Source organism: Vicia villosa, linkage group LG2 (genome assembly GCF_029867415.1).
Source record: "Vicia villosa cultivar HV-30 ecotype Madison, WI linkage group LG2, Vvil1.0, whole genome shotgun sequence".
NCBI classification, from domain to species: Eukaryota; Viridiplantae; Streptophyta; class Magnoliopsida; order Fabales; family Fabaceae; genus Vicia; species Vicia villosa.
Window position 1 is genome coordinate 120,699,510 of NC_081181.1, and position 72,089 is coordinate 120,771,598.

General features: G+C 33.3%; 3 protein-coding genes across 3 annotated transcripts; all 3 read right to left on the reverse strand.

Moving 5' to 3' along the window:
- Window positions 1–27,447: 27,447 nt before the first annotated feature.
- LOC131649896 (uncharacterized) lies at window positions 27,448–28,068 on the reverse strand. Its single transcript, XM_058919637.1, has 2 exons — window positions 27,844–28,068; window positions 27,448–27,681 (listed from the first exon to the last, which is right to left on the reverse strand). The coding sequence occupies exons 1-2, from the start codon at window positions 28,066–28,068 to the stop codon at window positions 27,448–27,450; spliced, it is 459 nt and encodes a 152-aa protein (XP_058775620.1).
- A 2,091-nt stretch (window positions 28,069–30,159) lies between these two features.
- Window positions 30,160–31,209, reverse strand: LOC131649897 (uncharacterized). Its single transcript, XM_058919638.1, has 2 exons — window positions 30,312–31,209; window positions 30,160–30,215 (listed from the first exon to the last, which is right to left on the reverse strand). Exons 1-2 carry the CDS (start codon window positions 31,207–31,209, stop codon window positions 30,160–30,162), a joined length of 954 nt encoding a protein of 317 aa, XP_058775621.1.
- A 6-nt stretch (window positions 31,210–31,215) lies between these two features.
- LOC131649898 (uncharacterized) lies at window positions 31,216–31,683 on the reverse strand. Its single transcript, XM_058919639.1, has one exon. The coding sequence runs from the start codon at window positions 31,681–31,683 to the stop codon at window positions 31,216–31,218; it is 468 nt and encodes a 155-aa protein (XP_058775622.1).
- Between the last annotated feature and the right edge of the window lie 40,406 nt (window positions 31,684–72,089).

Consider the following 72,089-nt stretch of genomic DNA (forward strand, 5'->3'; position numbering starts at 1 on the left):
GAATCTTTTCCGGGGTATGTTAAGACGAAGTATCTGCAGAGATGGTTTGCGTGAGGATTATAGTTTCTGATCATGTATATTAGAATGCAAGTATTTTGGCAGATTATGTTTCTTCGTATGGAATGACCCTCAGACAGAGTTGTCAGATTATCAAAAAAAAAAAAAAAATGTAAGGAACATTTCATCCCTTGGTTGGTATAGATTTGGACATGTTGTTTTCGTGGTGACCGGAAAGAATTCGAGGACGAATTTAATTTAAGGGGGGGGGGAGAGTGTAATATCCCACATTAATCTAAGCATAATTAAGAGATACTAAGAAGAAATGTGGATTAATTATAGTGGATTAGTTAGAATCCAACTAAGTGGCATATTGGTAATTACCACTTAGTTGGAGGGTATTATGGACATTTAAATCTATTGCATGGACTTAAGGACTTGTTTGGCTATGAAGCACATTTTTATGAGTGAAGTAAATGTTAGAACAAAGGTAAGAGAGAAGAACACAAGTTCATGTTTCCATTTTCGCAACTCATGGACAGCCTCCACTCAACCAGGTATAACTCTCTGCTCGTAACTCCGATCGTAACGATTCTGGTCTCGTTGGAAAGCTAATGAAATTCTCTTCGATTTGGTATACTAATTCGCACTCATAGGTGTTGTATTGAAGGAGAAAATCGAGCTTGAAGTTGTGTCAGTCATGCTGAAAGTGTGAAGAGAGGGATTACGGGTTTGTTCTTGTTAGAGAGGAAGTTTTGATCAAGAAGGAAGCTTAATGACTGCATGATCATCATCTCAACCTCCATTTGATCCAAGGTGAGTCCTTAGATATTGACTTGGGGGTGTTGCATGTAAGGGTTTGTGATTGGGGATTTAGGGATTGTGAGATAAAAACATAATATGTGATTACTAAAACTTGTTTATGTGATAATAACTGAATATGTGTTCTTATGATCAATTGCATGCTATAGATTGCTAAAATATGATAAGACTTGTATTTGGAATGTTATAGGTAATTGGATTGGGATTGGTTTAGGTTTGGGACTGTTTTAGAATCCTTATAATGGAGAAAATTCGTTTCTCATACAGTGTAATCGGTTACGGGGTCTTGCGTAACCGGTTACGCTGCTGAAAATGCAATTCTTGGCTATTTTTCGTGCCCATAATCGGTTACGGATTTGGTGTAACCGTTACACTGGGTTAAAAAGGAAAAATTGCAAAACTTTAGAAATTCATAACTTTCGCCTCGGGTATCGGAATTGCGCAAAGTTTATATCGTTGGAAAGCTAGTAATACGTACTATCTAATAAGATAGGTCCCTAAATCAGAATATTAACTTATCACGAGAATTAATGTCTTTCCGAATGTTATTAAATATTATATCATGCATTAAGTAGAATGTCTATTTCTATTACGAATATTATATCCATGTTTGAGATGATATGCAACTATGTGATGTGCATGAAATCCTGTTGACACCGTCGTTATGGTTAAACGATCGGCATTGATTGTATTGTGTGACTTAGCGCTTGTTATGCGTGTGTATGCTTGAATTGAAGCGGGCCGGGGGCTAGGTTGCGTTATGTCCCGGGCTTTGTGATCAATGGGACAGCCACGATCGTGTGATCTTGGGCTCACACCTGAGCTACCGTTGCAGTGTGCTTGTGAGGGTCTTGAGGCATTTTCCCACTTGGCGTTAACACACTTGTGTGCTCGGTATGGTGGCGTTATGCGGCTAAGTAGGCCTACGCATAACAGGTAAACCATCTCTAGTGGTGCCATGTAGGCTACATCACTAGGCTTTCGCCCGATGGACCCATGTGTCAAGATGGCGTATTTGTACTCGGCGTTAACACATGTGCGTGAAGATGGTTAATGGGACAATGACGCCAATTAGGCTAAGGTCATCTCGCGGCCATTTAGGCTTGTGCGAACCCGTCTAATCATCTTGCGGTGTGCTTGTACAAGTCTCTTGACAATAGGTGTAATTCGGTGAACTGACTTTTATATCGAAATGTGCGGTTAAGCAAGAGTCGCCACCGAATTTTATTTTCTCCAAATATTGGAAAGGCTAAAAGAACGGGAAAAACCTTTTAAATAAAAATAGGGTTCGGGGGGTAATTATGCAAAGGGAAGGTGTAAGGCACCCTTTGCATCCATGGTTTTCCATGGGCTCTTAATTGCTTTGCTCTTTTGAAAAAAAGTGTAGAAAAGAAATAAGACTTTAGCTTGTAAATAAGCGTAGCTTTTTGAAGGTTTATGAGAAAGAATATGAAAAGATTTTTAGAGCAAGGCAAAGCAATTAGGGGCAATTACCTTATAGTTTAAAAAACGTTCTTTTAGCCTTTCAGGGAAAAGGGTCTATCCATGCCCTAAGAGGGCAGGAAGCCTTTCATTTGGAGGTTGAAGGGTCATCGAGAGTTCGTTCGCCATAAGACTGTCCCATGCCATAGAAAGGCAGGTAGTCTAAGGGAAGAACCAGAATAGCCTTTCGTAGGCAGCCAGAGGATACCTCAGCCTTTCGTAGGCAACTTCCGAGGGTCGAGGTCATATTGGTGTATCGAAGGCAGCATCATTAGGGTCTTATGACCTTTGCAAAACCGAGGCAACATGGCTGAGGTATCCTCGTATTCGAGGGACATGGCTATTCTGCAAAAACACAAGGCAACAAGGCAACAGGCAGCAAAGAGGTTACCCCAAAAGTGTGCGTGGGTGCAACAATCACGTGATTTGATTCAAATATTTATCTTATAATTAGTTATTCTAGGTTAATTACAAGCTTGCACTCCCTAGAATTACTAACCACAACAATTAATATTAACAATTAAAATAATAATGGGGAAAGGGAAATTGAAACCAGCGGGGGGAAGGGAAATTGAAACCAGCGGGATAATAATGCTATAGGTCTAACACAAGTAATAATTAAGATAGGGTTTAGGGTTACCGACTATTTGAAGCTTTGGCATTTGGCAAACCCTGAAAGGTGGGAAAAATAACAAGCAAAAGTAGGGTGAGTGCATTATCGGTTCAGAGGCAAACATGACTAACCCTAATAAAAAATAAAAGGATAAAATAACAAAAAAAATAACTAGACACTTAGCTTTGAATTTGATCTGGTATGGTTGGCGGTCGGAGGAAACCTCGGGGTTAACCCTGAAAAATGGCAAAGGCAAAGGCAAAAAAATAGATGTGAGTGTATGCGGAGTTCGAAAGGTAAACCTTAAAATAAAAGGAAACAAAATAGACTTAAAAATTAAATTGAATACTTAGCTTTGGATCTTAGTCAGGCGCGTAGCCGAAGCGTACTTGAAGAGAAACCCTGAAAAAAAGGCACAGAAAAGAAACAAATATTTTTTAATGTAGGGCAATGTTCTTGTAAACCCTGATTCGGGCGTTAAATGGAATTAATATGATTTATTAAAGATATTTAAATAAATAACTAATTTTTAAAATAATAATAAAAAGGATAAAATAAATAATACAAGTATAATTAAAATAAATAAATATGATAACAAAGAAAATAATTTAAATAAAAGAAATTATTATAAATAAATAAATAAATAAGGGTAAAATAAAATAATTATTATTAACTATATAAAAAAAAGTTTTTAAAAATATTACATAGTTTATATATAAAAAGAAACAATTAAAAAACAATTAAAAATAATATAAATATTAATATATAAAAATAAATGGTTTTACGTAATTAAAAAGAAAAAAAATTTAGAAAACTTAACGTGGGATCCAGTGTGGCACGCAAGGAGGGTGTATGATGTACATGCGTTTCTAGGTGCGTTGGATGTGGAATTAATGAGATCCAGTGGCTGAGAGGGTGAGGGACCATGGCCAGCGTGTACGCCAAGACGCACAGGATCCTTTTGTTTGAAAAATAAAACGCGCGCGCATTTGGACGAACGGGAGAGCGCCACGCTTCATCTTCTCCACCCAGATTTCTGCAACTCACCTTTTATAGCGTTCGTTTGCAAACGCGCTATAAAAAGGCCTACTTTCCACACCTGCCATTAACGAATACGGGAAAACAAGCATAGAAATTTTTCGCGAGTATACAAATAGAATCGTCCAGACCTCACGAGTTTATCTATGGCCTTTGTTTGGCTTAATTTTACCTGTGCATAAAAGCCCTAATTGAAGCTCATGAGCCCTAATAATGGCATATTACTCGAGACAGCATAAGAACACAATTAATTATCCAGAAACGGTCACAACATTAAGGCAAACACAAATATACAATCAAATGTGATTAATGATGCTTGTATTATGCAAATCGATGAAAAATAAAAAGTAACAAACCGTAGGCTTTTGGTATTGGTTCTTAGCGTTCTGGAACTCGAGGATGATTGAGAATCGTTCAGTGATGATCCTGGAACGTATTGAGAACAATAGAATACTTTGAATCGGCCTGTAACCAAGAATTCACTTTTGAAATTTTCTCAAATTTTTGCACTCGAGTTGGGTTCTCCATAGGCTGCAAAAACGTGAACCCTTGTTTCTAAATGATTTGTCTACTTATAGAGGTTGATTAGGGTTGATAATTTTGGATCAAATCTCTTTGAATCTTGAAATTGAGTTTTGAGAAATTTGATTGGAATATGCTTCCAAATCTTTCTAAACTTGGATTTTCTTGGGCTCCAAGCATCATGAACGAAATTGGCATTATTTGTGGGTGAGATCTGATATATTTCTTGGCTTAAAATTGAAGCACAATCAAATCTTGCATTATTTTTATATTTTATGTAATTAAATCATGATTTAAATGAATTAAAACCATAAAATAATTAATAAAATTGTAAAAATAAAAAGCCTTTGTTTTCAACACGTGGATGGGCCTATAATAAGGGTAGAACAAAAAGAATGTAAGCCCATTTAGAAATATTTTGAGTTTTAGGCCTTTTTCCTTTTGTACACCCTTAAAAATAGGTGAACTTGTACACCATGCCATTTCTTCATGTCTCGATATTTTTTCAAGCTTGTGGACTTTTTAGAAACCTTAGAGGGTCCCCTAACCAGTGTCTTTGGTCTCATATCAAAATTATTTTCCATGCTCCTTGTGTGTCCTTTTGAAAAAAATGTCTTTTGGTTGACTTTTGAAAAGGACCTATAATGTTTTGGTCCATATCTCTCAAATGGAGCATTTTTAGACTTGGCATGTGAGAGACAAAGTTGTAGAGAATCAAATTTCCTTCAAGATGAGCTTAAGATGGAAATTTTCTGATGTTCCATGTGAGAGTTATGGCTGGTCAAAGTTATGGCTTGACAAAAAAATCAAGAGTTTTGATTTTACTTTGCCCACAGTTGACTTTTAGGTCAACCCAGTCGACTGTTGACTTTCTGAACAGATGAGTGACCAATTCTTTGAATTGAGACTTGATACTTGTCATAGAGATAATGTGAGATATGTTGAACTATATAGGATACTTTGGAGCCATTGATTTATTGATTTTCCTCTGAACAAACCAAACCCTAGTTTCTGAGCCTTGTATAGGAGAATGTGTCTTGGAGCTTTATGTATTGATTTGAATTTGTATAAGAGAAACAGTATGGGAAAATTTTGGGGTATGACAATAGGCATGGGCGTGATTCATCGAGGGTGTGTTTTATAACCTAGTCGAGGCATTAACGCGCTTCTGGATTCCCCGTACACGGGTATGGGTTTTGGCATACGTGTTTGTATACTTGTGATATGATGATTCCTATGGTGGACGATTCCTTGTTTTCTCCGTACTTGTACCGAATGTGAGGATAAACCCCGAATCAATGGTGGATTCGGTTTTGATGCATGTATGTAATATTATTTATTCCCTGAACATGTTTTGTTTTTTAGATATCCTTGGAGGTATTATTGAGATTTCTCAATCTCAAATAAATGGTGACAACAACAAGAACAAAGTTGTTTTTACCATTGTTGTTTTTGTATGCATGTACTGCCGACTCAGGCTCCACTATTCTTGATGATCAGGTAGGAAGAGCTTTTGTTGCTGCGGCAAACTGTAAGGCTTCCTTCTATAAGGAAGCCTTTTATGTGAGAGGTGCACACATATGCTTGAATGGATCATCCTTCTTTTATGTGAGAGGTGCACACATATGCTTCAATGGATCATCCTTCTTTTATGTGAGAGGTGCACACATATGCTTGAATGGATCATTTTTCAAATATATGGTCTTTAAACACGTATCTCTTTCTTTTAATTAGTTGGTATTGGAAGTTACAATAATTGTTTCCCAATAATCCTTCATTGTACATAATATATTTAATTACTTGAATATTATCATCATTGTACATAATATATTTAATTACTTGAATATTATCATCATTGTACATAATATATTTAATTACTTGAATATTATCATCATTACATTTTTTTTCACTTTAACTTAACATTATACCAAATATATTTATACCATAATTATCAATTACATAATATTAACCATTAAACTTCTCAAACCAGACGTCAGCTCTTCAAAATTCCAACAAATTAGAACATAAAATAATAATGTTCAAAATTCAATCTCTTTCTTTCTTAATTTTAGTAATTATTATTAGTTATTATTATTAATTATTGAGCTAATTTATTTATTAAAAAAATAAATTAGCTTTCAATGGTAACCTACACACGATTTTATTTTTGTGTGTATTTGTTTAAACATTAAAATATATCAAATCATAACTTATTATTTTTTAAATGGAAAGACATACTTAAAGTAAATTATTTCTTTCTCATTAATTATTATCCAATTTAATATGTAAAAAAATAATATACAATAATTATATCCATATATTTTATTTATTTGTGATACTCTTTTTAAAATATATCTAATATATTAACTATAATTACGAATACTTTTAAACTACAATAAAAATGTAAGATGATATGACAAATATGAACTTATTGATATAAAAATAATAATTAAAAAGAATCATAATTAAAAGTGATTTTATGAATTTATTTAAAAAGTATCCTGACGGGTACTGTCATACAATATATTATCTATTATAATATATAAAAACTAAAGTACCTGAAAATTGATAATGTCGTATTAGATTTTTTGTAACACTCCACACATATAATGTCATAAGACAACAATTACATAATGTTTGCAGCGGAAATAGAAGTACACGAATACATAATGTATCATGGCCAAAATATAATTACATCATATCAGTACATATCCAAAATACACGAACTAGTAAGCACGATAAGAAGCTAAAAGAAACATCCAAGCATCGCCAAGAGATCTAATCCATCTTTCCCTTACCGCGATCTTGCCTCGAGCCACCTGAAAAATAAATAATTGGAATGGGATGAGATTACTAAATCTCAGTGAGTCCGCCTATCCTATTAGTCCGCTCGGATCTAAAGGGAACATACAAAAAATGAACGAATCCACCATGGATTCGGGGTTATTCTCACTTCCGGTACAATTACGGAGTAAACAAAGTGACTCGTCCACCATTGGACAAGTCTCAAGCAAATACACACTGTATAGCAAACAAGTATGCAAACCCGCATCCACACACGGGGAATCCAGAAGTGTAACAACCTTGGCTAGATTATGGAATAAATGCATCCTCGATGAGTAACCTGCTGCCTATATGTCAAGGGACTTGTACAAGCACACTGCAAGACGGTTAAACGGTTCGCACGAGCCTAAATGACCGCGAGATGACTTTTACCTAAATGGCGTCATTGTTCCATTAACCTTCTTCACGCTAGTGAGTTACGCCGAGTACAAACCGCCACCTTGACGCCTGAGCCCATCAGGCGAAAGCCTAGTATTAGTCTACGTGACTTTACTAGAGGTGAGTTACCACATTATGCATTAGCCTACATAGACGCATAACCCCACCATACCGAGCACGCAAGTGTGTTAACGGCAAGTGAGTAAAACCCCGTACGGAAACTCACGAGCACACTGCACGGTAGCTCAAATGCACACCATATCGAACAATACACATGAACGAGTTATTCCATTGGACTACACGGTCCGGGAGGGCTCATAGACTACATAGTCGGAGCAGCGTCCCAATCTAGCCTTCCGGCCACTTCGATTCAAGCATACAAAAATATGACGTAAAGTCAAGGTCACAAACAATACAGTCAATCCAGTCGTTTAACCCAAACGACGGTGTCCTCATTTTTACAAATATAGCACACAATAACATAACACAGTATTCAAGAATAATGAGGAAAATTCAATACAACAACATAATATCCATATGTTATCCGTGTCGCTCTTTACTGAAGGTGCGTCAGATATATCGAAAAATAATATTTAGACACCAAGGCTAATTTTCCTAGATAGTACACTTAATTAGCTTTCTAACGGTATATGGTACGCGTCAAACATATGCACGAAACGGGAGATACGAATTTCCAAAGACTGCTGAATTTTCACCCTGTGCCGAGGGTAATCGGTTACTCTGAGACCAGTAACCGATTACTGGCTTCAAAAATGCCCAGCCACGCCATTTTACACAGGGTAACCGGTTACCCAGGATCCAGTAACCGATTACTCTGCTGTAGAATCAGTTTTCTGCGTTTTAGGAGTTCTAAAACCAGTCCCAACATCCTATAGTTGATCCCCTATACTTGTATAACAGTCCAAACGAAATTGTAACACATAAACACATTTAGAAACATCAATAGACAGGGATTATAGCAAAACAAACAGATTTAGCATCATTGATTCATAGGTTCATTCACAATCCCTAAACCCCAATTGAACCCTCACATGCAAAACCCCATGGCTACTAACTAGGGACTCACCTTTAGAGATGAAGGAGATGATGATGAAGTTGTAGCAAGATGGAGATGATGATAGAAGCAAGGTTTGGGACAGATTTCTGTTGCATGCAAAGATGGGGCTTGGACCAAGTTGGGACTCTTCCCTTCTCTTCCTCTTCTTTCACGTTCTTGTTCCTCTTTCTCTACTAAAACAAAATTCTGGTTTTGGAAAGAAGGTAGTGAGCAACCAAACATGTCCCTATTCCTATTTAAGAGTGAAAGTACCATTATACCCCTTCTATTGCCACTAATAGGTTTGGTTAACACAAGAGACCAATTAGTAGCAATATATATCACATTTATCCATCTTCTTTTATACTAAACATATTAGTAAGAATAAAGATTGAATAAATATAATATCGGGTATTACATTCTCCCCCCCCTTAAATAGAATTCGTCCTCGAATTCAGAAACTTACCAAAACAAGTGAGGATAGGATTCTCGCATCTCTGACTCAAGCTCCCACGTAGCTTCCTCAGGACGCGTCTCATCCTACATCGCCTTCACGATAGGTATCTCCTTACTCCGCAGACACTTGCTAGCACGCTCCAAAATACGATAAGGTTGAGGATCATAGGAAAGATCTGGTTCTACCTCAACAGAATCCGGAAGGATAGGATGGAAAGTATCAGGTACGAACTTCCAGAGCTGAGATACGTGGAATACGTCATGCAGCCCAGATAGTGAAGGCGGTAATGCCAACTGATAAGCCATTTCACCCACCCGGCTCATAATCTGATATGGTCCCACATACCTCGGACTGAGCTTTCGTTTTTTGAACGGTCCTCCCAACCTCAATCTTGGAGTGACCTTCAAATACACATGATCACCAACTTCAAATTCTAAAGGCCTCCTCCGTTTGTCTGCATAGTTCTTTTGTCGGTCTTGGGCTTTCTTGAGATTATTCTGAATCATCTTAACTTTCTCGGTAGTTTCTTGTATAATCTCCGGTCCAAGAATACTCTTCTCCCCTACTTCGGCCCAACATAGAGGTGATCGACACTTCCTCCCGTATAGAGCCTCATAGGGAGCCATACCCAAACTAGCAAGGTAACTGTTATTATATGCGAACTCTACCAACGGTAAATGATCCTTCCAACTCCCACCTTCTTCTAGAATGCAAGCTCTCAACATATCTTCTATCGTCTGGATTGTCCTCTCCGTCTGCCCATCGGATTGAGGATGGTTAGACGTACTCATATCTAGTCTAGTCCCCAATTCCTTATGAAACATCTTCCAAAATCTTGAAGTGAATTTCGGACCACGATCGGACACTATACTAGATGGCACACCATGCAACCGTACAATCTCCGCTATGAAAAGCCTTGCGAGATGAATCACCTTGTGAGTTGTCTTTACAGGTAAAAAGTGAGCAGACTTAGTCAACCTGTCCACTATTACCCATATAGAATCATGTCCGCCTCGAGTACGAGGTAATCCCACAATGAAATCCATGGAGATAGAATCCCATTTCCACATCGGTATCCCCAGTGGTTGTAACATTCCTCCTGGTCTCTGATGCTCAATCTTAACTTGTTGGCAAATGGAACATTGTGATACATACTCTGCAATCTCCTTCTTCATTCCTGGCCACCAAAAGTCCTTCCTCAAGTCTTGATACATTTTGGTCGATCCAGGGTGAATAGAAAATCTACTCTTGTGTGCTTCATCCAGAATCAAATGCTTCAACTCAGAATCGTTCGGTATACACATTCGTTGCTTAAACAAGATTACTCTATCAGGTGCTCTCTCAAAATCAGGCATGCCTTCGCTCTCTTGTAATTGTTCATCATACCCCTGTGATATCCGAATTCTTTCTCGTAGCTCATTCTGGATGCTCAAGTTACTAATCAACACGCCATTGGGCGTCCATTCGAACTGAAGGTTAAGATCTCAAAACCTTTCCAATAATTCATGTTCTGACATCATCAACTCTCACGGAAGGTTCCTTGGAAAGAACTAAAAGAAAGGATCTTCCTTGAGAAAAGAGATAATTAACAGTGCTGATTGTACCTTCTATCAACTTGGTAATTGCATCATCGGAAGAAGTCTCTTCAGCAGGAATGAATACGGCCTTCTCTTTGCAACCAATGTACACCGAGTTAAGAGACAACCAATCCATCCCTAGAATAACATCAAGCCTCTTGAGGGGTAAGCAGATTAGATCAATCGGGAAGTCACGACCATTAAAAGACACCGAACAATCTTTACAAATTAGTCGAGCTTCCACAGTATCATCTGTTGCCGAAGAAATAATCATAGGATTGGGTAATGGAGTAACTTCCAAACCAAGTCGGTAAACACACTCGGTAGAGTCAAAAGAATGAGTGGCTCCACAATCAACTAAAACACATAAAGGTTGATTGTTAACATAACACGTACCCGCAATGAGATTATGGTTTCCCTTGGCCTTTCTCGAATCCAAAGTGTAAACACGACCTGCAGTCTTCTCAGGAATCCTCTTTTGTGGACATTGTGGAGCTATGTGGCCCTGCTCGCCACATCTAAAACAAGTCACTGAAGCGTACTTGCACTCTCCGGTATGCTTCCTACCACACTTGCGACAATGGGGCAGTTGAGCTGATTGGTCACCATAAGCCTGCTTCTTCTTTGGTGGAGGATTACGGGGCCTCAAGTGTTGAGTAGATCTTCCTTGCTCCCTAAACAAACCTCTTCTTGTCACATTATTCCGCACTTCCTGTCCTCAAACAAACCTCGCTTCATCTCTATATACTATTCCCGATCGCTCTTTAGGATCAAAACTTTCTTCAACAAAAATTAAAATTTCGGTCAAAATTTGGGCAGAATTCACTATATGGTTTCACATCATACCAATAACATAAAAATAAAATGCAAAGAGAAGAACCTCCCCCAAACTTGAACTAAACATTGGCCTCAATGTTTCAGAACGAGCCTGAGAGAGGTGACTCACAGAGGGTAATGCACTCTAATGATCACTTCCAAGCTTTCACCAGAGACGTCCTCTTTTATTTCCTGAAAATAAAATAAACAAACAGAGAAATTAATTATTAAAAGTGTGGGTTGCCTCCCACAAAGCGCTTCGTTTAACGTCGCATGGCTCGACGGTCCAATACCCTTTATTAAGGAGGGTATTTTCGCTTCCACACCTGGTTGCTTTTCACCTTCGCAACCAAAAATTCATGATGATGAAAAGTATGGACAACTTTTTTCTTCAATTCACTTCCCACATTCTTCTTCTCACCTTGCTCTTTCTTAGGACTTTTGATAGCTATATGAGTTGGTTCCACCAGAGAGGCTATGCTTGAAACTTTTTCTTGGAGATGTTTAGGGCTTTTGTATTCTCCCTCACTTTCGATCATACCAACAGAAGCTTGATCATTTACACTTGCACTTTGTTTCTTGACTTCTAACATCTTTAAGGTTACTTCTTCATTAAAGGCTTTCACCGTCAGAGTCCCTTTCTCAATGTCAAAGTTGCAACGACTTGTCAACAAAAATGGTCTCCCAAGAAGGATAGGAGTTTCTTCATCTTCAGGAATGTCCATGATGTGGAAGTCAACAGGGAATACAAACTTATCAACCTCCACTAGTACGTCCTCAGCTACCCCATATGATTTCTTGATGGTGTGATCAGCGAACTTCAACTTTGTCTCACTTTCACTTATCTTTCCCAATTCAAGCTTTTTAAAGATAGATAATGGCATTAAACTCACACTAGAACCAGAATCAATGAGTATCTTTTTAAACATTCTGTTCTTGATGGTACATGGTATCGCCACCGCTCCAGGGTCTTTCTTCTTGATGGGAATCTTCCTTGCTGGAGAGACTATACTACACTTTTCAGTTACCACTTCAGGTTCCCCTCCTACAGGTCTCTTTTTAGAAATCACTTCTTTCATGAATTTCTTGTACAAAGGCATATTCTCCAGTGCTTCAAAGAAGGGTAAGTTAATCTCTAACTTTTTGAACATTGCAGCAAACTTCTCAAAATCCTTCTCTTTTGAATCCTTCTTGGCTACTCTAGAGGGGAATGGTAATTTAATCACCGGTTTAGCCTCCTTTTTATTTTTCTCTTCAAGTGGCTTAACCGGTAGTACCACTACTTCAGGTTCTTTCACATTCTCTCTTATTTCAAGATCTACCTCTATTACCAAGTTGTCATCTATTTCCTTTTTTTCTTCAGACTCTGGTATTTTATGACTTCTTGTTGTGACAACATTGATATTCTCTTGGTTTTTTGGATTTTTCACAGTTGAGCTCGGAAGGGTACCTTGTGCCTGTAGAGTGAGATGTTGTGCTATCTGACCCACTTGAACTTCCAGATTTTTGATTGAAGCTGTGGTGTTCCTATGGTTGTTTCTCGTCTCTTCTTGAAATAGAGAACATTGTTCGACCAGTCTCTCAATAGCTACTTCCCATTCTGCCTTCTGAGGCACTTGTTGTTGCTGATCTTTCCAAGAGAAGTTTGGATGATTCTTCCACCCCAGATTATAGGTGTTAGAATAAGGATTGTTCTGCTTCAAGAACTTGATCTCTTCAATTTGTTGAGGAGTTGCAAAACAATATACAGTTTGGTGAGGACCTTGGCAAATTTCACAGATTACAGGTTGAGCTTGTTGGACTTGAGCAACCTGTTGAGTACCTATATTCATCGCCTTCAATCTCTTTTCTATCTCTGCAGCTATTGCATCTTCAACCCGAATTTTTGAGGTTTCCAACTTCAGATCAATAACTCTTTCCGGCTTATTAGTACACCTGTCATACAACTCCAAATGCTCATTTGCAGCTATCGCTTCAATGATCTTGATAATTCCGGAGGCTGTTGTGAAATTTGTTGAGCCTCCAGCTGCTGTATCGATTAACTGCTTTGTTTTCATTTTCAGCCCATTGACAAATATTTGCATTTGGTCGGTTTTGTCCATGTTGTGAGTGGGACATGCTACTAGGGTCCTCTTGAATCTTTTATAAGCATCTCCTAAGAGTTCACCCTCCTGCTGCTTGAAATTCAAAATATCATACCTCTTCCTTATAAAGACCGAGGCGGGAAAATACTCATTCAAGAAAGCCTTTTCCATTTCTTCCCATGACGTGATGCTGCCCGCTAGAAGGGAATAAAACCACTCTTCTGCTTCTTCTGCCAAGGTGAATGGGAACATTATCAGCTTCTTGGCCTCTTCTGTATGACCTTCGATTTTCAAAGTTGTACTCATGGTCAGAAACCTCTGTAGGTGCTTGTTTGCATCTTCATTAACCTTTCCGGTGAAAGGCTTTCTTTCGAGCTGAGTGATGGTGCTTGGATGCAATTGAAAATTAGGAACATTCACCGGTTGGTTGATAATTGTTTGTCTTCCCCCCGGCGTATTTGCAACACCATAGTCTCCAAGAAGTCTCTCAGGTAGAGGTGGATTCTCGCCCATAACTTCTTCTTCACTTTCAGAATCTGAATGAACTGTCACAACTTCTTCTTCGGATTCCAGTTTATTTTGACGAGCTTGTCTACGCCTTGCGTGCAAGGTTCTTTCAATTTCTGCGTCAAAAGATAAATCAGCTGAGGACTTTCCTCGCATACAAAGATTAGAGCAGATTAGTCGAAATTAGAAAAGAAATAAAAATGCAGAAAATAAAATTTTAGTCGCAGAGCAACAAAATTCTAACTGAACTCAACTTAAACTCAATATTATGGCAGTCCCCGGCAACGGCGCCAAAAACTTGATCGGTAAAATAGCAAGTGTACTATTTCGCCTCTGTAGTAATAAAGGGAAAATTCCCCGAATGTCGATCTCAGGGACTGCGCAGGAATAATGAGTTCAATTCAAGGTTCAATTAAACAAAAACTTCAATGGGGTTTTGTTTGGTAATTATAACTTAACTAAAAATAGAATAAGCAGTAAATGAAATTGACTTTGTAACAAAGATGAGTAATATGCTAGGGATAGTGGATGATTGACAATGTAACAACTCTGAAATTTCTATTGCAACAAGTTATTTTAAATAATCAATTACCGGTTCTTAAGGTTGTTTGATCCTAAGTCCTTAGTGAAAAAACCTTTGATCCTTCATCCTAAACCCTAAGTCCTTAGAGGTTTACAATGAAATCAAGCAATTAAGTTATCAAGAATATCCGGTTACTATAAGGTATTCCTAGTCCTAGGTAATATCTATTATAGCATATTCTCATGAAAGCATTATCAATGGTGGTCCGCCTAAATGATAATCATAGATCAATTCCAATTTGTCCGAAAGGAAAAAGCATTAGAAACATCAAGAGAATAAATCAACAATTAAAAACATGATTGTTATTGCAATTGCAAACTCAGAGTCATTACAAAGTTAAATCAGAGCCACCCCCCTAGCATTGGGGGGTTTAGCTACTCATAGTATTCAAAGAAAACACAATATAGAATAAAGACATTACAAGAAATTGGAGGAGATTGAATCTTCAATTGCTTCCGTTCATGAAGATCTTCTTCTCTCCCAAACCCTTGCTTTCTCCAATCTTTTATCGTATTCTTTTCTCTAATCTGTCCAAAAGTGTCTCTTTTCTTTTCCCTAAGGTTGTTTTTATACTCTCTCTTCTATTCCGGTTGAAACCAAATGCCAAGAATACCCTTCATGATCCTATTTGAGTGAGGAAGCGTAAAAACACATATTCAGCCCGCGCTCATCAACACGGGCCGTGTTCCTGCACACGGGCGCCCGTGTTGATCCTCTGACTTTGGTTCAAACTCGCATTTCCAGCCACATTTCAACACGGGTGCCCGTGTTGATTAACACGGTCCGTGTGAACCCTTAACTTCATAATTTGGCTTTGTGTTCTTCATCAAAGTTGTAGCCCTTTTCGTTAGCGAAATTTTGCCACCGGAACCGCGTCATTCCGAGTTACGAAGCTCTAGTTATGATCAAAATACTACACGCATATCACGATGAGAAACTTGCTGAAAATTTCCATATCTCACACTTGCTAACACAAGTCGTGTCAGCCCCGTGACTTTCATCTCTTTTGCATTTTCTTTGCCACGCTTCATCCTACATGGCCAGTTTCATGTGACACAGGCGGTCGTGTCAGACCTCATGTAGCTTGACTTTTCACTTCCTTCAAAACTCCCCTTTTTGTACTTTTTGGCATTGATTTGTCTCGATTTATTCCTTTAAGCCTGCAAACAGTAAAATACACAACCAAAGCATAAAATGTAGAATAAAGAAATAAAACACTCAATAACATAACTTAAACATACTTAAAAACAACGGTAAATATATGTGTGAAAACCACTGATCAGTTAAGATCTCAAAACCTTTCCAATAATTCATGTTCTGACATCATCAACTCTCACGGAAGGTTCCTTGGAAAGAACTAAAAGAAAGGATCTTCCTTGAGAAAAGAGATAATTAACAGTGCTGATTGTACCTTCTATCAACTTGGTAATTGCATCATCGGAAGAAGTCTCTTCAGCAGGAATGAATATGGCCTTCTCTTTGCAACCAATGTACACCGAGTTAAGAGACAACCAATCCATCCCTAGAATAACATCAAGCCTCTTGAGGGGTAAGCAGATTAGATCAATCGGGAAGTCACGACCATTAAAAGACACCGAACAATCTTTACAAATTATTCGAGCTTCCACAGTATCATCTGTTGCCGAAGAAATAATCATAGGATTGGGTAATGGAGTAACTTCCAAACCAAGTCGGTAAACACACTCGGTAGAGTCAAAAGAATGAGTGGCTCCACAATCAACTAAAACACATAAAGGTTGATTGTTAACATAACACGTACCCGCAATGAGATTATGGTTTCCCTTGGCCTTTCTCGAATCCAAAGTGTAAACACGACCTGCAGTCTTCTCAGGAATCCTCTTTTGTGGACATTGTGGAGCTATGTGGCCCTGCTCGCCACATCTAAAACAAGTCACTGAAGCGTACTTGCACTCTCCGGTATGCTTCCTACCACACTTGCGACAATGGGGCAGTTGAGCTGATTGGTCACCATAAGCCTGCTTCTTCTTTGGTGGAGGATTACGGGGCCTCAAGTGTTGAGTAGATCTTCCTTGCTCCCTAAAATTAGCCCTGTTCTGGTTCCTCTCTTCTTGAACCCTCTTCAAACTGTTTTCGGCAACATAGCATTGCCTCAAACACCCAGCATAAGTGGTGAACTCTCTCTGGGAAACACTATGAGCAATGTCGGCCCTCAAACCCATCATGAACTGGTCAATCTTCCATAGTTCATCTGGAGCATAAACAGCTTGTCGGGAGTAATCAGCCAAGTCTTCGAACTTCTCTGCATATTCTGAAGCAGACATGTCACCTTACTTTAAGTTCTGGAATTCTCGCTCCTTCTGAGTCCTCACACTATTAGGGAAATACTTCTGCAAGAATGCCACCTTGAAGTGCTGCAAATCCTTAGGAATCTCTTGTGTGGTGAAGAGCCGGTCCCTTCATCTTCTGGGTAGCAAAGATCACCTTTTCTTCTTCAGTACACTGAATAGCTTGGAACACTCTTTCAATACCAGCTAACCAGTCATGAGCCAAAAGAGAATCAAGTCCGCCAACAAACTCTGGAGGATCCATCCTGAAGAAGGCACGAAAATCCGGTCCAGCTGCAGCTTGAGGAACGGGAACTTGAGTAGGAGGTTGTTGTCCCTGCACGCCTTGCATCATTTGAGCCATCATCTGGTTCTGTTGCATCATTTGTTGCATCATCTGTTGCCAAGGCATGCCTGCACCTCCGGCTTCATGCTCGGGCTTCACATTCCTAGTTCTGGGCCTTCCGGGACCTCTGCGTTGCTCAGCCATCTCCCTGTCTGTCCTACGCATGGAATCAAGTTGATCAGGCTTAATGCCATAAATAAGACATAAGGAATCATACTGATTAAACACATATGAGGCAGACTTGTACTGCATTATGATGCGTCTTAGCAAAGTCGAGGATCGACCTGCTCTGATACCAACTATAACACCCCACACATATATGTCTAGAATAATATGCATAAAGTATTAATTATGGTTCATAAGACAACAATTACATAATGTTTGCAGCGGAAATAGAAGTACACGAATACATAAGCCGAATGTATCATGGCCAAAATATAAGTACATCATATCAGTACATATCCAAAATACACGAACTAGTAAGCACGATAAGAAGCTAAAAGAAACATCCAAGCATCGCCAAGAGATCTAATCCATCTTTCCCTTACCGCGATCTTGCCTCGAGCCACCTGAAAATAAATAATTGGAATGGGATGAGATTACTAAATCTCAGTGAGTCCGCCTATCCTATTAGTCCGCTCGAATCTAAAGGGAACATACAAAAAATGAACGAATCCACCATGGATTCGGGGTTATTCTCACTTCCGGTACAATTACGGAGTAAACAAAGTGACTCGTCCACCATTGGACTTGTCTCAAGCAAATACACACTGTATAGCAAACAAGTATGCAAACCCGCATCCACACACGGGGAATCCAGAAGTGTAACAACCATGGCTAAATTATGGAATAAATGCATCCTCGATGAGTAACCTGCTGCCTATATGTCAAGGGACTTGTACAAGCACACTGCAAGACGGTTAAACGGTTCGCACGAGCCTAAATGACCGCGAGATGACTTTTTCCTAAATGGCGTCATTGTTCCGTTAACCTTCTTCACGCTAGTGAGTTACGCCGAGTACAAACCGCCACCTTGACGCCTGAGCCCATCAGGCGAAAGCCTAGTATTAGTCTACGTGACTTTACTAGAGGTGAGTTACCACATTATGCATTAGCCTACATAGCCGCATAACCCCACCATACCGAGCACGCAAGTGTGTTAACGGCAAGTGAGTAAAACCCCGTACGGAAACTCACGAGCACACTGCACGGTAGCTCAAATGCACACCATATCGAACAATACACATGAACGAGTTATTCCATTGGACTACACGGTCCGGGAGGGCTCATAGACTACATAGTCGGAGCAGCGTCCCAATCTAGCCTTCCGGCCATTTCGATTCAAGCATACAAAAATATGACGTAAAGTCAAGGTCACAAACAATACAGTCAATCCAGTCGTTTAACCCAAACGACGGTGTCCTCATTTTTACAAATATAGCACACAATAACATAACACAGTATTCAAGAATAATGAGGAAAATTCAATACAACAACATAATATCCATATGTTATCCGTGTCGCTCTTTACTGAAGGTGCGCCAGATATATCGAAAAATAATATTTAGACACCAAGGCTAATTTTCCTAGATAGTACACTTAATTAGCTTTCTAACGGTATATGGTACACGTCAAACGGATGCACGAAACGGGAGATACAAATTTCCCAAGACTGCTGAATTTTCACCCTGTGCCGAGGGTAATCGGTTACTCTGAGACCAGTAACCGATTACTGGCTTCAAAAATGCCCAGCCAGCCATTTTACACAGGGTAACCGGTTACCCAGGATCCAGTAACCGATTACTCTGCTGCAGAATCAGTTTTCTGCATTTTAGGAGTTCTAAAACCAGTCCCAACATCCTATAGTTGATCCCCTATACTTGTATAACTGTCCAAACGAAATTGTAACACATAAACACATTTAGAAACATCAATAGACAGGGATTATAGCAAAACAAACAGATTTAGCATCATTGATTCATAGGTTCATTCACAATCCCTAAACCCCAATTGAACCCTCACATGCAAAACCCCATGGCTACTAACTAGGGACTCACCTTTAGAGATGAAGTCGATGATGATGAAGCTGTAGCAAGATGGAGATGATGATAGAAGCAAGGTTTGGGACAGATTTCTGCTGCATGCAAAGATGGGGCTTGGACCAAGTTGGGACTCTTCCCTTCTCTTCCTCTTCTTTCACGTTCTTGTTCCTCTTTCTCTACTAAAACAAAATTCTAGTTTTGGAAAGAAGGTAGTGAGCAACCAAACATGTCCCTATTCCTATTTAAGAGTGAAAGTACCATTATACCCCTTCTATTGCCACTAATAGGTTTGGTTAACACAAGAGACCAATTAGTAGCAATATATATCACATTTATCCATCTTCTTTTATACTAAACATATTAGTAAGAATAAAGATTGAATAAATATAATATCGGGTATTACATTTTTTATTTTATTGAATATTGTTATAATTATAGGAATGAAATAATTATTGTTATAAATATAGTTGTATATATTTTATGTATTTAATACAAAAAATTACACCTTTTAAATTGATTACAAAATCAATCACCATTATTATAAAATTAAATAATATTTATTGATTATTATTATTATTATTAATGTATATCATCAAAACAATTCTTAGAAGTTAAAAATGAAATAAATTTCATTTACGTGTTTTTTATCATCCTAATGTTATATAAGTGGATTTATATATATTTTTTAAAATTATGTTTAAAATATGTCAATAATTCATGAAGTTAAAGGCTAATGGCACAGACATACACGGGTAAATGACTATTTAATTATCATAGCTATTAAAACTCATGTTTTTAACTTTTCAACATAAAATCAATTTTTCGTTGCTCAATGCAATTAATCTATTATTAATATATAAAAGTAATAGTACTTGGAAATTCCAGTAAAAGCCTTCTGATAAATGAACTGAAAATCAGACTCTAATTTTTTGTTGATGATTTATTTTTCCTAATTCATTATTTTTTGGCTTCAAATTCAAATCTACACGTTAAATGGTTAAACCCTAAAATTTATTTCATCATTGAATGGATACATTTTCTATGCGTTTGAAAAAATCAATTCCTCCACTACCCAAAAAAATAAATTACTTGTGCCCTTTCAATTTTCTATGCGTTTCAAACTTTTAATTCTCACGGTATATATCACAACCAACAATGGCACACTAGTATTCACTTTCTCTTTTACAGGTTTGAAGTTTCTTCCACATTTTTGTTTTCTATTAATTTGTACGATTTGGTATTTTCCAAGTGAAATCTGTTTTCTTCTTGCAGCTATTTAAGCATTCCCATGGCTCGCCCTACCGATTCTGTGAAGGACATCGAAGGATTTGTGGAAGATTGCAGTTAGTTGTAAGCATATATGGTCTGTAACAAGTTCTTCCAAAAAAGAACGTTTTAGTTGATTCGTAGGTGGTATTTTGTTCCCAAATTCTTTTGTTTTTGTCTTACACATTATGTTCTGCCTTATTACTAACAAATATTATTTCTGTTTTTTTAAGCATGATATGATTCAAGCGATTGTACCTACTTATTTGGTTTTCAAATTCAAGTCCGAACTATCAGCTGGAAGTTCTTATATCAGGAAGAATTTCAAAGTTTCGAAAAACGACTTCTCTTTTAAGTCGACGAATCATTCTTACAAATTGGTTTTATGTGGATCAACTTCTGTTAAGAAATCAGACCTTCATGACATTCCTGCTTATTACCTTAACCTTCTTAGATTGGATGCCATAGTTGAAGGAAGGTTTCAGTCTAATGTTTTGGTTGGTAAGTTAATTGTATTCTTTGTGATAGATTTTTGAATTTTATGTAATATTATTTATTCCCTGAACATGTTTTGTTTTTTAGATATCCTTGGAGGTATTATTGAGATTTCTCAATCTCAAATAAATGGTGACAACAACAAGAACAGAGTTGTTTTTACCATTGTTGTTTTTGTATGCATATACTGCCGACTCAGGCTCCACCATTCTTGATGATCAGGTAGGAAGAGCTTTTGTTGCGGCAAACTGTAAGGCTTCCTTCTATAAGGAAGCCTTTTATGTGAGAGGTGCACACATATGCTTGAATGGATCATCCTTCTTTTATGTGAGAGGTGCACACAAATGCTTGAATGGATCATCCTTCTTTTATGTGAGAGGTGCACACATATGCTTGAATGGATCATCCTTCTTTTATGTGAGAGGTGCACACATATGCTTGAATGATCATTTTTCAAATATATGGTCTTTAAACACGTATCTCTTTCTTTTAATTAGTTGGTATTGGAAGTTACAATAATTGTTTCCCAATAATCCTTCATTGTACATAATATATTTAATTACTTGAATATTATCATCATTACGTTTTTTTTCACTTTAACTTAACATTATACCAAATATATTTATACCATAATTATTAATTACATAATATTAACCATTAAACTTCTCAAACCAGACGTCAGCTCTTCAAAATTCCAACAAATTAGAACATAAAATAATAATGTTCAAAATTCAATCTCTTTCTTTCTTAATTTTAGTAATTATTATTAGTTATTATTATTAATTATTGAGCTAATTTATTTATTAAAAAAATAAATTAGCTTTCAATGGTAACCTACACACGATTTTATTTTTGTATGTATTTGTTTAAACATTAAAATATATCAAATCATAACTTATTATTTTTTAAATGGAAAGACATACTTAAAGTAAATTATTTCTTTCTCATTAATTATTATCCAATTTAATTAGTAAATATAAATTTTACCGCGCATCAATAGTAAATTCCATCTTATTAAATAAAATGTAAAAAAATAATATACAATAATTATATCCATATATTTTATTTATTTGTGATACTCTTTTTAAAATATATCTAATATATTAATTATAATTACGAATACTTTTAAACTACAATAAAAATGTAAGATGATATGACAAATATGAACTTATTGATATAAAAATAATAATTAAAAAGAATCATAATTAAAAGTGATTTTATGAATTTATTTAAAAAGTATCCTGACGGGTATTGTCATACAATCTATTATCTATTATAATATATAAAAACTAAAGTACCTGAAAATTGATAATGCCGTATTAGATTTTTTATTTTATTGAATATTGTTATAATTATAGGAATGAAATAATTATTGTTATAAATATAGTTTTTCCAATGTTCAAATAAATAGGAATATATTTTATGTATTTAATACAAAAAATTACACCTTTTAAATTGATTACAAAATCAATCACCATTATTATAAAATTAAATAATATTTATTGATTATTATTATTATTATTATTATTATTAATGTATATCATCAAAACAATTCTTAGAAGTTAAAAATGAAATAAATTTCATTTACGTGTTTTTTATCATCCTAAAGTTATATAAGTGGATTTATATATAGTTTTTAAAATTATGTTTAAAATATGTCAATAATTCATGAAGTTAAAGGCTAATGGCACAGACATACACGGGTAAATGACTATTTAATTATCATAGCTATTAAAACTCATGTTTTTAACTTTTCAACATAAAATCAATTTTTCGTTGCTCAATGTAATTAATCTATTATTAATATATAAAAGTAATAGTACTTGGAAATTCCAGTAAAAGCCTTCTGATAAATGAACTGAAACTCAGACTCTAATTTTTTGTTGATTATTTATTTTTCCTAATTCATTATTTTTTGGCTTCAAATTCAAATCTACACGTTAAATGGTTAAACCCTGAAATTTATTTCATCATTGAATGGATACGTTTTCTATGCGTTTGAAAAAATCAATTCCTCCACTACCCAAAAAAATAAATTACTTGTGCCCTTTCAATTTTCTATGCGTTTCAAACTTTTAATTCTCACAGTATATTTACAACCAACAATGGCACACCAGTATTCACTTTCTCTTTTACAGGTTTGAAGTTTCTTCTTCATTTTTGTTTTCTATTAATTTGTACGATTTGGTATTTTCCAAGTGAAATCTATTTTCTTCTTGCAGCTATTTAAGCATTCCCATGGCTCGCCCTACCGATTCTGTGAAGGACATCGAAGGATTTGTGGAAGATTGCAGTTAGTTCTAAGCATATATGGTCTGTAACAAGTTCTTCCAAAAAAGAACGTTTTAGTTGATTCGAAGGTGGTATTTTGTTCCCAAATTCTATTGTTTTTGTCTTACACACTATGTTCTGCCTTATTACTAACAAATATTATTTCTGTTTTTTTAAGCATGATATGATTCAAGCGATTGTACCTACTTATTTGGTTTTCAAATTCAAGTCCGAACTATCAGCTGGAAGTTCTTATATCATGCAGAATTTCAAAGTTTCGAAAAACGACTTCTCTTTTAAGTCGACGAATCATTCTTACAAATTGGTTTTATGTGGATCAACTTCTGTTAAGAAATCAGACCTTCCTGACATTCCTGCTTATTACCTTAACCTTCTTGGATTGGATGCCATAGTTGAAGGAAGGTTTCAGTCTAATGTTTTGGTTGGTAAGTTAATTGTATTCTTTGTGATAGATTTCTGAATTTTATGTAATATTATTTATTCCCTGAACATGTTTTTTTTTTAGATATCCTTGGAGGTATTATTGAGATTTCTCAATCTCAAATAAATGGTGACAACAACAAGAACAGAGTTGTTTTTACCATTGTTGTTTTTGTATGCATGTACTGCCGACTCAGGCTCCACCATTCTTGATGATCAGGTAGGAAGAGCTTTTGTTGCGACAAACTTTAAGGCTTCCTTCTATAAGGAAGCCTTTTATGTGAGAGGTGCACACATATGCTTGAATGGATCATCCTTCTTTTATGTGAGAGGTGCACACATATGCTTGAATGGATCATTTTTCAAATATATGGTCTTTAAACACGTATCTCTTTCTTTTAATTAGTTGGTATTTGTAACACCCCATACATAACTGATTAGTATATTATGCATGAAACGTTATAAATTGATATTCAGTACATACAAAAGCTATAGTTATAGAAAGATCCATATAAAATACAACATGAAATCCTAGTAAGAATTAGAAAACATGTGTCTTCAATGGATCTGCACAGCAGAAAATGAGATCTGACGAGGCCTCCGAGCCATCACCACCTCCAAGTCTTTAGTCCAAACCTGTTACTGACCAAACGCTACTAAACTGCACCTGAAAAAAATATAAGTTGATTGGGGTGAGATTACTAAATCTCAGTGAGTCCTCCTATCCTATGGGTCCATTCGGATCTACAGGGTACATGCATCAAAACCGAATCCACCATTGATCCGGGGTTTATCCTCACATCCGGTACAAGTACGGAGAAAACACGGAATCATCCACCATTGGACGATTAATGCAGATATACAATTATATAAGCAACCAAGTATGCAAAACCCGCATCCATATACGGGGAATCCAGAAGTACGTTAATACCACTACTAAGTTACTAACACACCCTCGGTGGGTTCACCCATGCCTATTTGTCAAGAGACTTGCACAAGCACCCTGCAAGAGTGGTTAAATGGGTTTGCACAAGCCTACATGGCTGCGAGATGACCTTGCCTAAGAGGCGACACCGTCCCATTAACCATCTATACGCACGTGGTGTTAACGGCAAGTGCAACACGCCGTCTCGACGCATGAGCCCATCCGGGTAGGAACCTAATGATGTAGCCTACATGGCATCACTAGAGATGGTTTACCTGTTATGCGTAGGCTTACTTAGCCGCATAACGCCATCATACCGAGCACACGAGTGTGTACACAGCAAGTGAGTAAAAATGTAACACACCATACATACATTGCCTAGGATATACATATATGGCATTAAAATGGTACTCGAAAATCATAAACATAAGCAGCGGAATAGATAATGTATAAGTACAAGTACAAAAGCCCAAACTGTCATGGCCAAAATACATGAGTTCCAACTAGTACAAATACATATCCATGGTACAAAAGATGATAGTACAAAAGATCATGAACTACAAAAGAACGCATCGCCAAGAAACATCAACTCAAAGCTAAGCCATCTTACCCTTGCCTCGATCCTGCCTCGAACCACCTGTAAAAAGAATAATTGGAATGGGGTGAGATTACTAAATCTCAGTGAGTCTCCCTATCTTACGGGTTCACTCGGTTCTACAGGGAACATGCAATCAACGGATTCACCGAGAATCCGGGTTATCCTCACGGCTAGGTACAAGCACAAACAAGGTTACACCATCAATGGAAGTCCCATAACTATCCAATGAGGCATCAACAACAACAGGCTTAACGCCATCACAAACAGGTATGCAGACCCGTACCCATGTACGAGGAATCCAGGAGTAAGTTTACGTCCCACTCATTAGGCCACGCCATCCACACCCTCGGTGAGTAACCAAGTACATAGCGTCAAGAGGCTTGCACAGGCACATCGCAAGACCGATCGGATACTCTTCCTAAATGGAATCCATCCGAGATGAGTTGTCACCGTGACATTGCCTAAATGGCGCCCGGCCCCATCATTGTCCACACGCAGATGAGTTACGCCGAGTGCAAACACGCCTTCTTGACAATACAAGCCCACCGGGCTAAAGCCTAGTGATCTTGCCTATGTGGCATCACTAGAGGTGAATCGGAAGTAATGTCGCCTACATGGCATTACTTCTCCACCATACCAAGCACGCTGATGTGTAACGCAAGAGTGGAAGTGCCCCCTACGGCCCTCACAAGCACATCGCAATGGTAGCTCAGGTGTGTAGAACATACTGAGAACGCTGATGTGTAACGCAAGTGTGGAAGTGCCCCCTACGGCCCTCACAAGCACATCGCAACGGTAATAAATGTTCTATGCGATTTACCCCCTAATAGTATAGGCCTACTCCGATTCAAGCATAACCATACATCACCGAGATCACACGGCACGGTATCAGCCATCACACAGGCAATCACATTCGAATGTTCCACCGGAACAAACGAAATAAATAATAATAATAATAATAATAATAATAATACCACGATATAATCCACACCATTTGTATTTCACAACATACAAGCATATCCAAGGGATTTCATTCATATCATGGCCTTTTACAATTAAAACATATATCAGAATGCCATACAAGTCATAAGAGGCCTTCGATTTCGATACGAAACGAAACTGCACTTAAATGGGAGAAATATCAATTCTGCATCAGACTAGTTCGCTACAGCGAACTTCTGTTCGCTACAGCAAACTCAAACATAAGCAAACTTATTCAAATTCAGGTTAGTTCGCTACAGCGAACTCCCAGCGAAGCCCCGATTCGCTACAGCGAATGAAAGTTCGCTACAGGGAATAAATCAATTCTGCTCCCAGGTTTATTCGCTACACAGTTCGCTACCGCGAACCATTCTCTACTGCGAATGAAAGTTCGCTGCAGCGAACTCTGCAAAATCAGCAAAATGCAGAAACGCATTTGGGGTCCCCAATCCCCAAATTTCTACATGCAGCCATGGATGATCAAATAACAAGCTATAATAAACATACATATACTCATTATTACTAGGATGAAGGGTTAGACATGCAATTTGTAAGATCATTGAACATTTACTCTCAAAAACCCTTAACCCCAAACATGGCATTAACCCCATAGAATACCCCAAGGTCTCTATCTATGAGACTCACCTGACTAAGCTGAAGAAGAAGCTGCGAAAATCAGAAGAAGATGAAGGATATTGCTGAATCAAAGGAGCATGCATGGTAGAAGGTGAAGTTGTGATGTGGGTCTTCCTCCTTTTCCTTCTTGTTTCACGTTTCTTTCCTTTTCTTTCTCCCAAAATTCTGTTTTGTTCCAAAGACAAGAAAATGAACTCAGCCAAACAACCCCTTAAGTCTTAGTGTTAGGTGCAATGACCACAATACCCCCCAACTAGACTTTATTCCCCATGATGCCATTTAGTTACATTCTAACTAAATAGAAAATAAATAGGATATTACATTCTCCCCCCTTAAATAGAATTCGTCCTCGAATTCGAAAACTTACCAGAACAGGTGAGGATACAACTCCCGCATCTCTGACTCGAGCTCCCAAGTAGCTTCGTCAGTACGCGACTCTTCCCATAACACCTTGACAAGAGGTATCTCTTTGCTTCTCAAGGACTTACTAGCATACTCCAGAATACAACACGGATTCGGTTGGAACGAAAGATCTGGTTCTACTTCAATCGTATCTGGCAGGATAGGATGAAACGAATCCGGCACAAACTTCCGCAACTGAGACACATGGAATACGTCATGCAGCCCGGATAGTGAAGGAGGCAACGCTAACTGGTATGCGACTTCACCTATCCGTCTTATGATCTGATAAGGTCCTACGTATCTCGGGCTAAGCTTGCGCGTCTTGAACGGTCCTTTCAACCTCAACCTCGGAGTCACCTTCAAGAACACATGATCTCCTACGTCAAATTCCAAGGGTCTCCTTCGTTTGTCCGCATAACTCTTTTGTCGATCTTGAGCTTGTTTCATCTTATCTCGGATCATCTTAACCTTCTCCATGGTTTCTTGAATTATCTCCGGCCCAAGAATTCCCTTCTCACCGACTTCAGACCAACACAAAGGTGATCGACATTTCCTCCCATACAAGGCTTCGTATGGGGCCATACCGATACTCGCGTGATAACTGTTGTTATATGCGAATTCTATCAAGGGTAAGTTATCTTTCTAACTTCCACCAATTTCCAAGATACATGCCCTCAGCATATCCTCAATGGTCTGAATAGTCCTTTCTGTTTGTCCATCTGTCTGAGGGTGGTTAGAAGTGCTCAAATTCAGATCTGTACCCATCTCTTGATGAAAGGCTTTCCAAAATCGGGAAGTGAACTTCGGATGTCTATCTGACACAATGATAGAAGGTACACCGTGCAATCTTACAATCTCCACTACAAAAAGCCTCGCAAGGTGAGAAACCTTGTGAGTTGTCTTAACCGGTAAGAAATGCGCGGACTTAGTCAAACGGTCCACTATCACCCATATCGAGTCATGCCCACCTAATACCCGTGGTAGTCCCACAATGAAGTCCATGGATATACTGTCCCATTTCCAAACAGGAATATCCAATGGTTGCAACATACCACCGGGCCTTTGGTGCTCTATCTTCACTTGTTGGCAAATCACGCACTGCTCTACATAATTAGCCACATCTCTCTTCATACCAGGCCACCAAAAGTTCCCTTTCAAGTCCTGGTACATCTTGGTCGATCCGGGATGGATGGTGAATTTGCTCTTGTGAGCCTCGTCCAAAATTAATCTCTTTAATTCCGCGTCATTTGGCACACACATCCTTCGTCCAAAAAGAATGAGTCCATTAGATGTACGAACGAATTCTGGAAGGTTTGCTTTAGCCTGCAATTCTACATCATTCCACTGTGCTTGACGGATCCTTTCCCGCAACTCATTCTCAATACACAAGTTACTAATCAACACACCCGTTGGCGCCCACTCAAATTGTAAATCCAAATTTCTAAACTTCTCCATAAGGCCAAACTCCAACATCATCAGTTCTGCAACTTTTATCTCTTTTCTACTCAAGGCATCCGCTACCTTATTAGCTTTACCATGATGGTACTTCAAATCAAAGTCAAAGTCCTTAAGATATTCCATCCATCTCCTCTGACGCATGTTGAGTTCCTTCTGATCGAAAAGATACTTCAAACTCTTATGATCGCTAAACATCTCAAAGTGAACTCCATACAAATAATGTCGCCACACCTTGAGCGCGAACACAATTGCAGCGAGTTCAAGGTCATGAGTAGGATAATTATCTTCATGAGATCTCAACTGTCTAGATGCATAAGCTACAACCTATCCATCTTGCATCAACACTCCACCTAAGCCTTTCTTAGAAGCATCGCAGAACACTTCGTAAGATCGGTTTGGATCTGGGATTACCAACACTGGAGCAGTAGTCAGTTTCTCCTTGAGTTTCCGAAAACTCTTCTCACATTCTAAATTCCATTTGAAAGAAACTTCCTTCCTTGTAAGTCTGGTCAAAGGTAATGCCAATTTGGAAAATCCCATAATGAACCTCCGATAGTAGCCTGCCAAGCCTAGGAAACTACGGACTTTAGTTGCATTCTTGGGTCGTTCCCAATATATCACTGCTTCTACCTTTGAAGGGTCTACAGCTACGCCGCCGCCAGATATGACATGTCCAAGAAACTTGACTTCGGACATCCAGAACTCACACTTGCTAAACTTCGCAAATAACTGCTTTTCTCTAAGAACCGACAACACAATCCTCAAATGCTCCATGTGCTCTTCGATAGTCCGAGAGTATATCAATATGTCGTCTATAAAGATTACCACGAACTGATCCAAATATGGTTGAAACACCCGGTTCATGTAATCCATAAAGACAGTAGGAGCATTGATTACCCCGAATGGCATAACCAAGAACTCATAATGACCGTATCTCGTCCTAAAAGCAGTCTTAGATACATCCGAACTCTTAACCCGAATCTGACGATATCCCGACCTTAGGTCAATCTTCGAGAACACACAGGCTCCTTTCAATTGATCCAGAAGGTCATCAATCCGCGGTAGAGGGTACTTGTTCTTTATGGTCACCTTGTTTAGCTGACGATAGTCGATACACAATCGCATGCTACCCTCCTTCTTCTTCACTAACAAAACTGGAGCTCCCCATGGAGAAACACTAGGACGAATGAAGTGTTTCGCCAACAACTCTTCTAACTAACTCTTCAACTCTCTTAGCTCAGCAGGAGACATTCGATAAGGGGCAATAGAAACTGGAGCGGTACCCGGAACAAGATCAATAGAGAATTCAACTTCCCTTTCCGGCGGAAGAGAAGTAACATCCTCAGGAAAAACATCGGAAAATTCACACACAACCGGAATCTCCAATACACTCTTCTTGTCCTTGGAGTCCGACGTAAGAACCAAAAGGAAAGACTTCTCTTGAGCAAAAAGGTAATTGATCATGTTAACCGTACCTTCAAGAAGATGTTTAATGGCATCGGTTATTATAGTCTCCTCAGCAGGAATGAAGATAGCCTTCTCTTTACAACCGATGTACACCGAGTTAGCCGACAACCAGTCCATACCCAGTACTACATCGATCTTTTTGAGCGGTAGACAAATGAGGTCAATCAAGAATCTACGACCATTGAAGGTAATATAACACTCCTTGCAAATTTCTTGAGCTTCTACTACATCATCAGTAGCCGAAGAAATAACCATAGGATTTGGAAGGAAACTTGTCTCAAAACCAAGCCTCCGCACACAATGATAAGAGATAAAAGAATGTGTCGCTCCACAATCTACTAATACAAACAAGGGTTGATTATTGACATAACACGTACCAGCAACAAGATTGGTGTTTCCTTGAGCCTTCCTAGCATCCAAGGTGTAAACACGACCCTTAGTCTTCTCAGGAACATTTGGGGCAGTACAATCCCTCGCGATATGTCCTGGCTGATGACACCTGAAACAGACCCCAGCATCCGGTCTATAATGCCCAAAATGTTTCCTGTTGCACTTACCACATTGTGGAGGTGGATTAGAGCGATCCCCATAAACTGGTTTCTTCATAGATGGAGAATTGCGGGGTTTCAAATGCTGTCCCGATCTCCCTTGATCCCTACGAACCGGCTTGTTCTGCTCTTTCTCTTCCTGAAACCTCTTTAATATGTTTTCAGCAACATAGCATTGTCTCAAACACTCAACATAAGTGGTAAACTCCCTCTGAGACACACTGTGTACAATATCAGCATTCAGCCCCATAAGGAACTAATCAATCTTCCACAACTCATCTGGTGCATAAGCTGCTTGTCTAGAATAAGCAGTCATGTCCTCAAACTTCTCAGCATATTCAGACACCGACATGTTGCCTTGTTTGAAGGACTGAAACTCACGCTCCTTCAAAGCACGCACACTGTTGGGGTAGTACTTCTCCAAGAAAGCTGTCTTGAAATGTTGCCAATCCTTTGGGATTCCTTGATTAGTGAAATACGTAGACTCCGTATTCCACCATCTACCTGCTGGTCCCTTCATTTTCTGAGCAGCAAAGATCACCTTCTCTTCCTCTGTGCACTGAATAGCCTGGAATATCATCTCCATAGCATATAGCCAATCATGAGCAATCACAGGATCTAAACCACCCAAGAACTCTGGCGGATCCATCCGAAAGAAGGCACGAAAGTCAGGCCCTGCTGCAGCCTGAGTAGGAGCAGGAGCGGTTGGTTGTTGCCCATGCATGCCTTGCATCATTTGCATCATCATTTGATTCTGCTGTTGCATCTGTTGCATTATCTGCACCCAAGGCACACCCGCATTCTCAGTTTCAGGCTCAGTCTCCACATTCCTCGTCCTGGGCCTTCCGGGACCTCTGCGTCGATCAGCCATCTTCCTGTTTGTCCTACACACGGAATCAAGTTGATCAGGCTCAATGCCATAAGTAAGACATAAGGAATCATGCCGACACTACACATATGAGGCAGAATTATGCTGACTTATGATGTTTCGTGGCAAAGCCGAGGTTCGACCTGCTTTGATACCAACTGTAACACCCCATACATACATTGCCTAGGATATACGTATATGGCATTAAAATGGTACTCGAAAATCATAAACATAAGCAGCGGAATAGATAATGTATAAGTACAAGTACAAAAGCCCAAACTGTCATGGCCAAAATACATGAGTTCCAACTAGTACAAATACATATCCATGGTACAAAAGATGATAGTACAAAAGATCATGAACTACAAAAGAACGCATCGCCAAGAAACATCAACTCGAAGCTAAGCCATCTTACCCTTGCCTCGATCCTGCCTCGAACCACCTGTTAAAAGAATAATTGGAATGGGGTGAGATTACTAAATCTCAGTGAGTCTCCCTATCTTACGGGTTCACTCGGTTCTACAGGGAACATGCAATCAACGGATTCACCGAGAATCTGGGTTATCCTCACGGCTAGGTACAAGCACAAACAAGGTTACACCATCAATGGAAGTCCCATAACTATCCAATGAGGCATCAACAACAACAGGCTTAACGCCATCACAAACAGGTATGCAGACCTGTACCCATGTACGAGGAATCTAGGTGTAAGTTTACGTCCCACTCATTAGGCCACGCCATCCACACCCTCGGTGAGTAACCAAGTACATAGCATCAAGAGACTTGCACAAGCACATCGCAAGACCAATCGGATACTCTTCCTAAATGGAATCCATCCGAGATGAGTTGTCACCGTGACATTGCCTAAATGGCGTCCGACCCCATCATTGTCCACTCGCAGATGAGTTACGCCGAGTGCAAACACGCCTTCTTGACAATACAAGCCCACCGGGCTAAAGCCTAGTGATCTTGCCTACGCGACATCACTAGAGGTGAATCGGAAGTAATGTCGCCTACATGGCATTACTTCTCCACCATACCAAGCACGCTGATGTGTAACGCAAGTGTGGAAGTGCCCCCTACGGCCCTCACAAGCACATCGCAATGGTAGCTCAGGTGTGTAGAACATACCGAGAACTCTGATGTGTAACGCAAGTGTGGTAGTGCCCCCTACGGCCCTCACAAGCACATCGCAACGGTAATAAATGTTCTATGCGATTTACCCCCTAATAGTATAGGCCTACTCCGATTCAAGCATAACCATACATCACCGAGATCACACGGCACGGTATCAACCATTGTCATACCCCAATTTTTGACCTAAGATACCACCTCATATCATCTGCATATGCATCATTTGCATCTCTAACAAATTGCATAGCTTGTGTTTGCTACTTGTGCTCAGCAGGATTTAATCAAGAAATCACTCATTAGTACAAGTAACAATCAATTAGGGTTTTGTTCTCCCTCCATCTCAAATGAATCATTTTCATCAACAATCAACATTTGGTCCTCAGAGATTCATTTCAACAAGCTCAAAGGCTCTGAATCAACCAAGTTAGGGTTTTAACTTAAGATAGTATGCTCTTGACTTTTGCTCAGGATTTGACCCAATGACTTGGGACATGACATCAAGACCCCAAGTGCATCATTTTGACCTAATCCATTGGCTCAGAACATCTCGTACACAAGGATGGATCAACAGTGAAATTTCAAGTCATCAGAATTAGGGTTTTGAACTATCAGGGACCAAAATCAGGGATCACATTTGGGAAACCCTAAAAATCCCCAGGAAGTAAATCAAAGGTTTCAATCATCTTCAAATAATCCCTATGACAATATACAATGGAGATTGCATCTCAATTCAAGATTTACAGTCATCAATTTCATCAGGTCGACAATTAGGGTTTTTGACCTAATTCACTGAACCACTGACTTTTTAATCAGGACATGGTGCCACAACTCAAACCATGGCTCAATATCCTCTAATGCTTCAATGTCATCCATTCATACCATTCATTTGGTGGGGATAGCTTGTCTCATTTGAAATCTCCAGAAACGCGATTCGTCTGAAAAAGTCAACTGTACAAGAACACCATTGACTTTTGGGGAATTTTGGTCAACCTTGACTTTTGAAGTTTTGAATCATCAATATATGATATATGAAGTCATTTGATCAAGAAAAATCAAGAAAATCAATCAAGAATCAAAAAGTCAAAAGTTTGACTTTTCATACTTAGAAAAATTTCTAAGTGTTTTTCATGGTTTTTTCCAAACTTTGGAAGGGAATTTCTCAAAATTTCACCTACAAACTGAAAAAAACTTCCAACATGAAAGTTGTAGATTTTGATCCAATAAACAACTTTGACACATATAATTTTTTTCCATAAGATCAACCATTTAAGAGATATGGAGCTTCAAAGTTGGTACTTTTTGAAAACTTCACTTAAAATCTCATTTTCTTCAAAGTTCATGGATCTTTTTCACCCATTTCCTTAAGGGTCTTGAAGAAACTTTCAACTAGGGTTTTGAAGTATGTAACATGAGCTTTCCAAAATGTCCAAGAGCATGAAAAAATATGGAGTGTAGCCATGGTTTTGAATTTTGCAATTAGAGGTCATTATGCATGAAATTACAAGCCATTTTCACTAAGTTCAATACTATATGGCCTATAATTCAAGCAATGACACACCAAAGCAATGATTGAATGATATTTTCTGATTTGAGATCAGAATGGAAAGAGATAAGAAGCTTGGCCAAAATAACCATGGTTTAGTTACTTTAACCATTTGCATTAAATGTAAAGATTCCACTTTATCTCCAAATGCCAAATCACCAATTCTTGAGCAAGTTGCAAAGCTCTGCATTCAGAACTCATGGCCTATAAATAGAGGTCATTTCCACTCTTCAATACACACCAAAATCTCACAATTATAGGTTTTCTCTCTTCTTTCTTGAATTGCAAGTTTCATGAGTTTCAAAGAGGAGAAAGTGCAAGTTCCATCCCTTGCAAGTTCTGAGCAAAATGATGCTTCCCACAACTCATAAACATCATTTGGAAGTTGTTTGATCCATCCATACACCCCAAAAACACCAAGAACTCAAAATCACTACCTCACTTCTCAAATATGCATAACATAAGACTTATCATGCCAATTTTCATTCAGGCTCAATTCTGTCCAAACTATCACTTCTAACATCATCCATATATCACATATGAACTATCCAATCCATCACATATAGCCAATAACCTCAGAATCATCAAATTCGATTCACTCTTGAAGCTTATGCAGATCGGGTACCATGACCATGCCCAGATGAATTCAGATGGTTCCAAGCGTCCAGACACCTTCCATAAGGTCCATTGAAGCTATCCAGATCATCAAACAACTTCTGTAACACCTCCAAGCAAGAATTCGATTCTCAGTTGTGCCGTTTTTAAGGTAAGTACTCATGAACTTCAAATTCATACTTGCACGCATCATAAATGAAATGTGAGCATACCATCTTGTTTCTGCACCTATGAGGATCATTAACCCTCAATCAATTGCATCATAACTTGCACATACACGATTTCACATTGAATTTCAGTTCTAGGGTTCTTCATGTTCATGCGAAAATTGACCCCCTTAGAGTGAAAATAAATGAATTATGAGGGCACCATCATGTTCCTCGTGAAAAACCGAGTGAGATAGACCCTTTGATTGATCAAAACAACACAGTTTTGAAGAATTTTGAAAATCAGTTGAAGGTGTGTTCTTGGCGCCAGTTTTGGTTTGGAAAATTCAAATCCTTGTTTTAAAATATAATCAATTGAACGCGTGTATCTTACAAGCTGCGCGCGCAGCCCAGTTGGTAAGTGTTTTGGCCGGTGAGAGAGAGGGCGTGGGTTCAAACCCTTGAGGAGACAAAACCATCTTTTAGCACCTATTTTCTTTCATTTTCTTCACAACTTTAATTAATTATTTAACCAATCAAATTAACTAATTTTTTATTCATTTTTTACACACTTCTTATTTAATATACATATTTTGACAATATCAAAAAAAATCACAAAAAATGATTTATTTAATATGTCTTTAATTAGGTTTAAAATGATACATTTTTAAGTGTTTTTAAATACTTTAAATATTGTTTTTTTCATTTAATTTTCAAACCTAATCACTTGTAAATATTTTTGTGATCAAACCCTAAATCACTTAGGTCTTAATTAAGCATTAAAATTTGATTTAAACTTAATTAAGTTGATTTTTGTCAAATTCAAATCATTTTAAAACAAGCGATCGCGATTCTTTTCAAAGACGATAAACCATTTCTTTTTGAAACTATTGATTAAATCTTTTTAATTGATCAATTGATTTTCAAAACGATGTGGGGCCTCTCGAATATTAGAGAGTATAAGTCCCTTTCCTCTTTCTTTTACAGTTTTTCTTTGTACAGAAAACTCTTTCAAAAAAAACTTTCAAACAGCTTTTCAAACCTCGCATCTTTTTTCAAAACAATCAACCATGTTTTATAAAATAAAACAGGGGCCTCCACATAGGTATAAGTCCCATTCCAGTACATGAAATTAGGTATTTCATTGTACATTCACCTTTTTGTACATACCTCGATCAATTTGATTTTTAACTTTGAACAACAAATCAAAAATGAAGGTTTTCTTTAAATCTTCCCAAAAATACCATGGGCCTCCATGTAGGTATAAGTCCCAAGCCCTTTTGTGAATACCTGTTTACATAGCTTTGAATAAATTCAAGTGGACCTCTCCTCGAGTATAAGTCCCGAGCCCCCGTGTATACAAATGGATCATGCTTACAGGTATATTTCCTTCATAAACTCCATTATATACACATACTTTGTCATATATATATAATTGTTCATACCTGTGCATGTTTGTTCATACTTGTTCATGTTTGTTCATATGTGTGATATGTGTGCTTGTTCAACTTAGTATAACACTAGGTTCCCCATAGCCTCCTATTGGGCTTCGTGCAAAGAATCTCCTTAGTTTAGGTTAGGACATAGAGTATGGTTTCCCGGTGAAATCGCTCTAAGAGCTCAAACCAACTATACCATGCCTCCCCTTGGGCTTTGTACAAACGAGTGACCCTCCCATAGCCTCCTCTTGGGCTTACAATGCAAGGACCCTGGATTGTCCCTCCCATAGCCTCCTCTTGGGCTTACAATGCAAGGACCCTCGGATAGCCTCCTCTTGGGCTTCGTACAAGGACCCACGGGCTTCTTATAAGCATCCCCAATATCCAAATCAAATACCCTAGGAGATTAGACATTTATCATCTCTATGATAGGAGTATCTCTTCTATATCATCACAAACAATCAATCAAATCAAACTTTTTTTGCCACAAGGCTGGCTAATCAATCAAACTTCTTTTTGCCACAAGGCTGGCTAATCAATCAAACCGTTTTGCCACCATACTGGCTGATTAATCAAAGTTTTTGTCACAAGGCTGACTTCATTGAAACTTTTGCCACAAGGCTGGCTGATTAATCAAAACTTTTTGTCACAAGGCTGACTTCATTGAAAGTTTTTGCCACAAGGCTGGTTAAACAAACAAAAAACATCTTTATCATTCTAAGCGCCATAAGTGGCATGGCCCAGGGCTTATAATGAAAAGATTTTCAAACAAAAACAAACAGATGTATGTGATGATATAGATTAGATACATCGAACATTGAGATGACATTTGTCTCTTATCCTTTGCTTCCACTAGCATAAGTGGGAACTACGATTGCTCTGACTTTCTCAACATCCCTTTGAGAATACGTAGGCACAAGGTCGTATCCTTGGCGAGCAAAACAAAACAAAAAAACCACTCAAACCTTAGCACCCGTAGACCCCGAGCTACAGATGCTCTGATTCCCTCTAAGGTATATGTATGCAGAGGATCGCGATGATCTTTGCGAGCATAATCAAACAAACACCTTAGGTCCCACCTATTTCACAAGAACCTCTCAATAACATGGAATGAAAAACAAAGCAAAGAAACCTATAGAGTACTATAGATACGTTGGGTGCTAATACCTTCCATTCGTATAACCAACCCTCTTACCCAATATCTCTCCCCCCACTTTTAGGTTATTGCAGCTTTTTTCCTTTTCCTCCTTTGGAAATAATAAAAAGTTTGGTCGGTACAAAAGAAAAATCATTTTTTGAGCACTCGAGCCCAAAGAAGGCATCAGGTGTCTCATCCCGAAAAAAGACAACGATTTTTCGCCCGCGACAGCCATCACACAGGCAATCACATTCGAATGTTCCACCGGAACAAACGAAATAAATAATAATAATAATAATAATAATAATAATAATAATACCACGATATAATCCACACCATTTGTATTTCACAACATACAAGCATATCCAAGGGATTTCATTCATATCGTGGTCTTTTACAATTAAAACATATATCAGAATGCCATACAAGTCATAAGAGGCCTTCGATTTCGATACGAAACGAAACTGCACTTAAATGGGAGAAATATCAATTCTGCATCAGACTAGTTCGCTACAGCGAACTTCTGTTCGCTACAGCAAACTCAAACAGAAGCAAACTTATTCAAATTCAGGTTAGTTCACTACAGCGAACTCCCAGCAAAGCCCCAATTCGCTACAGCGAATGAAAGTTTGCTACAGCGAATAAATCAATTCTGCTCCCAGGTTTATTTGCTACACAATTCTCTACAGGGAACCATTCGCTACAACGAATGAAAGTTCGCTGTAGCGAACTCTGCAAAATCAGCAAAATGCAGAAACGCATTTGGGGTCCCCAATCCCCAAATTTCTACATGCAGCGATGGATGATCAAATAACAAGCTATAGTAAACATACATATACTCATTATTACTAGGATGAAGGGTTAAACATGCAATTTATAAGATCATTGAACATTTACTCTCAAAAACCCTTAACCCCAAACATGGCATTAACCCCAAAGAATACCCCAAGGTCTCTATCTATGAGACTCACCTGACTAAGCTGAAGAAGAAGCTGCGAAAATCAGAAGAAGATGAAGGATGTTGCTTAATCAAAGGAGCATGCAAGGTAGAGGGTGAAGTTGTGATGTGGGTCTTCCTCCTCTTCCTTCTTGTTTCACGTTTCTTTCCTTTTCTTTCTCCCAAAATTTTGTTTTGTTCCAAAGACAAGAAAATGAACTCCGCCAAACAACCCCTTAAGTCTTAGTGTAAGGTGCAATGACCACAATACCCCCCAACTAGACTTTATTTCCCATGATGCCATTTAGTTACGTTCTAACTAAATAGAAAATAAATAGGATATTACAAAAAAGCCCCGTACGACACTCACAAGCACACTGCAACGATAGTTCAGGTATGTGCCTCTGGGATCCATGATCAGGGCAGTCCCACGGACAACTCCAGGACCCACGGTCCGAATCGTAACTTAGTACCTGGTCTACTTCGATTCAGCATACACACATATCAAGCGCCAAAACACGCAAGCACACAATCCCAATTATTTAACCGAAACAACGTGCATTAATAGAATGTTCATATCTCATCACAATATAGCATTCGCATTTCAGCATAATATAGAAATTAAGAATAATGAAGTTAATTTAGTCTAACTATACATAATTCACATGTAACAAAATTAACACACCCATGGTCATATAAAACCTTAGTATATACACATACTCGATAGACAAGTCTCACTAAGAAGGATTCTTATATTAATAAATCAAATATTTTGGTTTAGGGACCAATGTTATTAGAAAGTACACGTCGCTAGCTTTCCAACGATATAAAGTTTGCGCGAAACGGACTTACGACGCAAAAGTTACGAATTTCCGAAGTTTGCTGATTTTTTTCCCTCTGCGCCCAGGGTAACCGATTACCCAAACTCAGTAACCGATTACTGGCACTAAAAACAGTCCAAAATTGCATTTTTAACAGAGTAATCGGTTACCCAAAGACCCGTAACCGAATACCCTGTAGCAGAATCAATTTTCTGCGTTTTAGAAGCTCTAAACCAGTCCCAAACATCCCATGGTTGATCCCCTACACTTATAAAACAGTTCCAACGAAATTGCATCATAAAAATACATTTAAGAACATCAGCATGCAAGGATTATAGCAGAACAGCATAGTTAGCATCATTGATTCATGATTTGCTCACAATCCCTAAACCCCAATTGAATCCCCACATGCAAAACCCCAAGGTTTCTAACTAAGGACTCACCTTGCATCAATGGAGCTTTGGATGATGAACATGCTGCAATTGAGCTCCTAACTTGACCAAAACTCCAACTCCAAACTCATCAAACCCGTATTCCACTTTAAACCTATTTTCAGCATCCAATGATCAACTTCAAATGTGTTTATCTCCATCAATAAACAAGCTATGAGTGCGAATTAGTATACCAAATCGAAGAGAATTTCGTTAGTTTTCCAACGAGACCACAACCGCTACGATCGGAGTTACGAACAGAGAGTTATACCTGATTTAGTGGGAGTTGCACCATTGTTGCGAAAATGCACTTGTTGAACATGAGTCCTTCTTCTTCTCCCATGCTTCTAATTCTCTCCCTCCTAAATTCTGACTTGGAAAGGATATAGTCTTTACTACCACTTTATAACCATGCAATTGCATAATAATGCCCAATTTACCATCCAACTAAGCCATATTTACAACAATGCCATTACGTTCATATCCAACTAAATCCCTTTAATTCTAACTAGTCCACTTGTTCTTATAATAATCCTAAATAAATTAACGTAAGCCAATATCAATATGCCTTATAATCATCACTTAACCAATTAAATGATAATTAACTTGTGTCGGAGAATCGGGGTATTACATTCTCCCCCCCTTAAATAGAATTCGTCCTCGAATTCCTTCCGCTCACCAAGAAAACCAACCTTTCATATCTATCCAATTAAGGGAAAGAATGTTACTCACATTCCTCTTTAGATAATCTCACTACTCTGTTTGATGGTCATACCATACGAAGAAACATAATCTGCCAAAACACCTGCGTCCCACTATGCATGGTTAGAACCTTGACTCTCAAGCAACACGTCTATCCAGATACTTCGTCTTGACATATCTGGGGAAAGATCCTTCTAGGGTCCTTGACCTTCACTGCTCTGCACTGAAGCTCCAGAACTTCAAAAACTCTAATAATCCACTCATGTCGGATATCCTTCGTTTCATTCTCTGGTGTGTTCACCCTCATTCAACGAACATTACTGATTCACTCAGCTCCTGCGATAACACTTCAAGTTATTCTCCACTCGAGTCCATACAATGTCATTAGGTGATCTCCAAATTCCTTGGTCTTAACCTCTGGTTCCCAAAGTCTTAGGATGATTGTCCCAAATTTACCTTTACTTATACAACTGAATCTCCTTACTTTAACCCTTACTCCAGTTTAGACATAACAACTGTCACCGTAAACCACGAAGGTGTAATCATCTTGCAACTATAGCCTTGACATCGGACAACTTCACACAAGATTCTACTGAGGAGAGGCGAAATTCAACAACTGACCTGTAACCATTGTACCAGTCTTCTTGTACAATCATAGTACACAAGGCATAACCACAAAGAACTTGCGCCAACTGAATGTCCTCTCTAGCCTTCAGTATTTCGACGGTCTGATACTCAGTCCAACCCTTGTGACTTGCAAGCTAAACTGATGACCTACGAACATCGGACCGCATGCCACCCACAAAAATGTATTCCCAAGCTGGTCCATTGACAACACCTCTCGAGTTATGGTGATCCTTGAGAGACTAGAACGAACGAAACACTGCTTTGACAATTTCCCTTTGGAAGATACTTTCATCCCAACATAAAATCCCACAAATAGTCCGTTCGTTCCTACCTCAGACTTATCTGATTCTTCCTTGATCCGTTGCGCTACTCTGATTCCAACAAGTCACACACCTTGAAATCCTCTGAGTCACGTTATATCCATAAGTCACTTGGTTTCCATCAATACACAATAATTCCTTATCCACAGTTGTCCAATTACAACACGTGCCAGAACTCCATATACATCCATCATCGACTACTACTCTTCAAAGTTGCATACTCTCCAGAATCAAGCTTCTACTTACTCTGCCATTCCATATAGTTCATCTACCACAACTTAGGTACACATTTCATTCTCAGGACATTGAAACCCAAATACTCATTGACTTAGAGGTTCGTCCCTGTCACTGATTTCCACAGCGTACAACTGCTGTGTTTTTCATTCCAACAAATCTTTGTTGCTTAACCGGTATATCGAATACTTCACGATGTACTGCAGCTCATGATAACTCTAGCAGTTTTACACAACTTCTACCCAACCATACACCTTCATTCTCTTAGTGTGGTATCACCTCTGATAACTCGTGCGACTTATTGATATAACAATCCTCCCATAGCCACACTCCATTCACACAGTCATCTAATGTATGTTCCATCTCTGAATCTGACACTAAACTGACTTCCTCGGCGGATGCATCCTTCATTGTAGTGCTTCCAACGGTCTGAGCGTAGCCACAATGCAAGAAATTGCACTTTGTATTTCGAACATCTCTCTTCTAGACTCCTCAGGAGTTTTCAACCCAAAATGTCTATGCTTTACCAAAATTGATATTTCTTCACTCAGAGTATCTACAGACACTCTACCAGATACGTCACACATCAAACTATTCCAAGATACAATTCACATATTCCATCACCGGTCGCCAATGGTACATGATAGCCACTCACCATGCCGACCAGGATATCATGACCGCACATGAGTCCCACCCTAGACACTCATGCAAAATTGCCAACTTAACACTTCATGAAACGAGAACGTCTGCAAGGTATAATCTGACTCTAACTTGCGCGAGCACGATCATTCAGAGTCTCTATAAGCATAGTATCGGATCTTGATCCGTCCCACCATCGCCTGTCTAGTTATTCCTCCACTATCGAGCGCGACGTATGGATCCTTATCCCACATACCTTATGAGAGTCTGGATCTGTGTCTCACGAGCGTCAAATCAGGATTCTACCTTGAGCTTCAGATCACCTTTGTCCCACACATGTCGGAAAAAGGATGACTCACGCATCTTGTGCACGATAGTGATACTGTGGCATTATACTAGTCTGGTAGTACCAACATGGTGGTCCAACTCCGAGGCCATGTATCCAGGTAACCTACCTCTGTGGCGTATAACGATCTCCACGCATATCCTAAAGTCACAACCGACAAGTGTCTGAACAGACCTCCAATAGGTTCATCGTTCCTCAAGTCCTTCGAATCACACTCCTCAGGATGCTAAAACCTGAGAGTGCTGCACATCAAGGTTACTTACTCGGAAAGCCAAAACGCCAAGCACGAAGATTTGAAGTTCAACTTCGGATTACCATGCAGTGCGCGTACCCACTCGTCCCACGCATGCATGAGATTCCAAGGATAATTCAGTCCAGATAGGAATACTATGGTTCCTGATAACCAACTCAATTGGGATCATCCTACTGATGTTCCAGATAGATCTTAGTTCTTACTCGCCTGAACGCCCAACGCCAAGCGTAGTTCTATGGCTTCACTCGGGGTCAGAGGAACAACAACTAACAAGAACTTAGGTCACTGCATTTCACGCTTCTACATCATTTCATATTCCATATAGCGTAGTTCTAGAACTTAAATATAAAATGATAAGAACATAAATACATATCCTCTTCTATCGACCGGGTATTTAAGTCTCACCTAATCGTAAGCTACCACACTCGTACATTCCACCAACCCTTACTAGGAAACTACTCTCGCTTAGGTACACCCAGCTGATTTAGAATCTAATACATCACCCATCCAATTACTGTCTGTACCAGCGTAATCAGAAAGGTCTGACTCCTGTGTCCGCACTTCCAAAGGTTATTCCTTCCTATCAGCTCATCAGTCACACCCAACACCGACAACATCATCAGTACTGAATCCTACTAATTCCTGGCTTAACACCTTCGGAGAATCTCACTTACAAGGCTCCTACTCAATCTTATTTGGATTTCCCTTGCTATCACCAAGACTTAGAGAAAGTTGCACTCCGTCCAGTCAAAATCCTAGGGGTTCTAGTTGTCTCGATCCACACCTTGACAGTTCGGGTATTACATCTTTGCGTCAAACGCTCCTCTTAAGTCTGACAACTCCAATATTCCTTCTACTTACGTCGTCCAATAAGTCCAGCTTCCATATACAATTCACCACCCAACCGATCCTTTCTACTTGGGTTCACGACACTTACAGGTTTACGAGTCCTCGTGGCGGCTCTGCCGTAATTCTACTGTCTCACACTCAGTCGATGAGTTGATCAAGTTCAACAACTGAATGAGATTTCACTAAAATCAGGCTAGCAACGCACACATGTGAGGAGGAAAGGAATTGCTTGTGATGTCTCATGGCTCGGTCGAGAATCGACCTGCTCTGATACCAACTGTAACGCCCCATACTGCTTTCGGGATGATCGACTGACCCCACAAACCAACACGGGTCTTTTCACTCACACGCTTTCTGGGAAACTTCCCAGAAGGTCACCCATCCCAATACTACTCCAAGTCAAGCACGCTTAACTATGGAGTTCTTATGAAATGGGCTACCGAAAAGAAGATGCGTCTTGTTGATATAGGTAGTACCCATCAATCCTTATAAGCTTTCCTTCAACCATGCAGTCCCATACCTGCACGGCCTCGGGATCCCTCTCATTCCGATGTGGCGACCACCCTAGCCCTCTTCGGCCTCAGGTGTTACATGCGGTGCAACCACCCCTTGCCTTCTTCGGCCTTGGGTGTTACAGTATTGGAAGTTACGATAATTGTTTCCCAATAATCCTTCATTGTACATAATATATTTAATTACTTGAATATTATCATCACTACGTTTTTTTCACTTTAACTTAACATTATACCAAATATATTTATACCATAATTATTAATTACATAATATTAACCATTAAACTTCTCAAACCAACCGTCAGCTCTTCAAAATTCCAACAAATTAGAACATAATATAATAATGTTCAAAATTTAATCTCTTTCTTTCTTAATTTTAGTAATTATTATTATTATAATTATTAGTTATTGAGCTAATTTATTTATTAAAAAAATAAATTAGCTTTCAATGGTAACCTACACACGATTTTATTTTTGTATGTATTTGTTTAAACATTAAAATATATCAAATCATAACTAATTATTTTTTAAATGGAAAGACATACTGAAAGTAAATTATTTCTTTCTCATTAATTATTATCCAATTTAATTAGTACATATAAACTTTAGCGCGCATCAATAGTAAATTCCATCTTATTAAATAAAATGTAAAAAAATAATATACAATAATTATATCCATATATTTTATTTATTTGTGATACTCTTTTTAAAATATATCTAATATATTAACTATAATTACGAATACTTTTAAACTACAATAAAAATGTAGATGATAGGACAAATATGAACTAATTGATATAAAAATAATAATTAAAAAGAATCATAATTAAAAGTGATTTTATGAATTTATTTAAAAAGTATCCTGACGGGTACTTTCATACAATCTATTATCTATTATAATATATAAAAACTAAAGTACCTGAAAATTGATAATGCCGTATTAGATTTTTTATTTTATTGAATATTGTTATAATTATAGGAATGAAATAATTATTGTTATAAATATAGTTGTTCCAATGTTCAAATAAATAGCAATATATTTTATGTATTTAATACAAAAAATTACACCTTTTAAATTGATTACAAAACCAATCACCATTATTATAAAATTAAATAATATTTATTGATTATTATTATTATTAATGTATATCATCAAAACAATTCTTAGGGGTTAAAAATGAAATAAATTTCATTTACGTGTTTTTTATCATCCTAAAGTTATATAAGTCGATTTATATATATTATTTAAAATTATGTTTAAAATATGTCAATAATTCGTGAAGTTAAAGGCTAATGGCACAGACATACACGGGTAAATGACTATTTAATTATCATAGCTATTAAAACTCATGTTTTTAACTTTTCAACATAAAATCAATTTTTCGTTGCTCAATGCAATTAATCTATTATTAAGATATAAAAGTAATAGTACTTGGAAATTCCAGTAAAAGCCTTCTGATAAATGAACTGAAACTCAGACTCTAATTTTTTGTTGATTATTTATTTTTCCTAATTCATTAATTTTTGGCTTCAAATTCAAATCTACACGTTAAATGGTTAAACCCTGAAATTTATTTCATCATTGAATGGATACGTTTTCTATGCGTTTGGAAAAATCAATTCCTTCACTACCCAAAAAAATAAATTACTTGTGCCCTTTCAATTTTCTATATATCACAACCAACAATGGCACACCAGTATTCACTTTCTCTTTTACAGGTTTGAAGTTTCTTCTCCATTTTTGTTTTCTATTAATTTGTACGATTTGGTATTTTCCAAGGGAAATCTGTTTTCTTCTTGCAGCTATTTAAGCATTCCCATGGCTCGCCCTACCGATTCTGTGAAGGACATCGAAGGATTTGTGGAAGATTGCAGTTAGTTGTAAGCATATATGGTCTGTAACAAGTTCTTCCAACAAAGAACGTTTAAGCAGTGTTTTTGTCTTACACACTGTGTTCTACCTTATTACTAACAAATATTATTTCTGTTTTTTTAAGCATGATATGATTCAAGCGATTGTACCTACTTATTTGGTTTTCAAATTCAAGTCCGAACTATCAGCTGGAAGTCCTTATATCATGCAGAATTTCAAAGTTTCGAAAAACGACTTCTCTTTTAAGTCGACGAATCATTCTTACAAATTGGTTTTATGTGGATCAACTTCTGTTAAGAAATCAGACCTTCATGACATTCCTGCTTATTACCTTAACCTTCTTGGATTGGATGCCATAGTTGAAGGAAGGTTTCAGTCTAATGTTTTGGTTGGTAAGTTAATTGTATTCTTTGTGATAGACTTCTGAATTTTATGTAATATTATTTATTCCCTGAATATGTTTTGTTTTTTAGATATCCTTGGAGGTATTATTGAGATTTCTCAATCTCAAATAAATGGTGACAACAACAACAGAGTTGTTTTTACCATTGTTGTTTTTGTATGCATGTACTGCCGACTCAGGCTCCACCATTCTTGATGATCAGGTAGGAAGAGCTTTTGTTGCGGCAAACTGTAAGGCTTCCTTCTATAAGGAAGCCTTTTATGTGAGAGGTGCACACATATGCTTGAATGGATCATCCTTCTTTTATGTGAGAGGTGCACACATATGCTTGAATGGATCATTTTTCAAATATATGGTCTTTAAACACATATCTCTTTCTTTTAATTAGTTGGTATTGGAAGTTACAATAATTGTTTCCCAATAATCCTTGTACATAATATATTTAATTACTTGAATATTATCATCATTACGTTTTCTTTCACTTTAACTTAACATTATACCAAATATATTTATACCATAATTATTAATTACATAATATTAACCACAAATTAGAACATAAAATAATAATGTTCAAAATTTAATCTCTTTCTTTCTTAATTTTAGTAATTATTATTAGTTATTATTATTAATTATTGAGCTAATTTATTAATTAAAAAAATAAATTAGCTTTCAATGGTAACCTACACACGATTTTATTTTTGTATGTATTTATTTAAACATTAAAATATATCAAATCATAACTTATTATTTTTTAAATGGAAAGACATACTTAAAGTAAATTATTTCTTTCTCATTAATTATTATCCAATTTAATTAGTACATATAAACTTTACCGCACATCAATAGTAAATTCTATCTTATTAAATAAAATGTAAAAAAATAATATACAATAATTATATCCATATATTTTATTTATTTTTGATACTCTTTTTAAATATATCTATTATATTAACTATAATTACGAATACTTTTAAACTACAAGAAAAATGTAAGATGATATGACAAATATGAAATTATTGATATAAAAATAATAATTAAAAAGAATCATAATTAAAAGTGATTTTATGAATTTATTTAAAAAGTATCCTGACGGGTACAGTCATACAATCTATTATCTATTATAATATATAAAAACTAAAGTACCTGAAAATTGATAATGCCGTATTATATTTTTTATTTTATTGAATATTGTTATAATTATAGGAATGAAATAATTATTGTTATAAATATAGTTGTTTCAATGTTCAAATAAACAGGAATATATTTTATATATTTAATACAAAAAATTACACCTTTTAAATTGATTATAAAATCAATCACCATTATTATAAAATTAAATAACATTTATTGATTATTATTATTATTATTATTAATGTATATCATCAAAACAATTCTTAGGAGTTAAAAATGAAATAAATTTCATTTACGTGTTTTTTATCATCCTAAAGTTATATAAGTGGATTTATATATATTTTTTAAAATTATGTTTAAAATATGTCAATAATTCATGAAGTTAAAGGCTAATGGCACAAACATACACGGGTAAATGAATATTTATTTATCATAGCTACTAAAACTCATGTTTTTAACTTTTCAACATAAAATCAATTTTTCATTGCTCAATGCAATTAATCTATTATTAATATATAAAAGTAATAGTACTTGGAAATTCCAGTAAAAGCCTTCTGATAAATGAACTGAAACTCAGACTCTAATTTTTTGCTGATTATTTATTTTTCCTAATTCATTATTTTTTGGCTTCAAATTCAAATCTACACGTTAAATGGTTAAACCTGAAATTTATTTCATCATTGAATGAATACGTTTTCTATGCGTTTGAAAAAATCAATTCCTCCACTACCCAAAAAAATAAATTACTTGTGCCCTTTCAATTTTCTATATATCACAACCAACAATGGCACACCAGTATTCACTTTCTCTTTTACAGGTTTGAAGTTTCTTCTCCATTTTTGTTTTCTATTAATTTGTACAATTTGGTATTTTCCAAGTGAAATCTGTTTCTTCTTGCAGCTATTTAAGCATTCCCATGGCTCGCCCTACCGATTCTGTGAAGGACATCGAAGGGTTTGTGGAAGATTGCAGTTAGTTGTAAGCATATATGGTATGTAACAAGTTCTTCCAACAAAGAACGTTTTAGTAAATTCTATTGTTTTTGTCTTACACAGTGTGTTCTGCCTTATTACTAACAAATATTATTTCTGTTTTTTTTAAGCATGATATGATTCAAGCGATTGTACCTACTTATTTGGTTTTCAAATTCAACTTTTCAAATTCAAGTCCGAACTATCAGCTGGAAGTTCTTATAACATGCAGAATTTCAAAGTTTCGAAAAACGACTTCTCTTTTAAGTCGACGAATCATTCTTACAATTGGTTTTATGTGGATCAACTTCGGTTAAGAAATCAAACCTTCCTGACATTCCTGCTTATTACCTTAACCTTCGTGGATTGGATGCCATAGTTGAAGGAAGGTTTCAGTCTTATGTTTTGGTTGGTAAGTTAATTGTATTCTTTGGGATAGATTTCTGAATTTTATGTAATATTATTTATTTCCTGAACATGTTTTGTTTTTTAGATATCCTTGGAGGTATTATTGAGATTTCTCAATCTCAAATAAATGGTGACAACAACAAGAACATAGTTATTTTTACCATTGTTGTTTTTGTATGCATGTACTGCCGACTCAGGCTCCACCATTCTTGATGATCAGGTAGGAAGAGCTTTTGTTGCGGCAAACTGTAAGGCTTCCTTCTAGAAGGAAGCCTTTTATGTGAGAGGTACACACATATGCTTGAATGGATCATCCTTCTTTTATTTGAGAGGTGCACACATATGCTTGAATGGATCATTTTTCAAATATATGGTCTTTAAACACGTATCTCTTTCTTTTAATTAGTTGGTATTGGAAGTTACAATAATTGTTTCCCAATAATCCTTCATTGTACATAATATATTTAATTATTTGAATATTATCATCATTACGTTTTTTTCACTTTAACTTAACATTATACCAAATATATATATATACCATAATTATTAATTACATAATATTAACCATTAAACTTCTCAAACCAACCGTCAGCTCTTCAAAATTCCAACAAATTAGAACATAAAATAATAATGTTCAAAATTTAATCTCTTTCTTTCTTAATTTTAGTAATTATTATTAGTTATTATTATTAATTATTGAGCTAATTTATTTATTAAAGAACTAAATTAGCTTTCAAAGGTAACCTACACACGATTTTATTTTTGTATGTATTTGTTTAAACATTAAAATATATCAAATCATAACTTATTATATTTTAAATGGAAAGACATACTTAAAGTAAATTATTTCTTTCTCATTAATTATTATCCAATTTAACTAGTACATATAAACTTTACCGCGCATCAATAGTAAATTCCATCTTATTAAATAAAATGTAAAAAAATAATATACAATAATTATATCCATATATTTTATTTATTTGTGATACTCTTTTAAAATATATCTAATATATTAACTATAATTACGAATACTTTTAAACTACAATAAAAATGTTAGATGATATGAATTTATTAACTATAATTACGAATACTTTTAAACTACAATAAAAATGTTAAAATATGAACTTATTGATATAAAAATAATAATTAAAAAGAATCATAATTAAAAGTGATTTTATGAATTTATTTAAAAAGTATCCTGACGGGTACAGTCATACAATCTATTATCTATTATAATATATAAAAACTAAAGTACCTGTAAATTGATAATGTCGTATTAGATTTTTTATTTTATTGAATATTGATATAATTATAGGAATGAAATAATTATTGTTATAAATATAGTTGTTTCAATATTCAAATAAATAGGAATATATTTTATGTATTTAATACAAAAAATTACACCTTTTAAATTGATTACAAAATCAATCACCATTATTATAAAATTAAATAATATTTATTGATTATTATTATTATTATTAATGTATATCATCAAAACAATTCTTAGGAGTTAAAAATGAAATAAATTTCATTTACGTGTTTTTATCATCCTAAAGTTATATAAGTGGAATTATATATATTTTTTAAATTATGTTTAAAATATGTCAATAATTCATGAAGTTAAAGGCTAATGGCACAGACATACACGGGTAAATGACTATTTAATTATCATAGCTATTAAAACTCATGTTTTTAACTTTTCGACATAAAATCAATTTTTCGTTGCTCAATGCAGTTAATCTATTATTAATATATAAAAGTAATAGTACTTGGAAATTCCAATAAAAGAATAAATGAATTGAAACTCAGACTCTAATTTTTTGCTGATTATTTATTTTTCCTAATTCATTATTTTTTGGCTTCAAATTCAAATCTCCATGTTAAATGGTTAAACCCTAAAATTTATTTCATCATTGAATGGATATGTTTTCTATATATGTGTTTTAAAAATCAATTCCTCCATTACCCAAAAAAAAATTACTTGTGCCCTTTCAATTTTCTATGCGTTTCAAACTTTTAATTCTCACGGAAGATTGCAGTTAGTTGTAAGCATATATGGTCTGTAACAAGTTCTTCCAACAAAGAACGTTTTAGAAAATTCTATTGTTTTTGTCTTACACACTGTGTTCTGCCTTATTACTAACAAATATTATTTCTGTTTTTTTAAGCATGATATGATTCAAGCGATTGTACCTACTTATTTGGTTTTCAAATTCAAGTCCGAACTATCAGCTGGAAGTTCTTATATCATGCAGAATTTCAAAGTTGACGAATCATTCTTACAAATTGGTTTATTTGGATCAACTTCTGTTAAGAAATCAGAGCTTCCTGACATTCCTGCTTATTACCTTAACCTTCTTGGATTGGATGCCATAGTTGAAGGAAGGTTTCAGTCTAATGTTTTGGTTGGTAAGTTAATTGTATTCTTTGTGATAGATTTCTGAATTTTATGTAATATTATTTATTCCCTGAACATGTTTTGTTTTTTAGATATCCTTGGAGGTATTATTGAGATTTCTCAATCTCAAATAAATGGTGACAACAACAAGAACAAAGTTGTTTTTACCATTGTTGTTTTTGTATGCATGTACTGCCGACTCAGGCTCCACCATTCTTGATGATCAGGTAGGAAGAGCTTTTGTTGCGGCAAACTGTAAGGCTTCCTTCTATAAGGAAGCCTTTTATGTGAGAGGTGCACACATATGCTTGAATGGATCATCCTTCTTGTATGTGAGAGGTGCACACATATGCTTGTATGGATCATTTATTAAATATATGGTCTTTAAACACGTATCTCTTTCTTTTAATTAGTTGGTATTGGAAGTTACAATAATTGTTTTCCAATAATCCTTCATTGTACATAATATATTTAATTACTTGAATATTATCATCATTACGTTTTTTTTCACTTTAACTTAACTTTATACCAAATATATTTATACCATAATTATTAATAACCGTCAGCTCTTCAAAATTCCAACAAATTAAAACATAAAATAATAATGTTCAAAATATAATCTCTTTCTTAATTTTAGTAATTATTATTAGTTATTATTATTAATTATTGAGCTAATTTATTTATTAAAAAAATAAATTAGCTTTCAATGGTAACCTACACACGATTTTATTTTTGTATGTATTTGTTTAAACATTAAAATATATCAAATCATAACTTATTATTTTTTAAATGGAAAGACATACTTAAAGTAAATTATTTCTTTCTCATTAATTATTATCCAATTTAATTAGTACATATAAACTTTACCGCGCATCAATAGTAAATTCCATCTTATTAAATAAAACGTAAAAAAATAATATACAATAATTATATCCATATATTTTATTTATTTGTGATACTCTTTAAAATATATCTAATATATTAACTATAATTACGAATACTATTAAACTACAATAAAAATGTAAGATGATATGACAAATAGGAACTTATTGATATAAAAATAATAATTAAAAAGAATCATAATTAAAAGTGATTTTATGAACTTATTTAAAAAGTATCCTGACGGGTACTGTCATACAATCTATTATCTATTATAATATATAAAAACTAAAGTACCTGAAAATTGATAATGCCGTATTAGATTTTTTATTTTATTGAATATTGTTATAATTATAGGAATGAAATAATTATTGTTATAAATATAGTTGTTCCAATGTTCAAATAAATAGGAATATATTTTATGTATTTAATACAAAAAATTACACCTTATAAATTGATTATAAAATCAATCACCATTATTATAAAATTAAATAATATTTATTGATTATTATTATTATTATTAATGTATATCATCAAAACAATTCTTAGGAGTTAAAAATGAAATAAATTTGATTTACGTGTTTTTTATCATCCTAAAGTTATATAAGTGGATTTATATATATTTTTTAAAATTATGTTTAAAATATGTCAATAATTCATGAAGTTAAAGGCTAATGGCACAGACATACACGGGTAAATGACTATTTAATTATCATAGCTATTAAAACTCATGTTTTTAACTTTTCAACATAAAATCAATTTTTCGTTGCTCAATGCAATTAATCTATTATTAATATATAAAAGTAATAGTACTTGGAAATTCCAGTAAAAGCCTTCTGATAAATGAATTGAAACTCAGACTCTAATTTTTTGTTGATTATTTATTTTTCCTAATTCATTATTTTTTGGCTTCAAATTCAAATCTACATGTTAAATGGTTAAACCCTAAAATTTATTTCATCATTGAATGGATATGTTTTCTATATATGCGTTTGAAAAAATCAATTCCTCCACTACCCAAAAAAAAATTACTTGTGCCCTTTCAATTTTCTATGCGTTTCAAACTTTTAATTCTCACGGAAGATTGCAGTTAGTTGTAAGCATATATGGTCTGTAACAAGTTCTTCCAACAAAGAACGTTTTAGAAAATTCTATTGTTTTTGTCTTACACACTGTGTTCTGCCTTATTACTAACAAATATTATTTCTGTTTTTTTAAGCATGATATGATTCAAGCGATTGTACCTACTTATTTGGTTTTCAAATTCAAGTCCGAACTATCAGCTGGAAGTTCTTATATCATGCAGAATTTCAAAGTTGACGAATCATTCTTACAAATTGGTTTATTTGGATCAACTTCTGTTAAGAAATCAGAGCTTCCTGACATTCCTGCTTATTACCTTAACCTTCTTGGATTGGATGCCATAGTTGAAGGAAGGTTTCAGTCTAATGTTTTGGTTGGTAAGTTAATTGTATTCTTTGTGATAGATTTCTGAATTTTATGTAATATTATTTATTCCCTGAACATGTTTTGTTTTTTTAGATATCCTTGGAGGTATTATTGAGATTTCTCAATCTCAAATAAATGGTGACAACAACAAGAACAAAGTTGTTTTTACCATTGTTGTTTTTGTATGCATGTACTGCCGACTCAGGCTCCACCATTCTTGATGATCAGGTAGGAAGAGCTTTTGTTGCGGCAAACTGTAAGGCTTCCTTCTATAAGGAAGCCTTTTATGTGAGAGGTGCACACATATGCTTGAATGGATCATCCTTCTTGTATGTGAGAGGTGCACACATATGCTTGTATGGATCATTTATTAAATATATGGTCTTTAAACACGTATCTCTTTCTTTTAATTAGTTGGTATTGGAAGTTACAATAATTGTTTTCCAATAATCCTTCATTGTACATAATATATTTAATTACTTGAATATTATCATCATTACGTTTTTTTTCACTTTAACTTAACTTTATACCAAATATATTTATACCATAATTATTAATAACCGTCAGCTCTTCAAAATTCCAACAAATTAAAACATAAAATAATAATGTTCAAAATATAATCTCTTTCTTAATTTTAGTAATTATTATTAGTTATTATTATTAATTATTGAGCTAATTTATTTATTAAAAAAATAAATTAGCTTTCAATGGTAACCTACACACGATTTTATTATTGTATGTATTTGTTTAAACATTAAAATATATCAAATCATAACTTATTATTTTTTAAATGGAAAGACATACTTAATGTAAATTATTTCTTTCTCATTAATTATTATCCAATTTAATTAGTACATATAAACTTTACCGCGCATCAATAGTAAATTCCATCTTATTAAATAAAACGTAAAAAATAATATACAATAATTATATCCATATATTTTATTTATTTGTGATACTCTTTAAAATATATCTAATATATTAACTATAATTACGAATACTATTAAACTACAATAAAAATGTAAGATGATATGACAAATAGGAACTTATTGATATAAAAATAATAATTAAAAAGAATCATAATTAAAAGTGATTTTATGAACTTATTTAAAATGTATCCTGACAGGTACTGTCATACAATCTATTATCTATTATAATATATAAAAACTAAAGTACCTGAAAATTGATAATGCCATATTAGATTTTTTATTTTATTGAATATTGTTATAATTATAGGAATGAAATAATTATTGTTATAAATATAGTTGTTCCAATGTTCAAATAAATAGGAATATATTTTATGTATTTAATACAAAAAATTACACCTTATAAATTGATTATAAAATCAATCACCATTATTATAAAATTAAATAATATTTATTGATTATTATTATTATTATTAATGTATATCATCAAAACAATTCTTAGGAGTTAAAAATGAAATAAATTTGATTTACGTGTTTTTTATCATCCTAAAGTTATATAAGTGGATTTATATATATTTTTTAAAATTATGTTTAAAATATGTCAATAATTCATGAAGTTAAAGGCTAATGGCACAGACATACACGGGTAAATGACTATTTAATTATCATAGCTATTAAAAGTCATGTTTTTAACTTTTCAACATAAAATCAATTTTTCGTTGCTCAATGCAATTAATCTATTATTAATATATAAAAGTAATAGTACTTGGAAATTCCAGTAAAAGCCTTCTGATAAATGAATTGAAACTCAGACTCTAATTTTTTGTTGATTATTTATTTTTCCTAATTCATTATTTTTTTGCTTCAAATTCAAATCTACATGTTAAATGGTTAAACCCTAAAATTTATTTCATCATTGAATGGATATGTTTTCTATATATGCGTTTGAAGAAATCAATTCCTCCACTACCCAAAAAAAAATTACTTGTGCCCTTTCAATTTTCTATGCGTTTCAAACTTTTAATTCTCACGGAAGATTGCAGTTAGTTGTAAGCATATATGGTCTGTAACAAGTTCTTCCAACAAAGAACGTTTTAGAAAATTCTATTGTTTTTGTCTTACACACTGTGTTCTGCCTTATTACTAACAAATATTATTTCTGTTTTTTTAAGCATGATATGATTCAAGCGATTGTACCTACTTATTTGGTTTTCAAATTCAAGTCCGAACTATCAGCTGGAAGTTCTTATATCATGCAGAATTTCAAAGTTGACGAATCATTCTTACAAATTGGTTTATTTGGATCAACTTCTGTTAAGAAATCAGAGCTTCCTGACATTCCAGCTTATTACCTTAACCTTCTTGGATTGGATGCCATAGTTGAAGGAAGGTTTCAGTCTAATGTTTTGGTTGGTAAGTTAATTGTATTCTTTGTGATAGATTTCTGAATTTTATGTAATATTATTTATTCCCTGAACATGTTTTGTTTTTTTAGATATCCTTGGAGGTATTATTGAGATTTCTCAATCTCAAATAAATGGTGACAACAACAAGAACAAAGTTGTTTTTACCATTGTTGTTTTTGTATGCATGTACTGCCGACTCAGGCTCCACCATTCTTGATGATCAGGTAGGAAGAGCTTTTGTTGCGGCAAACTGTAAGGCTTCCTTCTATAAGGAAGCCTTTTATGTGAGAGGTGCACACATATGCTTGAATGGATCATCCTTCTTGTATGTGAGAGGTGCACACATATGCTTGTATGGATCATTTATTAAATATATGGTCTTTAAACACGTATCTCTTTCTTTTAATTAGTTGGTATTGGAAGTTACAATAATTGTTTTCCAATAATCCTTCATTGTACATAATATATTTAATTACTTGAATATTATCATCATTACGTTTTTTTTCACTTTAACTTAACTTTATACCAAATATATTTATACCATAATTATTAATAACCGTCAGCTCTTCAAAATTCCAACAAATTAAAACATAAAATAATAATGTTCAAAATATAATCTCTTTCTTAATTTTAGTAATTATTATTAGTTATTATTATTAATTATTGAGCTAATTTATTTATTAAAAAAATAAATTAGCTTTCAATGGTAACCTACACACGATTTTATTATTGTATGTATTTGTTTAAACATTAAAATATATCAAATCATAACTTATTATTTTTTAAATGGAAAGACATACTTAATGTAAATTATTTCTTTCTCATTAATTATTATCCAATTTAATTAGTACATATAAACTTTACCGCGCATCAATAGTAAATTCCATCTTATTAAATAAAACGTAAAAAATAATATACAATAATTATATCCATATATTTTATTTATTTGTGATACTCTTTAAAATATATCTAATATATTAACTATAATTACGAATACTATTAAACTACAATAAAAATGTAAGATGATATGACAAATAGGAACTTATTGATATAAAAATAATAATTAAAAAGAATCATAATTAAAAGTGATTTTATGAACTTATTTAAAATGTATCCTGACAGGTACTGTCATACAATCTATTATCTATTATAATATATAAAAACTAAAGTACCTGAAAATTGATAATGCCATATTAGATTTTTTATTTTATTGAATATTGTTATAATTATAGGAATGAAATAATTATTGTTATAAATATAGTTGTTCCAATGTTCAAATAAATAGGAATATATTTTATGTATTTAATACAAAAAATTACACCTTATAAATTGATTATAAAATCAATCACCATTATTATAAAATTAAATAATATTTATTGATTATTATTATTATTATTAATGTATATCATCAAAACAATTCTTAGGAGTTAAAAATGAAATAAATTTGATTTACGTGTTTTTTATCATCCTAAAGTTATATAAGTGGATTTATATATATTTTTTAAAATTATGTTTAAAATATGTCAATAATTCATGAAGTTAAAGGCTAATGGCACAGACATACACGGGTAAATGACTATTTAATTATCATAGCTATTAAAAGTCATGTTTTTAACTTTTCAACATAAAATCAATTTTTCGTTGCTCAATGCAATTAATCTATTATTAATATATAAAAGTAATAGTACTTGGAAATTCCAGTAAAAGCCTTCTGATAAATGAATTGAAACTCAGACTCTAATTTTTTGTTGATTATTTATTTTTCCTAATTCATTATTTTTTTGCTTCAAATTCAAATCTACATGTTAAATGGTTAAACCCTAAAATTTATTTCATCATTGAATGGATATGTTTTCTATATATGCGTTTGAAGAAATCAATTCCTCCACTACCCAAAAAAAAATTACTTGTGCCCTTTCAATTTTCTATGCGTTTCAAACTTTTAATTCTCACGGAAGATTGCAGTTAGTTGTAAGCATATATGGTCTGTAACAAGTTCTTCCAACAAAGAACGTTTTAGAAAATTCTATTGTTTTTGTCTTACACACTGTGTTCTGCCTTATTACTAACAAATATTATTTCTGTTTTTTTAAGCATGATATGATTCAAGCGATTGTACCTACTTATTTGGTTTTCAAATTCAAGTCCGAACTATCAGCTGGAAGTTCTTATATCATGCAGAATTTCAAAGTTGACGAATCATTCTTACAAATTGGTTTATTTGGATCAACTTCTGTTAAGAAATCAGAGCTTCCTGACATTCCTACTTATTACCTTAACCTTCTTGGATTGGATGCCATAGTTGAAGGAAGGTTTCAGTCTAATGTTTTGGTTGGTAAGTTAATTGTATTCTTTGTGATAGATTTCTGAATTTTATGTAATATTATTTATTCCCTGAACATGTTTTGTTTTTTTAGATATCCTTGGAGGTATTATTGAGATTTCTCAATCTCAAATAAATGGTGACAACAACAAGAACAAAGTTGTTTTTACCATTGTTGTTTTTGTATGCATGTACTGCCGACTCAGGCTCCACCATTCTTGATGATCAGGTAGGAAGAGCTTTTGTTGCGGCAAACTGTAAGGCTTCCTTCTATAAGGAAGCCTTTTATGTGAGAGGTGCACACATATGCTTGAATGGATCATCCTTCTTGTATGTGAGAGGTGCACACATATGCTTGTATGGATCATTTATTAAATATATGGTCTTTAAACACGTATCTCTTTCTTTTAATTAGTTGGTATTGGAAGTTACAATAATTGTTTTCCAATAATCCTTCATTGTACATAATATATTTAATTACTTGAATATTATCATCATTACGTTTTTTTTCACTTTAACTTAACTTTATACCAAATATATTTATACCATAATTATTAATAACCGTCAGCTCTTCAAAATTCCAACAAATTAAAACATAAAATAATAATGTTCAAAATATAATCTCTTTCTTAATTTTAGTAATTATTATTAGTTATTATTATTAATTATTGAGCTAATTTATTTATTAAAAAAATAAATTAGCTTTCAATGGTAACCTACACACGATTTTATTATTGTATGTATTTGTTTAAACATTAAAATATATCAAATCATAACTTATTATTTTTTAAATGGAAAGACATACTTAATGTAAATTATTTCTTTCTCATTAATTATTATCCAATTTAATTAGTACATATAAACTTTACCGCGCATCAATAGTAAATTCCATCTTATTAAATAAAACGTAAAAAATAATATACAATAATTATATCCATATATTTTATTTATTTGTGATACTCTTTAAAATATATCTAATATATTAACTATAATTACGAATACTATTAAACTACAATAAAAATGTAAGATGATATGACAAATAGGAACTTATTGATATAAAAATAATAATTAAAAAGAATCATAATTAAAAGTGATTTTATGAACTTATTTAAAATGTATCCTGACAGGTACTGTCATACAATCTATTATCTATTATAATATATAAAAACTAAAGTACCTGAAAATTGATAATGCCATATTAGATTTTTTATTTTATTGAATATTGTTATAATTATAGGAATGAAATAATTATTGTTATAAATATAGTTGTTCCAATGTTCAAATAAATAGGAATATATTTTATGTATTTAATACAAAAAATTACACCTTATAAATTGATTATAAAATCAATCACCATTATTATAAAATTAAATAATATTTATTGATTATTATTATTATTATTAATGTATATCATCAAAACAATTCTTAGGAGTTAAAAATGAAATAAATTTGATTTACGTGTTTTTTATCATCCTAAAGTTATATAAGTGGATTTATATATATTTTTTAAAATTATGTTTAAAATATGTCAATAATTCATGAAGTTAAAGGCTAATGGCACAGACATACACGGGTAAATGACTATTTAATTATCATAGCTATTAAAAGTCATGTTTTTAACTTTTCAACATAAAATCAATTTTTCGTTGCTCAATGCAATTAATCTATTATTAATATATAAAAGTAATAGTACTTGGAAATTCCAGTAAAAGCCTTCTGATAAATGAATTGAAACTCAGACTCTAATTTTTTGTTGATTATTTATTTTTCCTAATTCATTATTTTTTTGCTTCAAATTCAAATCTACATGTTAAATGGTTAAACCCTAAAATTTATTTCATCATTGAATGGATATGTTTTCTATATATGCGTTTGAAGAAATCAATTCCTCCACTACCCAAAAAAAAATTACTTGTGCCCTTTCAATTTTCTATGCGTTTCAAACTTTTAATTCTCACGGAAGATTGCAGTTAGTTGTAAGCATATATGGTCTGTAACAAGTTCTTCCAACAAAGAACGTTTTAGAAAATTCTATTGTTTTTGTCTTACACACTGTGTTCTGCCTTATTACTAACAAATATTATTTCTGTTTTTTTAAGCATGATATGATTCAAGCGATTGTACCTACTTATTTGGTTTTCAAATTCAAGTCCGAACTATCAGCTGGAAGTTCTTATATCATGCAGAATTTCAAAGTTGACGAATCATTCTTACAAATTGGTTTATTTGGATCAACTTCTGTTAAGAAATCAGAGCTTCCTGACATTCCTACTTATTACCTTAACCTTCTTGGATTGGATGCCATAGTTGAAGGAAGGTTTCAGTCTAATGTTTTGGTTGGTAAGTTAATTGTATTCTTTGTGATAGATTTCTGAATTTTATGTAATATTATTTATTCCCTGAACATGTTTTGTTTTTTTAGATATCCTTGGAGGTATTATTGAGATTTCTCAATCTCAAATAAATGGTGACAACAACAAGAACAAAGTTGTTTTTACCATTGTTGTTTTTGTATGCATGTACTGCCGACTCAGGCTCCACCATTCTTGATGATCAGGTAGGAAGAGCTTTTGTTGCGGCAAACTGTAAGGCTTCCTTCTATAAGGAAGCCTTTTATGTGAGAGGTGCACACATATGCTTGAATGGATCATCCTTCTTTTATGTGAGAGGTGCACACATATGCTTGTATGGATCATTTATTAAATATATGGTCTTTAAACACGTATCTCTTTCTTTTAATTAGTTGGTATTGGAAGTTACAATAATTGTTTTCCAATAATCCTTCATTGTACATAATATATTTAATTACTTGAATATTATCATCATTACGTTTTTTTTCACTTTAACTTAACTTTATACCAAATATATTTATACCATAATTATTAATAACCGTCAGCTCTTCAAAATTCCAACAAATTAAAACATAAAATAATAATGTTCAAAATATAATCTCTTTCTTAATTTTAGTAATTATTATTAGTTATTATTATTAATTATTGAGCTAATTTATTTATTAAAAAAATAAATTAGCTTTCAATGGTAACCTACACACGATTTTATTATTGTATGTATTTGTTTAAACATTAAAATATATCAAATCATAACTTATTATTTTTTAAATGGAAAGACATACTTAATGTAAATTATTTCTTTCTCATTAATTATTATCCAATTTAATTAGTACATATAAACTTTACCGCGCATCAATAGTAAATTCCATCTTATTAAATAAAACGTAAAAAATAATATACAATAATTATATCCATATATTTTATTTATTTGTGATACTCTTTAAAATATATCTAATATATTAACTATAATTACGAATACTATTAAACTACAATAAAAATGTAAGATGATATGACAAATAGGAACTTATTGATATAAAAATAATAATTAAAAAGAATCATAATTAAAAGTGATTTTATGAACTTATTTAAAATGTATCCTGACAGGTACTGTCATACAATCTATTATCTATTATAATATATAAAAACTAAAGTACCTGAAAATTGATAATGCCATATTAGATTTTTTATTTTATTGAATATTGTTATAATTATAGGAATGAAATAATTATTGTTATAAATATAGTTGTTCCAATGTTCAAATAAATAGGAATATATTTTATGTATTTAATACAAAAAATTACACCTTATAAATTGATTATAAAATCAATCACCATTATTATAAAATTAAATAATATTTATTGATTATTATTATTATTATTAATGTATATCATCAAAACAATTCTTAGGAGTTAAAAATGAAATAAATTTGATTTACGTGTTTTTTATCATCCTAAAGTTATATAAGTGGATTTATATATATTTTTTAAAATTATGTTTAAAATATGTCAATAATTCATGAAGTTAAAGGCTAATGGCACAGACATACACGGGTAAATGACTATTTAATTATCATAGCTATTAAAAGTCATGTTTTTAACTTTTCAACATAAAATCAATTTTTCGTTGCTCAATGCAATTAATCTATTATTAATATATAAAAGTAATAGTACTTGGAAATTCCAGTAAAAGCCTTCTGATAAATGAATTGAAACTCAGACTCTAATTTTTTGTTGATTATTTATTTTTCCTAATTCATTATTTTTTTGCTTCAAATTCAAATCTACATGTTAAATGGTTAAACCCTAAAATTTATTTCATCATTGAATGGATATGTTTTCTATATATGCGTTTGAAGAAATCAATTCCTCCACTACCCAAAAAAAAATTACTTGTGCCCTTTCAATTTTCTATGCGTTTCAAACTTTTAATTCTCACGGAAGATTGCAGTTAGTTGTAAGCATATATGGTCTGTAACAAGTTCTTCCAACAAAGAACGTTTTAGAAAATTCTATTGTTTTTGTCTTACACACTGTGTTCTGCCTTATTACTAACAAATATTATTTCTGTTTTTTTAAGCATGATATGATTCAAGCGATTGTACCTACTTATTTGGTTTTCAAATTCAAGTCCGAACTATCAGCTGGAAGTTCTTATATCATGCAGAATTTCAAAGTTGACGAATCATTCTTACAAATTGGTTTATTTGGATCAACTTCTGTTAAGAAATCAGAGCTTCCTGACATTCCTACTTATTACCTTAACCTTCTTGGATTGGATGCCATAGTTGAAGGAAGGTTTCAGTCTAATGTTTTGGTTGGTAAGTTAATTGTATTCTTTGTGATAGATTTCTGAATTTTATGTAATATTATTTATTCCCTGAACATGTTTTGTTTTTTTAGATATCCTTGGAGGTATTATTGAGATTTCTCAATCTCAAATAAATGGTGACAACAACAAGAACAAAGTTGTTTTTACCATTGTTGTTTTTGTATGCATGTACTGCCGACTCAGGCTCCACCATTCTTGATGATCAGGTAGGAAGAGCTTTTGTTGCGGCAAACTGTAAGGCTTCCTTCTATAAGGAAGCCTTTTATGTGAGAGGTGCACACATATGCTTGAATGGATCATCCTTCTTTTATGTGAGAGTTGCACACATATGCTTGTATGGATCATTTATTAAATATATGGTCTTTAAACACGTATCTCTTTCTTTTAATTAGTTGGTATTGGAAGTTACAATAATTGTTTTCCAATAATCCTTCATTGTACATAATATATTTAATTACTTGAATATTATCATCATTACGTTTTTTTTCACTTTAACTTAACTTTATACCAAATATATTTATACCATAATTATTAATAACCGTCAGCTCTTCAAAATTCCAACAAATTAAAACATAAAATAATAATGTTCAAAATATAATCTCTTTCTTAATTTTAGTAATTATTATTAGTTATTATTATTAATTATTGAGCTAATTTATTTATTAAAAAAATAAATTAGCTTTCAATGGTAACCTACACACGATTTTATTATTGTATGTATTTGTTTAAACATTAAAATATATCAAATCATAACTTATTATTTTTTAAATGGAAAGACATACTTAATGTAAATTATTTCTTTCTCATTAATTATTATCCAATTTAATTAGTACATATAAACTTTACCGCGCATCAATAGTAAATTCCATCTTATTAAATAAAACGTAAAAAATAATATACAATAATTATATCCATATATTTTATTTATTTGTGATACTCTTTAAAATATATCTAATATATTAACTATAATTACGAATACTATTAAACTACAATAAAAATGTAAGATGATATGACAAATAGGAACTTATTGATATAAAAATAATAATTAAAAAGAATCATAATTAAAAGTGATTTTATGAACTTATTTAAAATGTATCCTGACAGGTACTGTCATACAATCTATTATCTATTATAATATATAAAAACTAAAGTACCTGAAAATTGATAATGCCATATTAGATTTTTTATTTTATTGAATATTGTTATAATTATAGGAATGAAATAATTATTGTTATAAATATAGTTGTTCCAATGTTCAAATAAATAGGAATATATTTTATGTATTTAATACAAAAAATTACACCTTATAAATTGATTATAAAATCAATCACCATTATTATAAAATTAAATAATATTTATTGATTATTATTATTATTATTAATGTATATCATCAAAACAATTCTTAGGAGTTAAAAATGAAATAAATTTGATTTACGTGTTTTTTATCATCCTAAAGTTATATAAGTGGATTTATATATATTTTTTAAAATTATGTTTAAAATATGTCAATAATTCATGAAGTTAAAGGCTAATGGCACAGACATACACGGGTAAATGACTATTTAATTATCATAGCTATTAAAAGTCATGTTTTTAACTTTTCAACATAAAATCAATTTTTCGTTGCTCAATGCAATTAATCTATTATTAATATATAAAAGTAATAGTACTTGGAAATTCCAGTAAAAGCCTTCTGATAAATGAATTGAAACTCAGACTCTAATTTTTTGTTGATTATTTATTTTTCCTAATTCATTATTTTTTTGCTTCAAATTCAAATCTACATGTTAAATGGTTAAACCCTAAAATTTATTTCATCATTGAATGGATATGTTTTCTATATATGCGTTTGAAGAAATCAATTCCTCCACTACCCAAAAAAAAATTACTTGTGCCCTTTCAATTTTCTATGCGTTTCAAACTTTTAATTCTCACGAAGATTGCAGTTAGTTGTAAGCATATATGGTCTGTAACAAGTTCTTCCAACAAAGAACGTTTTAGAAAATTCTATTGTTTTTGTCTTACACACTGTGTTCTGCCTTATTACTAACAAATATTATTTCTGTTTTTTTAAGCATGATATGATTCAAGCGATTGTACCTACTTATTTGGTTTTCAAATTCAAGTCCGAACTATCAGCTGGAAGTTCTTATATCATGCAGAATTTCAAAGTTGACGAATCATTCTTACAAATTGGTTTATTTGGATCAACTTCTGTTAAGAAATCAGAGCTTCCTGACATTCCTACTTATTACCTTAACCTTCTTGGATTGGATGCCATAGTTGAAGGAAGGTTTCAGTCTAATGTTTTGGTTGGTAAGTTAATTGTATTCTTTGTGATAGATTTCTGAATTTTATGTAATATTATTTATTCCCTGAACATGTTTTGTTTTTTTAGATATCCTTGGAGGTATTATTGAGATTTCTCAATCTCAAATAAATGGTGACAACAACAAGAACAAAGTTGTTTTTACCATTGTTGTTTTTGTATGCATGTACTGCCGACTCAGGCTCCACCATTCTTGATGATCAGGTAGGAAGAGCTTTTGTTGCGGCAAACTGTAAGGCTTCCTTCTATAAAGAAGCCTTTTATGTGAGAGGTGCACACATATGCTTGAATGGATCATCCTTCTTTTATGTGAGAGTTGCACACATATGCTTGTATGGATCATTTATTAAATATATGGTCTTTAAACACGTATCTCTTTCTTTTAATTAGTTGGTATTGGAAGTTACAATAATTGTTTTCCAATAATCCTTCATTGTACATAATATATTTAATTACTTGAATATTATCATCATTACGTTTTTTTTCACTTTAACATAACTTTATACCAAATATATTTATACCATAATTATTAATAACCGTCAGCTCTTCAAAATTCCAACAAATTAAAACATAAAATAATAATGTTCAAAATATAATCTCTTTCTTAATTTTAGTAATTATTATTAGTTATTATTATTAATTATTGAGCTAATTTATTTATTAAAAAAATAAATTAGCTTTCAATGGTAACCTACACACGATTTTATTATTGTATGTATTTGTTTAAACATTAAAATATATCAAATCATAACTTATTATTTTTTAAATGGAAAGACATACTTAATGTAAATTATTTCTTTCTCATTAATTATTATCCAATTTAATTAGTACATATAAACTTTACCGCGCATCAATAGTAAATTCCATCTTATTAAATAAAACGTAAAAAATAATATACAATAATTATATCCATATATTTTATTTATTTGTGATACTCTTTAAAATATATCTAATATATTAACTATAATTACGAATACTATTAAACTACAATAAAAATGTAAGATGATATGACAAATAGGAACTTATTGATATAAAAATAATAATTAAAAAGAATCATAATTAAAAGTGATTTTATGAACTTATTTAAAATGTATCCTGACAGGTACTGTCATACAATCTATTATCTATTATAATATATAAAAACTAAAGTACCTGAAAATTGATAATGCCATATTAGATTTTTTATTTTATTGAATATTGTTATAATTATAGGAATGAAATAATTATTGTTATAAATATAGTTGTTCCAATGTTCAAATAAATAGGAATATATTTTATGTATTTAATACAAAAAATTACACCTTATAAATTGATTATAAAATCAATCACCATTATTATAAAATTAAATAATATTTATTGATTATTATTATTATTATTAATGTATATCATCAAAACAATTCTTAGGAGTTAAAAATGAAATAAATTTGATTTACGTGTTTTTTATCATCCTAAAGTTATATAAGTGGATTTATATATATTTTTTAAAATTATGTTTAAAATATGTCAATAATTCATGAAGTTAAAGGCTAATGGCACAGACATACACGGGTAAATGACTATTTAATTATCATAGCTATTAAAAGTCATGTTTTTAACTTTTCAACATAAAATCAATTTTTCGTTGCTCAATGCAATTAATCTATTATTAATATATAAAAGTAATAGTACTTGGAAATTCCAGTAAAAGCCTTCTGATAAATGAATTGAAACTCAGACTCTAATTTTTTGTTGATTATTTATTTTTCCTAATTCATTATTTTTTTGCTTCAAATTCAAATCTACATGTTAAATGGTTAAACCCTAAAATTTATTTCATCATTGAATGGATATGTTTTCTATATATGCGTTTGAAGAAATCAATTCCTCCACTACCCAAAAAAAAAAATTACTTGTGCCCTTTCAATTTTCTATGCGTTTCAAACTTTTAATTCTCACGGAAGATTGCAGTTAGTTGTAAGCATATATGGTCTGTAACAAGTTCTTCCAACAAAGAACGTTTTAGAAAATTCTATTGTTTTTGTCTTACACACTGTGTTCTGCCTTATTACTAACAAATATTATTTCTGTTTTTTTAAGCATGATATGATTCAAGCGATTGTACCTACTTATTTGGTTTTCAAATTCAAGTCCGAACTATCAGCTGGAAGTTCTTATATCATGCAGAATTTCAAAGTTGACGAATCATTCTTACAAATTGGTTTATTTGGATCAACTTCTGTTAAGAAATCAGAGCTTCCTGACATTCCTACTTATTACCTTAACCTTCTTGGATTGGATGCCATAGTTGAAGGAAGGTTTCAGTCTAATGTTTTCTAATGTTTTGGTTGGTAAGTTAATTGTATTCTTTGTGATAGATTTCTGAATTTTATGTAATATTATTTATTCCCTGAACATGTTTTGTTTTTTTAGATATCCTTGGAGGTATTATTGAGATTTCTCAATCTCAAATAAATGGTGACAACAACAAGAACAAAGTTGTTTTTACCATTGTTGTTTTTGTATGCATGTACTGCCGACTCAGGCTCCACCATTCTTGATGATCAGGTAGGAAGAGCTTTTGTTGCGGCAAACTGTAAGGCTTCCTTCTATAAAGAAGCCTTTTATGTGAGAGGTGCACACATATGCTTGAATGGATCATCCTTCTTTTATGTGAGAGTTGCACACATATGCTTGTATGGATCATTTATTAAATATATGGTCTTTAAACACGTATCTCTTTCTTTTAATTAGTTGGTATTGGAAGTTACAATAATTGTTTTCCAATAATCCTTCATTGTACATAATATATTTAATTACTTGAATATTATCATCATTACGTTTTTTTTCACTTTAACATAACTTTATACCAAATATATTTATACCATAATTATTAATAACCGTCAGCTCTTCAAAATTCCAACAAATTAAAACATAAAATAATAATGTTCAAAATATAATCTCTTTCTTAATTTTAGTAATTATTATTAGTTATTATTATTAATTATTGAGCTAATTTATTTATTAAAAAAATAAATTAGCTTTCAATGGTAACCTACACACGATTTTATTATTGTATGTATTTGTTTAAACATTAAAATATATCAAATCATAACTTATTATTTTTTAAATGGAAAGACATACTTAATGTAAATTATTTCTTTCTCATTAATTATTATCCAATTTAATTAGTACATATAAACTTTACCGCGCATCAATAGTAAATTCCATCTTATTAAATAAAACGTAAAAAATAATATACAATAATTATATCCATATATTTTATTTATTTGTGATACTCTTTAAAATATATCTAATATATTAACTATAATTACGAATACTATTAAACTACAATAAAAATGTAAGATGATATGACAAATAGGAACTTATTGATATAAAAATAATAATTAAAAAGAATCATAATTAAAAGTGATTTTATGAACTTATTTAAAATGTATCCTGACAGGTACTGTCATACAATCTATTATCTATTATAATATATAAAAACTAAAGTACCTGAAAATTGATAATGCCATATTAGATTTTTTATTTTATTGAATATTGTTATAATTATAGGAATGAAATAATTATTGTTATAAATATAGTTGTTCCAATGTTCAAATAAATAGGAATATATTTTATGTATTTAATACAAAAAATTACACCTTATAAATTGATTATAAAATCAATCACCATTATTATAAAATTAAATAATATTTATTGATTATTATTATTATTATTAATGTATATCATCAAAACAATTCTTAGGAGTTAAAAATGAAATAAATTTGATTTACGTGTTTTTTATCATCCTAAAGTTATATAAGTGGATTTATATATATTTTTTAAAATTATGTTTAAAATATGTCAATAATTCATGAAGTTAAAGGCTAATGGCACAGACATACACGGGTAAATGACTATTTAATTATCATAGCTATTAAAAGTCATGTTTTTAACTTTTCAACATAAAATCAATTTTTCGTTGCTCAATGCAATTAATCTATTATTAATATATAAAAGTAATAGTACTTGGAAATTCCAGTAAAAGCCTTCTGATAAATGAATTGAAACTCAGACTCTAATTTTTTGTTGATTATTTATTTTTCCTAATTCATTATTTTTTTGCTTCAAATTCAAATCTACATGTTAAATGGTTAAACCCTAAAATTTATTTCATCATTGAATGGATATGTTTTCTATATATGCGTTTGAAGAAATCAATTCCTCCACTACCCAAAAAAAAAATTACTTGTGCCCTTTCAATTTTCTATGCGTTTCAAACTTTTAATTCTCACGGAAGATTGCAGTTAGTTGTAAGCATATATGGTCTGTAACAAGTTCTTCCAACAAAGAACGTTTTAGAAAATTCTATTGTTTTTGTCTTACACACTGTGTTCTGCCTTATTACTAACAAATATTATTTCTGTTTTTTTAAGCATGATATGATTCAAGCGATTGTACCTACTTATTTGGTTTTCAAATTCAAGTCCGAACTATCAGCTGGAAGTTCTTATATCATGCAGAATTTCAAAGTTGACGAATCATTCTTACAAATTGGTTTATTTGGATCAACTTCTGTTAAGAAATCAGAGCTTCCTGACATTCCTACTTATTACCTTAACCTTCTTGGATTGGATGCCATAGTTGAAGGAAGGTTTCAGTCTAATGTTTTGGTTGGTAAGTTAATTGTATTCTTTGTGATAGATTTCTGAATTTTATGTAATATTATTTATTCCCTGAACATGTTTTGTTTTTTTAGATATCCTTGGAGGTATTATTGAGATTTCTCAATCTCAAATAAATGGTGACAACAACAAGAACAAAGTTGTTTTTACCATTGTTGTTTTTGTATGCATGTACTGCCGACTCAGGCTCCACCATTCTTGATGATCAGGTAGGAAGAGCTTTTGTTGCGGCAAACTGTAAGGCTTCCTTCTATAAAGAAGCCTTTTATGTGAGAGGTGCACACATATGCTTGAATGGATCATCCTTCTTTTATGTGAGAGTTGCACACATATGCTTGTATGGATCATTTATTAAATATATGGTCTTTAAACACGTATCTCTTTCTTTTAATTAGTTGGTATTGGAAGTTACAATAATTGTTTTCCAATAATCCTTCATTGTACATAATATATTTAATTACTTGAATATTATCATCATTACGTTTTTTTTCACTTTAACATAACTTTATACCAAATATATTTATACCATAATTATTAATAACCGTCAGCTCTTCAAAATTCCAACAAATTAAAACATAAAATAATAATGTTCAAAATATAATCTCTTTCTTAATTTTAGTAATTATTATTAGTTATTATTATTAATTATTGAGCTAATTTATTTATTAAAAAAATAAATTAGCTTTCAATGGTAACCTACACACGATTTTATTATTGTATGTATTTGTTTAAACATTAAAATATATCAAATCATAACTTATTATTTTTTAAATGGAAAGACATACTTAATGTAAATTATTTCTTTCTCATTAATTATTATCCAATTTAATTAGTACATATAAACTTTACCGCGCATCAATAGTAAATTCCATCTTATTAAATAAAACGTAAAAAATAATATACAATAATTATATCCATATATTTTATTTATTTGTGATACTCTTTAAAATATATCTAATATATTAACTATAATTACGAATACTATTAAACTACAATAAAAATGTAAGATGATATGACAAATAGGAACTTATTGATATAAAAATAATAATTAAAAAGAATCATAATTAAAAGTGATTTTATGAACTTATTTAAAATGTATCCTGACAGGTACTGTCATACAATCTATTATCTATTATAATATATAAAAACTAAAGTACCTGAAAATTGATAATGCCATATTAGATTTTTTATTTTATTGAATATTGTTATAATTATAGGAATGAAATAATTATTGTTATAAATATAGTTGTTCCAATGTTCAAATAAATAGGAATATATTTTATGTATTTAATACAAAAAATTACACCTTATAAATTGATTATAAAATCAATCACCATTATTATAAAATTAAATAATATTTATTGATTATTATTATTATTATTAATGTATATCATCAAAACAATTCTTAGGAGTTAAAAATGAAATAAATTTGATTTACGTGTTTTTTATCATCCTAAAGTTATATAAGTGGATTTATATATATTTTTTAAAATTATGTTTAAAATATGTCAATAATTCATGAAGTTAAAGGCTAATGGCACAGACATACACGGGTAAATGACTATTTAATTATCATAGCTATTAAAAGTCATGTTTTTAACTTTTCAACATAAAATCAATTTTTCGTTGCTCAATGCAATTAATCTATTATTAATATATAAAAGTAATAGTACTTGGAAATTCCAGTAAAAGCCTTCTGATAAATGAATTGAAACTCAGACTCTAATTTTTTGTTGA

What these genes read in the sequence shown, in the direction of transcription:
- LOC131649897 (XM_058919638.1), bottom strand. Translation starts at nt 31,209, where the DNA reads ATGGGGCTGAATGCTGATATTGTACACAGTGTGTCTCAGAGGGAGTTT. An exon ending in ATTGGAGATTCCGGTTGTGT is followed by an intron (nt 30,216 to 30,311) that starts GTGAATTTTCCG and finishes GTACCGCTCCAG; the next exon opens with TTTCTATTGCCCCTTATCGA.
- LOC131649898 (XM_058919639.1), bottom strand. Translation starts at nt 31,683, where the DNA reads ATGCATGGGCAACAACCAACCGCTCCTGCTCCTACTCAGGCTGCAGCA.
- LOC131649896 (XM_058919637.1), bottom strand. Translation starts at nt 28,068, where the DNA reads ATGGCCCCATACGAAGCCTTGTATGGGAGGAAATGTCGATCACCTTTG. An exon ending in GAGATCATGTGTTCTTGAAG is followed by an intron (nt 27,682 to 27,843) that starts GTGACTCCGAGG and finishes CATGTGTCTCAG; the next exon opens with TTGCGGAAGTTTGTGCCGGA.